General features: G+C 45.6%; 2 protein-coding genes and 1 long non-coding RNA gene across 3 annotated transcripts in view; 2 read left to right on the top strand and 1 right to left on the bottom strand.

Annotated features, from left to right (window-relative positions):
• Positions 1-22,696: 22,696 nt before the first annotated feature.
• LOC127588281 (uncharacterized) lies at positions 22,697-35,753 on the top strand. Its single transcript, XR_007959029.1, has 4 exons — positions 22,697-22,740; positions 25,320-25,394; positions 33,258-33,442; positions 35,476-35,753. It is a non-coding gene; the product is annotated as an uncharacterized LOC127588281 (long non-coding RNA).
• Positions 30,561-33,534, bottom strand: LOC127588258 (brain-specific homeobox/POU domain protein 3-like). The gene is made up of 2 exons (XM_052046909.1): positions 33,270-33,534; positions 30,561-31,769 (listed from the first exon to the last, which is right to left on the bottom strand). Exons 1-2 carry the CDS (start codon positions 33,387-33,389, stop codon positions 30,780-30,782), a joined length of 1,110 nt encoding a protein of 369 aa, XP_051902869.1. The 5' UTR covers positions 33,390-33,534; the 3' UTR covers positions 30,561-30,779.
• Positions 35,754-60,857: 25,104 nt separating the features above from the next.
• The window catches only part of LOC127588254 (Krueppel-like factor 5), a 14,938-nt gene continuing 3,706 nt past the window's right edge, over positions 60,858-72,089 (top strand). The window contains exons 1-3 of the mRNA XM_052046904.1: positions 60,858-61,510; positions 67,891-68,788; positions 69,535-69,594. Of these exons, the coding sequence (XP_051902864.1) occupies positions 61,367-61,510; positions 67,891-68,788; positions 69,535-69,594 (1,102 nt within the window). The 5' untranslated portion in view covers positions 60,858-61,366. The remainder of the gene's footprint in view (positions 61,511-67,890; positions 68,789-69,534; positions 69,595-72,089) is intronic.

Genomic DNA, 72,089 nt, shown 5'->3' with positions numbered 1-72,089 from the left:
AACATACCGCGCCTGTGTAAAATCATTTGTCAAACACTGCCTTTAATTGGCCGGGCGGTGCGAATCTAGGGTGGGGGGGGCCGTTTGTTGCTCCCCTTTTGTTGCCGACCAGGCTCCTGAGTTGGGTGGTGGCGGCGGTGGTGGAAGCGGAGGTGGTGGAGGGGTTAAATGAATCATTCATTAGGGTCCGCAGAGGAAGAAGAGAAGAGACAGAGGAGGAGGATGTTCAAAGGAGAAATGCTGTTGAGGGTTCTTTTTTTTTTTCCCTCGCTGGCCCGTCGGAGAAGCAGGAGGTGGTTCTCCCCAGGGGAGCCTGGCCCATATCCAGCCGAAAGATGGGCGGCGGGTTCCCCTCCACCGTATACATCTAGCATACCCCCCGCCCCCCCACCACCTCCACCCGAGTGCCCCCAGGCCGGCGGGGTCGGCCTCCAGATGTCTCTAACGAAGCCCCCGGCTCGGCTGAAAAACGCTGCAGAGAAGTGAAGATATTTCAATCCGACTTGAACTGCCAGAATTCAACGGTGAAAAAAAAAAGAGAAAAAGTCGCCGAGTGGAATTGTGAAACTCGTTTCGATTCTTTGGCTCAGCGTGAGACTTGATTTGGAGTTTTAATTTCTTGTTTTATTGTTTGTGGTTGTATGAATTATTTTTGTTCTATTTTGTATTCAGCGCTGGTCGTTTTCAAGCGCTCCACAAATACACTTGAGTTGAGTAACGCGTGAGAGTGCGAGGTGTCCATACGAATGCCTCGCGACGTTAAGTCTCGACACATATTTTAGAAACGCGTTTGACATAATTGATTATTCCCTTTGGAAATATTCGTACATTTAGTGCTTTAAAACTAGCCGCATTATTTTGTCCGAGTTAGTTTATGGCCGCGTCTACGGGGACTTGGGGGAGGGGGGGGCTAATATGAGCGCGCGTGTGTGCTAATTAAGCTAATAGAAGTACTTTGAGAGCTTGCCTAATGAGACTAATTACGGAGGCGGCGGGCGGCTCGTTATTCACGCCGCTCATTACGAGGAAGCTGTTAAGGAATTTTCGAGGAAACTTGACAGCCCTAAATTTACAGGCTTTGCCAGTTGTCATTTCAGTCCTCGAGCCTCGAGCCACATGCTGCTTCACCAGGATGATGTGGGTCCCACATACCAGCATCCTGCTCTGGTTAAATTCCATCACAGAGGGGGAAAAAAAAAATCTGTCTCAGTGCCAAAAATGTTGCTGTCTGGTTCCGGGCATGAAAGTACTTCCGGCTGCCCGCCAAACTTTCTTAACATCGATCTGACCGCGGAAGGCCTCACCAGACCCCTCCCCCCCCCCAGTCCTGCCCACTCCACGTCGGAATAAAAAGCGTGCATGTACAGTAGAGTGCACTGAGTGGACGCGGGGCCGAGCGCAGGCAGAAAAACAAGGGGCCCCTCCATCCATAATTCAGAGGAAGGCAGAGAGTCTACACACACACACAGTGTGTGTGTGTGTGTGTGTTACTTGCTTGCTGGGGGAGAGGCACAGCATTAGTGGACTTATCTGCTCCACACTAGAAAAAGAAAAAGAAAAAAAAAAGCATCTTAGCTACACTTCTTTTTCATGATACTCTACCTAGTGACAACTAAATACACTCTTGTAGGAAGAAAAATGTTCCTCTTATTTTTGGAGTGGCTGCTAAAAAAATCACAATGACAAATTCAGGGAAAATGATCTATTAAAAATATATTTTTTCATGATAGATTACTGTGGCGTCATAATTATGCTTCGAGACAAGAGAAACATTCCGTCTGTCACATTTTTAGAAAACGCTAGAATTATAATGATGCAAAAATGGGAAATATTGGTTCCTATAATCGCGCTTGTTACTGTTGCTAGGTAGAAACCTCAATGTCTGTGAGTTTAGATTAATACAAATATAATCCAGCACCATTATAAATTTTATTGCTCTGTGCTACGACAAATTGTTTCATAAAAGGAAGAAAGAAGTTGTGTGATAAAAGAATGATGTATATTAGTCATTGTTTGAGTGATTTTAAAATAATGGTAATATATTTGAAAAAAATATCAGACAAAAATAATTATGAAAATGAAACATTTTAAAATATAAAAGTCAGTTATTATTAAAATAATACAACAACAAAAAATTGGAAATCCTTATACCTCCAAATAATGAAATAAAAATAGAAAGAGAGAAAGAAAATTCCAATAAAAAAATAAATCACAAAACTTGAATATTATACACCACCACCCCCCCCCGACCACACACACACACACGCACACACAAAAGTGCACTACAAGTGAGTCTTCCCAACGGGACATACAAAATGGAGGGGCCCATTATGTGCAATGACCACTCAAGTACTGGATGTCACTGAGTGTTTTGTTGCTTTTTCCATCCACGTGTGCACTCGAGTGACACGTCTTGGGGGAGCCGCGCTGCTCTTTTGCCAGGCCCACAAAACAACCTGCAAGAGCTCGCTCACTTATTTTAGAAGCCAAAAAGGGAAATCACATTTGACCCTTGTCATTAAGAATTGTTTCTACTGTGCACAGCCGACACCCCCTGTCCCCACCCAAAAAAGCTGTGTGTGATGACCCTCACACACACACACATACAGTTTATATAATAAGACACACAAAGGATTGCGTGTAGCGCTTGGTTGTGGATGCTCAGGGAGTGGCGGCCTCCTCATTGATTCTCGCTCACTGACTGTCCCACCGGCCTTGTCCTTTAAAAACACGGCTGTGTGTGTGTGTGTGTGTGTGTGTGTGTGTGGCTGAGCTACTTCTTTACATCATCTGCATGGCTGAGCTCTGAGCGCTAACATAGCCATGATTTCTGTTACCCTGGGAGACCAAGTGTTTGTTTGTGTGTGTTTGTGTGTGTGAGTAAGAGCAGCTTTGCTTGCAGTTTTCGGGCCACGGCAAAGTGTTTTGTTTGTTTTCTCTCATATTCTTGCCCGGCTATTTGTCCTCTCTCTCTCTTTTCAGGCGATTCCTCAGGAGGACCACAACCGTCACATGACCCAAGTGGAGGAAGAAGACTGCCTTGCTGCCCAAAATGAGGTTTTCACCCATCTGCTGGTTCAAATTTGGGAGCAATCGGATAAAATGTCAAAGAAAAGTTAGGTCAAAATGAGGCACTTGAAACCCCAAATGGTTGACTTCTTGCGTCTTTGTGAGTAGGGTTTTTTTTTTTGTGGGTCTAGTCAAGATAGAAATAAAAGTCAAGTTTTGAAACGATAAAGCTATCAAGAGCTAAATTTTCAAACAGCAGCAGAGAGAAAAACTGGGCCGCGATTGACCTGGAAATGGACTAAATGACCCCAAAATCTTTTCAGGCATGGATTGTTGAGACTTTTTTGTGGGTCTAGTTATGATAGACTCCCAAATGTCATTTTCCCAAGTGAAACTGGCTTCGGTGGATGATGGCCTCAAACCAAATTGTCCGACTTCCAAAGATTTTTCTAGCATGGCTTCTTGACAAATTTTGTGGGTCTACTCATGTTAGATACACCCACCAAATTTCATGATACCAAGTAAAACAGGCTGATTTTTTTTTCTGAACATGTCCATTACAAAGGCGGCCCGGAAGTCCAGTGGTTGGCACGTCGGCTTCACAGTGCAGAGGTACCGGGTTCGATTCCAGCTCCGGCCTCCCTGTGTGGAGCTTGCATGTTCTCCCCGGGCCTGCGTGGGTTTTCTCCGGGTGCTCCGGTTTCCTCCCACATTCCAAAAACATGCGTGGCAGGCTGATTGAACACTCTAAATTGTCCCTAGGTGTGAGTGTGAGCGTGGTTGGTTGTTTGTCTCTGTGTGCCCTGCGATTGGCTGGCAACCGATTCAGGGTATCCCCCGCCTACTGCCCGGAGACAGCTGGGATAGGCTCCAGCACCCCCCGCGACCCTTGTGAGGATCAAGTGGTTCGGAAGATGGAATGTCCATTACATGTTGGTATCCTGTTCATTTCATCAAAGGGTTCATTTTGTAATTTTTATTGTCTTGGATGCAGCACTCGTTTGGCACGTGCGCAAAGTGGAGGGTGTAATACTCGACAGCCCCGTAAATACTGTACAGGCGTAAAGACAATAAAGGTCCCGTTCAATAAGTGTTAAATAATGTAGCTGGAGACGCCGTCCGTGAAGCTCAGTCGAGCGTCGGCGCTCCAAAACGTTCGCTCCGCGGCCCGCCGTCGCCGACACGACCTTCTGCCTCGAGCGCCGAAACGCTCCCTCAAGTATCTCCATTTGTCTTCCTCTTCGGGCGAGCGCCACTCTCGTCCACCTCTAACCCCCGGGAGGATGTTTCACGCTGCTGCTCCGCGCCGCTTTTTTCCTGCACTTTTTCTTTTTAACGTGCCATTGGCTTTGCCGTGTTACAATTCTGTCCGCCGCCTCTTGCATCATTTAACAGACGCCTCCCACGGCGTGATGACGGCAGGCAGGTAGAGGGAGATGAAGACACGGGGAGGGGGGATGGGAGGGGGGGGGGGCGGTGAGGGAAGTTGCGGACATGCACAAGACAAAATAAAAACGAGTTGAAAAAAGTTCAAGTCCAACTTCGATGCAAAGTTCGGGGGGGGGGGGTTCCCTAACTTTGCGACCGAGCGAGTCATTTCACCTTACGTCTGAATCCTCTTTTCTCCTCTGCCGTGTGTATGACCTCATCCTCCTCTCATGACTCATCCAAAGTTGATGTCATTTTCAGAAAAGCCGCTCTAAGTTTCATCAACCTCCCGCGTGAACTGTGATGAATATCCTCCTGCTTTTAGGCTGGGGGGAGTGGGGGTGGGGCACATTTTTGGATTTATTTTTTGCTCAGGGTTTTGAGACGTTGTATATTTCATGCGTCACACCTCTGCAGACGTTGCCCTGAGGAGAGTAAGTCAGCCCAAATGCCGGTCTTTAAGCATTTATCCTTGTGCGATGTCGAGTCGACACTTTTTATCCAGTCCGGACAGAGGGGGGGGGGGGGGGGGGGCAGGAGAGGATGCTTCAGACATCCTACAACGGAATTTATGAACCAAAGTGCACAACTTTGCAACGTGTTCTGAGACCAACTCCGTCCGCTGAGGTCATTGCTCGTTTTCATCAAACGGAACAACGAGATGGAAGTGCAGCGGGAAAAGTTTGAAAAAAGTCGTAGACGAGGAGTCCGAAGAAAGCGAGGAACAAGATGGAAGATTGGAGGCTGCACCTGGCAAGGGGTCAATGAAGCACTCTGCGCACATAACCAGGTTAATGGGGAAGCGGGCGGGCGCCTAGACGGGCCTGATGGGAAAAAGAAGCAAGGGGAGGGGTGTTTTGGAGTGAAGCTTGAGCGTAAAGTAAAAAGGCAAAGGAGGAGAAGGCCTTCCTATTTCTTTCTTTCCCAGTGCCCCCCCCCCCACCCATGCCTGTTTTAATCTGACTAAATAGGATAACCTGCTCTTCATAAAAAATGGATGCCACTTCATTCGACGGGACCCACCGGCTGCGCCCCCCCGGAGGCTTGGGGGCCGGTCGAGCGCGGGGATCTCCGCTGCCAAAAATCACTAGGCCGGAATTAATTACCTACCCGCGCGGCCGTCGCCCCCCTGCCGGTACCCCCGTCGCTTGGCATCTTCACCGCAACCCCCCTCCCTCGCCTTCCTCACCTCTGCAAATTTCAGAGTGGTGAGATTGAGAGGTGTAAGCAGAAAAACAGAATGGATGGTTGGAGAAGGGGGGGGGGCGGGGGGGGCTGCTTGCTAGGCACCGCGAGCTTTTTAGCCAATCACGTGGGGGAGTTTGTCAAGCAGGAGATTGCAGTCTGAAATATTTATGTTGAACCCGCTTACGTGCCCCCCCCCCCCCCCCCCCCACACACACACACACACACCCCTTCCCCGCCGCCGCCAACCACCCTCCTCCTCGCTCCTGGAAGGGACACTTGCCGGTCAATATTTCATGAGGCGGGCCCAGACACGGGCAGGCGCTGCTGGGCCGCCCACCGCTCGCACCCTCATCCACCCCATGACGGTACACGCATCACCCCCCCCCCCCCCCCCCCCCCCCCCCCCCCACCCCCCCCCTTTGCCTTTAATGCAGCCAGCGGTGGTGGAGGAGAAAGGGAAGTTGGGTGGTGCTGGGGAGGGGCCTCGGGGTCGGCGGTTGAAGTGCGGGTGAGCGAGGTCGTCGCGGGGCTGGCGAAAACTGAAGAGGAGGTGCGCTAAAAGTTGCGTCGAGAACTGGTAGCCTTTTTTTAATGCGGTTGCGAGCGGGGTGGTGTGGGGGGCCGAATCCGAGTCGGCCGGGCGTCCGGGGAGCCGAGGGGCCGCTCTGAGCGAGTTTAGCTGCTCTTCAAGTTGGACGTGCGCTTGACGCGAGCGTGTAAATGTGGTCGATGCTGCTGCTGCTGCTGCACAAAAAAATCCCAAACAAACAAACAACCAAAAAAAAACCTCACTCCTGTCCTGCACACTTTATCTTGCTCCAAATTAACCCCAAAGGGCATCAGAGGTCGGTGAGATGCCCAATCTCAAAGACCAACATCAAGCAGAAAGATCTCAAGACCAGATTGGCTTTTAATGGGAACGTGAAAAGCATTCAAAGTTTAGAAATGCTCACATGCAGATATCAAATATTCATTCATTCATCTTCCTAACCGCTTGATCCTCACTAGGGTCGCGGGGGGTGCTGGAGCCTATCCCAGCCGTCTCCGGGCAGTAGGCGGGGGACACCCTGAATGGACACCCTGAATCGGTTGCCAGCCAATCGCAGGGCACACAGAGACGAACAACCATCCACGCTCACACTCACACCTAGGGACAATTTCGAGTGTTCAATCAGCCTGCCATGCATATTTTTGGAACGTGGGAGGAAACCGGAGCACCTGGAGAAAACCCACGCAGGCCCGGGGAGAACATGCAAACTCCACACAGGGAGGCCGGAGCTGGAATCGAACCCGGTACCTTTGCACTGTGAAGCCGACGTGCTAACCACTGGACTACCGGGCCAGATATCAAATATTGATACATCATTTCCAACTCAACAAGTTTCCCAACAGACATGAATTGATACGTTCAGCCGAGGTTTTTGTCAAAATGTGAAAAACATCCAAAAAAGTCTTTTGTGTGTGTGTGTGTGTTTGTGTGTGTGTGTGTGTGTGAGATCGGGTAGATGATAACGCATTATGGAGTGAATCGCCACTGGATCGTGTGTGAATTTGAGTGTGCCTAAGATAAGGGCAAACTAAGCCCCCCCCCACCACCCGAAAGCCCTTCAGAGTCCCGGTCCCTTGAACTTTGACCTCCCCCAGCGCCCATGGCCTGTCCAGACACCTCAATAATTGATGTGAGGAAGAGGGAACAACTCTCTCCCTTTCACACACACGCACGGTTATTGATTTTGTTCACTGACTCGATGTGGACACACGAGGCGAGCGGTGAGTCGACACATCTTTTCGCGCCTCGGACCGCGGGTCTTTACTCAATACTCCCTTTGTACGGCCATCTATCCGGCCGGCCGTTGGATCTACAACGGATGGATGCTGCATCGGCCGCCGGCCAGAGGTTGAAGATCTCACCCCCGCCCACGGGCAATCGGTTTTCCCACAGGCTCGAGCTTCGTTCAGCAGCGGAAGTTTTTGCCCATCGGTTGGAGCTTTGCCCATCGGGCATGTCTTCGCGCCGGCCATATTTGCTCACTCGTTTTTTTTTGTTGTTAGTTTGAAACTTTTGGCTCAGGTGTCTCAACCGAGGATAACTGATGGGAACGCTTGCCCCTTCTCTTTTCCGCAAGCGTGTGTTCAAGATGAAAGACCCGTCGCTATTTTACGACAGACCAAGTGTGAAATTGAAATGTTGCACCCATCTGAGGCTGACCTTGTTGCTAGCGCTGCCGCGCGGTGGGAATTAAACATGAAGATCCAATATTAAAAAAAAGTCATCAAATGTTATTTTGACATTCTGCAACCGCACATATACGCGGGTTGCTTGAACGCTATCTGTTTGCGTAATTTTTCACGTGCAAGCGTTTTACCTGATATTATGCTTTGTCATTGTGTGCCCCAGCATTTGTTTTTTTCCAGATTTTCTGGGTGTTAGCATAAAAACGGAGGATTTTTGGCCTATCCTGGACACTATCCCGTTAGCAATTTGACTCAATAGATGTTAGCATATCAACTGTTGGAATGTTATCATTTCATCGACCGCGTCTGCTGCTTTAAAAAATAAAACAATTATTACTCTATGAGTATCCTTTTTTTGTATTTACTCCCAAAACAAACGTACATTTATCATGGCGGCGGCAACCACGTCCCTCCCACCCAACCTCACCCTTACCCCGACAGACAGGCAGCTCTAATCGTATGCTTCGGGGATTTCCTCAGACGGATGGGAATGTATCAAATATTTACCGTCAGGCGCTAGCTAGCGGTGACACACACACGGCATGAATTTAACATGGCCGCCACCGAAACAAAAGGCAGGCCCGCCAGGAGCTAGCTTCTATTTGGCCGGACCGCAAATGTGAGGGGGCCCGCTAAGGCTCCAAACTAGGCTTCATCTCGGCCCGGCCTCAAGGCTGCGCCGGTGAGTCGCGTGGCAGGCGAGTGCATGTCAGATCTTGGCACGCATGCTTTTATTTCCTCTGTGTGTGTGTGTGTGTGTGTTTTGCCTTAAATTACGGGTGCTGTTTGTTGAGTGGTCCAGTGGAGCGCACAGTGACAGATGATGTAAATTATTAATTGCTTTCCTGTAGCTGAGTGTGGTGGGCCTTGTCCTCCTTCCCTCTCTTCCGTCTTTCTCCCTCGGTTACCCTCTTTGTCTCTCTCCACTTCTTTTCTTTCCGTGTTCTCGAAACCGCCACCCATAATTGTCAGGTAACTTTTTCCAGGTTGCCTCCATTGAAATATTTGACAAAAAACAAACACTTCAATACAGTTGAGGCGAGTTGACTAAAGACCTCCATGAGAGACAATCACCCCACCCAACACCCAGGTCATAGACCGCTCCGTGAACGTTAACGACGGTACAACCCACGTCATAGTTGGTTCTCCGAAAGACAACCACGCAATTACCACCTGGGTTGACGACCCAAAGCTAAGCCGTTCCCGGATGTTGAAGAAGGAACTACATTGCAGGTGAAAGGCCGTCCTGCAAAGTGAATTCATAAAAGGATAAAGAGAATACCCACTTGGGTGCCCCCCCCCCCCACCCTTATCAGAGAAGGGGTGTGCCAAAATTCAAGCGAAGAACCGAACAATTCTTGGTCAGCCGCTAAAATATTGATGACATCTTCCCGGTGAGGTCATTTCATTTCTTTACTCGTACTGCGCTTACCGTCAGCAGGTATGCTGTCACACCCTCCATTTTCATACATACGTATGACCATGCGACGTTTCAGAAAGGGACGACGGGGGTGCGTAAGTGCGTGCGAGTCCGGGCGAGCGGGCCATTTGCAGGTGGGGGAAATGGACACGGCGTGGCACTCAGGAGGGCGGCCCCCGCCTCTCCGTGTGCACCGAGCGGAATTGTCCTCCAGCTGGCAGATGAGGCGGGCCCGGAGAAGTGTGGGCTTTTTACGCCCATCAAGACAAAAGTGAGAGCCGTGCCATCTGGAGACACCTTGCCTCACCCACGGTCATTTTTTGGAGCATTTCTGAAAAATGCAAGATTTTTTTGGGGGGGGGGGGGATTATATATATATATATTTTTTTACTTATCATAACTTGAGATTTCTGTCAGGATTTTGCCTGAGCAAAAGGTATTTTTTTTTCCCAAAGCATTTTATTTTTTTCGGTCCGATCTAAGATTTTTTTTTGTCCTACTCAGGGTTATTATCCCTCGAAAAAAATTGCCATTTTCAGAGAAAGTGCATTTGATTCCCCAATTTTCAATCAAAATTTAATATTGTACTAGATTTCAATGAGGAACCACATTGAGATTTTTTTTTCTTGACTTTAATACTTATTTTTCTAAGGAGTGTCTCCCTAGCAATTTAACTCTTGTTTTTATATTCTACAAAAAAAAAAAAAAGAATAACGTGGGATATTGCGTGATTTTTTTTTCTTTTGCAATTTTCAAAGAGTGGCGGCCCGGTAGTCCAGTGGTTAGCACGTCGGCTTCACAGTGCAGAGGTACCGGGTTCGATTCCAGCTCCGGCCTCCCTGTGTGGAGTTTTCATGTTCTCCCCGGGCCTGCGTGGGTTTTCTCCGGGTGCTCCGGTTTCCTCCCACATTCCAAAAACATGCGTGGCAGGCTGATTGAACACTCTAAATTGTCCCTAGGTGTGAGTGTGAATGGTTGTTCGTTTCTGTGTGCCCTGCGATTGGCTGGCAACCGATTCAGGGTGTCCCCCGCCTACTGCCCGAAGACAGCTGGGATAGGCTCCAGCACCCCCCGCGACCCTAGTGAGGATCAAGCGGCTCGGAAGATGAATGAATGAATGAATGAATTTTCAAAGAAAAGTAACATTCTTCCTTGAAAATGTGTATTTGTTCATATTTCTTAGAAAATTGTTGTAATGTATATATATTTTTTAAATATATTTTTAAAAGACTTCACAAGACGAGACAACCTTTACCCCCGAACTGGACTCGCTATTTGGTATTGTGCTGACCGTTTCACAATGCAGACAAGCAATCATACGCACGCACTCACACACAGCAACAAGACGGCAGATAGAGAAGAGAGTGTCCATTGATTCCTGGATGAACATCGATCACATGCACAATTAATTGCTCTCTCAAGCGTAGTGATCACCATACAACTTGAGGGGGCGCGATCGATACGAGAACCTTTGTTGACACACGCCAACAGAACATGCTACACCTGTAAGCTAACACCGCGTGTTTTCGGGAAACATCACGAGATGACCCGCAGGCGGCTGTATCGGACTTTTTGCAGTTGACACCGAGGGGATATATTGACCCCCCCCTGCCACCCCCCCCCCCCCCCCCCCGCCACAGAATCTTATCATCAGTCATCATAGAAATAAATAAATAAAAGAAATAAGTCCATCAATAATGTTCAACTGACTTCGTGAGTTAGCGTGTAGCTCAAGGTTCATTTTGTACATACAGTTTGTGATCACGAGGGAGATTAGGATTTGGAAAAGTGTGTCAGGAACGACCAGGTTGGGGGAGGAGGGAAGGGGGGGTGTCGGAGAATGTGTTGCTGTAGTTTTATTTTCAGTTTCATTTTGGGGGAGACAGGCCTTTTTTTTCTTTGTTTTAAAGAGTGAAGTCATATCCTTTTATGGGAAAATTCCTGTTTTTCGTGTTTTTTGTGGGGGTAGGGTTACACCGCAACTTTTTTTTAAATAGAAAAGTCTTGAAGAACATTTTCAAACAAAAAAACTGCAGAACAATAAAATCTTTTTTCAAGAGTGTGGAGTAAGTAAGAAAATGATTTGAAAGCCCAGAGTCACTGTTTTTAGAAAATAGGCTTGTGTTTTTTGTTTTTTGTTGTTAAAGCTGGAATCTGATTGATGATGAAAAATGACACATCTTCCTGATAAAACGTCAACACAAAAAATTGAAAGAAAAAGAGTCTCGTTTTTTTTTTTCCAAGCATTGTTTTGCTGAGAAAATTATTGATAGCAAAACTAGCATTAGCAATAGTAAGCTCCCGTATCGACCATCAGTGTAAGTGTGGATCAAACAAAAAGAAGAAAATTTTCTTTCGTGCTGATGATCCCGCGTGTACAGCAACTGTGGAGTGTGCCCCTCACCTCCTTGTCATCCGTCACTCTTCTGGACCGGCGCGGCCTCCGCATGAAGCGCAGTGCGGCTCCTCTGCGGGAATTTTAAACGGCCGTCAATTAGGGCTCCCGTCGGTCCCCAACACACTCTGCATGCGGCTCCACTCGAGGGGGTCTCGATCCCGTGCTTCTCTGCCGCTCACCTGGCGCTTCAAATGCAAACGAGAAGACCGACAATGAGGCGGCAAACACGGGGAAACGAGCGCCGCACGAATATATTTGCATGTTTGAGAGTAGAGCTGCGGAATAACGGCCGCCGCCGAAAGGCCAACGTCGGACCTCGCCGTAGCCGAGACTCTTTTGCTTTTTCTTTGGCTTTGTTTGTGTTGACGTGGAGATGGATTTTGATTTTGATCTTTTTTTTTTCTAGTTTTTTTTTTAAGTCTTAAGAGTACTATTGATCTTGTGAGATGACAAATGATTTAAAAATAGGCTGCATTGTCCTAAGATTAGGATTTTTTTTTCTTGAAAATACAGCTCTACTTTGTATTCTGGGTGTTAGTAAAAAAAAAAAAAAAGGAAATTTATTGCTATCAGGCTTTAATAATTATGATTTATTTGAACAAACAAGCGCTTGAAACATTGCATCAAACATAGGCAAGGCAACACACACAGAAACACACAATATTTTCGGCGCACGCCGCCGGCAGACATGATGCATCTTAACAAGCGCATGCATATTGCATCACCTTGACATATGTTTTTAGGGACTATCCGTTTTATGCATTAATGCCGATCCCGCCGAGCTTTTGGCGCAACATTACGGCCAATGAAGACGCGTAATAAAGCCATCAGACGAGACAAATACATTTCCATTCTCGGATGCTTTTGACGTTTAGCCGCGGCAGCCCTGTGGCAGAAGGAGTCACTGTGAGGGGCGCCTCGGGGGCACCGCTAGACCTTGGTAATGGAGGGCGGGCGGGGTTGGGGGGGGCAGGTTTCAAACTAAGACATTGTTCTAGAGAAGCAACGCTACTAATGATCCTGTTGCTCAACTTCTTGTCGTGAGCTCACATCGGGCCTTCACTATCCATCCATTTTCTGATCCGCTTATCCCCACAATGGTTCCGGGACGTGCTGGAGCCCTTCCCAGTTGTCTTCAGGCAGCAGGCGGGGTACACCCTGAACCCCATAAAAACAAACACCCCATATTTTTTTCGACTTTTAGGAAAATTAATTCTACTTCCTTCAACAATGAACTCGACTATAGCACAGAATTAATCGAAGTTCCTTGGACTCGACCGTCCATCCCACTAACTTCAACCCAGTGTGTGCCCACATAGGAGGAGTGGGGGTCATCCATCGTGTGTGCATTTGTGAGGGAGGGGGGGGGGAGGGTGTACCCCCAACGGGACACATTAACAAGCCCATCAAGTTAAATGTAGCCCCCTGCACTAGCTAATGTAGCAGCAGTGCAGGAGACAGCCGCATCCATTATTGATCACATGGAGCTCCGCCTGTGATGCCAGAAGCCTGAAGCCTGGCAGAGGGGTACTTGCGCGGGGTCGGGGGGGGCAAAGTTGAGGCTCGCAAAAAAAAAAGGGGGGGGGCATAACGTATTTTGGTGTGTAAAGAAAGAAATTAATCGCTTTATGACTTCCTGTTCAATCGCTATCTAGCTTTCAGAAGAGTGTGTGTTGATATTCGGGAGGGGGGGGCAGGGATGACTTAATTTGTTGAAAACTATGATGAGGATATTTTTAGGTGCGAAGTAGCGTTGTCATGTATCTGTGATGTAGTTGAAAAAAAACTCGCAAACGTCTCGCATACAAATATTGAAATGCCACACACACACAAAAAATAACCTGACTAAATTTAAATTGTAAAAAGAATTGTTCGGAATTGTAATTTGTTTTTATTTTGTCTGATTCAGTTTGTCTGTGTTTTTTAGATTTACTCACGTACCTCTACATAAGCCTTTGTTGTTGTTGTTTTCTCCAAAACACAAATATGTGCACTTGTACGTATGACCAGCCGTCTCTCAATGGCTTCCTGCTCTGTTTGGCTCTGTCTACTTGCTGGAGAGCCGCTTATTCGCCGGGGAAACGGGATGTTGTAAATATGTCACAGAGTCTCTCTTCTTTACATGTCCATGCGCATTAATGTCAAATTTTCGCTTCTTCATTTCCTCTCAAGTTGGTTACTTTGTGTTTGCGAGTGTGCGTGCACCCGCGTGCGCTTACGGTTGAATTATTGATGCGGTTGCATTGCAGAATTGTGTGACAGTGCGCTTTAATTTCCCATTTATCTGGGATACAGCTCAGACGAGGCTGCTTTGGCTGATCAATACGACAAGGGGTTGGCGTGCCGGCTGATGTTTGACGTGCAAACGCACAAACGCACGCACATAGGCATGCAAAACCAGAAAAGTAAATGTTACATTTCCTGATTTGTAAATGTAATTCAAATTACAATATTTATAAACCCTGCCAACCTTATTTTCAAAATATTTATTGTTAAATAAAAGCAATGCTAATGCTAATGCTAGTAATCATTATTTATAATGTGGTGATTGTTATGGATAATATGATTTGGAATTCATTGATAAAATGCACTTCAAACAAACTTTTATGAGACAAATAGTCTCATAAAAGGTCTCAAACGGTAGACTCGCACAAGATTACATTTTAAATTCTGTCATGATGACATCACGCCTGATGACAATTCCAACTTGCAACACCTTTCCCGCCACAAATTACCGCCCCCCCCCCCCACCTCTTGCCTCCCTCCACTGCACTTTCCCCCTCTCCACACTTGTCGCCCCGATTATGCAGATGCGCGTTTGCAGCGGGGCCCTAAAAAGCAGATTAGGGCTCGGGAGCTTCTTAGATCAGGACATGGCTATTCCGCTGAGGCCGGGCGGCGGCCGTATACATTAGCATTAGCATGTGATTCAGCATCATCGCCCATTTGGACCCCACCCATGTGGAAAGGGCCTTGAGATGGAGCGAGCAAGATGGTAGGCCCACTTAGCGTGTGTGTGTGTGTGTGTGTGTGTGTGAGAGACCGTAAGAGACACGGGCTTTAATGGGAAAGAGTGGGGGCGGGGTGGGGCTGTCGGATTTTGTACGCCAGGTCCAGAGTGGCACTATACTGTATAGGCCATAAGCACAGTACACCACCTGCAACATTAAAAAGGCGCCACTTAAGGCTCACTGAATATACAGCCGGCCAGCGTGACTTTAATTCCTGGGGATAGTTGGCCCCGTGCTGGAGGCAGCAAAAAGACCCCAAAAATAAACACCTGACTTAAATCAAGGGTTAAGTTATTTTGGTGATCACTGTGGGATTTTCAGTGTACTGACAATTTTAACTTCCATCATCTACTCTGGGGCCGCTTTGCTACACCCGGCACTCAGTGTCTTGCATCTGTGCAGGGTGTGATGAAATCACAAGACGATCTGGAGCGAAATGTGCTGCCATGTGACACAAGAATGACACACGATCAATGTTCTCAATGGCAGAAGATGATCTTAGTGACTGTTGTGAGATTTTACGGTTGCCAACAATAACCTCCAGTTTTGAGTCATGTCTCCATAAATGGTGCGGCGGTGGTCTGCGCCCTCCAGAGTGCCCCCCCGCTAGTTTAACAAGTGTCTAATTTGTTCATAAACGGTTAAAATGGGGGTTTTAAAAGTCCTTGCACTAGCCGATATCGAACATTGTGTTAATTAGGTGTACAGCGGGACCCCTGCGTACCATCAATCTGACCCTAATTAAACTCTATTAACCCCCAGACACTTCCACCACCCTTTGCTCAATCGGACCTGTTTCGCCACGTGCCATGAATAAAGAAAGAAAAAAAAAGTCGACATTGACTACTTATTTAATTAAGTGGTCAGGGTGAAGAAAGGTGGCAGGAAAGTCTTCAATTCTCATGAAAAGAGAGGAAAAAAAGGCAGCAAGGTCGCGCTCCCTGCTAATTTGCTGACACGGGGTTCGTCGTGGAGGGGGCGGCCTCCTCGTCAGATTGTTTTATTGAAGGAGTGGCGCGAAGCACGAAAGAAGTAACCCTGCCTGGTGATTCCTGTCGCCAATTAGTTGGTATCAATAATTGAACATTGTCTGCGCAAGGGGCAGAGCGGCAGATTGAGTTTCCCCCCCCGCTCCGCCAGTCGGGATTGTTATGACAAGCCGAGCCTACATAATGATATTAGCTATTAATAATTCACCCACCGGCACCGCCACGCTGCAGGTGACGGGAGGCCACTCTCGGGCCAATTACGGCAGGTCAGGAATCAGAAGTGGAAATTGAAAAGTGTTGAGGGTGGGAGCTGGGACGTGGCTCGATTACCAGCTTGAACCGTTTTCCCAATTACAATAAAGATTTTTTTCTTTAACTGAATGTACAGTGATTACCAATAATGTACATTAACAGCTCTGGTAGCGAATAAAATTTGCTTCAATAAGATAGTGAAAGTGTTTGGGTTCAAACCATGATGTCATCAGCCCGAATAGGCACCGTAGTTATTGCAGCACACACAAGAAGTCTGCTAACCTGTTTTCCGTGTCCAGTCACATGAAGTTCTGCATTTCCTGGATTGTGAAGCTGCTGGCGTGTCAACCGCTGGCACATCTGCGCAGGTTCAAAGGGACACTGAGGATATGCTGAGAGGCGCCGCGTGTGAGTGCTTGCGTGCCTCATGGCTGTCTGGCATCCCAGAAGGCCTGAATACAGAGCTTTTTTTTTTTTTGACCGCCTGGACCGGTCTTGAGGGGCCTTTAGAGCAGCTCCACCAGCAGGTCCTCCTGTCACTGCAGCAGATGTTGGAATGACAAGGCCTCTCCAAGGCTCTCCTCTTCGTGAAACGCCACATGTTGCCTGTCTGCGTTTGGTTTATTCCTGAAAAAAATATCACGGTACGGGTAAAGTATGAGCCTTAATGGAGACTTCTTTCTTTTCCGATTGATCTAAAAATGATTTATTAGATATAAACACATAACGGGGTAGGACTAGATAAGTTTTTGACTTCTTCCTACTCCCTTGAACATAATAACTGTGTTGAATGAAGGCTGATTTATTTCTTTTTTACCATTTTATTTACCTTATTTTCTGTCAAATTATTACTGTATATGATTTATGTTCAATAAACAAAACAAACCAAAAAATCAACACACCAAATAAAAATGGGCCATTGTTTAAATTTATAAGAGCTTACTGTAAATGCTTAAGCATCAGAACACTCACCTTCTTAGTTACCAAACAAATGTTCATGCTAAGCTACATCATAGGCTAACATGCTTAATGCTAAGCCTACCCAACTAACACTTACAAAACTGGAGCGCCACAGTCTACTTTCAGTTGTTATCCAGACAAGAAAGTATATTCTGGAATTGGGAATTTCTCCATTGCGAAACTAATAAAGGTTTTCTTATCTTACATCTTAGCAAGGCTGACAACATGTTAGCCTGCTGCTATAGTCTTGTCCAGCAGTATGGGAAGTTGCCATACTTCCTCTTTGTTGCTGCCACACACCTGTTTGCACTCAAAATGACTCTCTGACGCCCTTCTAGAGGTGTGGATGATACATAACATCCACTGCTGTGATTACATAGGCCGAAAGCTAAATATAGCTAGCTAACTAGCTAGATAGATAGATAGATAGATAGATAGATAGATAGATAGATAGATAGATAGATAGATAGATAGATAGATAGATAGATGGCGAAATAGTAGCTACAGTATCTACATATTTATACTGTATATGTAGAATGATAAATGTCAGTGTCTAGCTAGCTTTGATATGGACTTGTAGATAGAAACAAAGTTGATAGATGACCAATATGATTAATTATACATACACACTACCTAACTAGCTGGCTCACTATCCCTTGCATTGAGTATAATCCTACTACAGTACCTCCAAAATCATCACCTTTGAGGAGATCCCAAAATTATTTGTTCAGCCATGAACATTGACTTGTCAAGGAGAGCACGCCATTTCCAACACTTAAGATTGGTAATAATAATTTGTAAAAAATAAAATAAAAAAAAGAACACCCACATGTGTGAACTGGCCCATAGAATAGATTCGTGTCAAAAGTGAAATTTACCAAATTATGACCACACCGCACAATGTAAATATGTACACCGATAATAGATAACAGATAACAGCTAATTAGGTCAATAGTTAGCTTTAAGAGACAGATATAAGATAGGTATCTGTAACAGTTGGTAGTGTGAAAGCTGCCAAATAATTTGATAAATGCTAATATGGTGGATATTTTACTTTTGAGGTGGCTTGCTAAACATTACTTGACTTAGACAAAGATGATGAAAGACAGCTGGACGGCGACATGAACCTGCTGCTAGGCCATCATTCCTGCCCGGCGCCATTTTGTTGCAACATTAAAAATGTTTTTTGCTTCCTTATTCACTTTTATGGTTAACACCCTCCAAGGCGCTTCCCGCTTCCAAAACCAAAGCGTCTTTTTAGCACAACACTTAATAATACATCCAGCGATCATAAGGGAAAATTGTATTCTCTCTGCGCCGCTCAGATCCTCTGATTGACATTTAACCTTCGTCATCTGGAGGCACTAATCAATAATTAGCGACAGAGCCGTCAGATCCTCGCCTTGTCATCACCGTGCATTATTTATCCAACTAGACTCTGGGTGGTGATTACTGAGTTAAAGAGTGACTTGTGACTCTTTTCTTTTTTTTTTTTTGATTGATGTCTTGCCATGAGGCAACTCCTGCACTGGAGAGCTACTCTCAACCGTGGCCTTCTTAAAACTTGCTTCAGGGACCCAGTTTTTGGGGTTTTTCCAACCCTCAATCTCCTGAGATCAAACCTATTACACAATTAATTTAGCACGCGGATTCTAACTTGCTAAAATAGCATGTTGCTAAAACGATCACCGTCATTCACACGACATAATTTATTTATTTAACCTTAATTCACGGAGGAAGGCCAACTGTAGTCATTGAGCTTTATTCGTTATGTGTCTCTCGGGCGCGAGCACATTTAATTTTTATTTTTGTGATCCAGGTGACAGTCTCTTTATAAGACAGTTCAAATGGCCTGTACAGTTAATAAAGGTTTGATGATGGAAACTCTGGTGTCTCTGCTCTGCTGTGATATTGCAGCCTCGCAAAGTGTTGCAAAAAGAGCCTTAAAGAGCCTGACGGGTATAAAGTATAAATAATGTAAACTGAAGTAGTAGACAGAGAGAGAGAGAGAGAAAAGTACTGGTAGTATTTCTGTGTCACCGCACCGCACCAAACTGACCACGTGACAATCATCGGTTACCTCATGATCAAACCCGGTGTCAAAAGCTTCCTCTTTTACGCTGCATCATGTTTGCATATTTGTTTTGTCTGAGGCTTATGCCAGGCCCATTAAAAAAGAATAAGCGCTTATGACATATTTAAAGAGGGCATGTCTGGAGTACAAAGTCAAGGAGGGGGGAAGCTATGATTCATTAATGGCACCATGAATACATAACCGGGCCGTTGTATGATATCATCTTCACCATTGAATTCACGGCCAGAGATTCCTCTTCAAATAATCAGCACGGCCACGCTAACGCCGCGTAGCGCGGATTTATCTTTAAACAATTTATAAGTGCACCGAGCTATCCCAGTCGTCTGCTGTTGAAGCTGTTGAAGCTTCTGAGATCTTCACAGAGATCGTTTTGGAGTCCGACGCGGTCTCGTGAATCCTGGTTTTCACCCAGTCAACTGGTGTGTGGGAATTCTGTGTTCTAGGAATTGTATTTTCTTGGACTCTGTTGCCATCTCCTGCAGCTTCTTCTTGTTCCTTGTGTGGACATTTCCTTGTGGACTCCATGTGCTTCTCCCTGAGTGACTTTGTGAAGACTCTTCAATAAACTACGCCCAGTGTTGGCTTCAACGATACCTGCCTGTTCATCGGCAAGCTCTGCAGGAGCCGGATAACGATCCTGGTCAGTTGAATAAGATGCGTTGGAGGACGGGAAACATCTAAAACATGGAGGACAGTGGCCCTCGAGGACTGGAGTTTCATACCTGTGGAAAAGACACTGACCAAAATAATATATTTTAAGACTTCACAAATATATTCCCGGTCAAAAATGGTCTTCTAAGCTCACGCTGAGCGGAAATGCTGAAAAAGAGTAATGTAACGTTCTTGTGGTTGCGTAAGCTTTGTTATGAAATCGTCACGGAGGGGGGGGGGGGGGGAGCCCACTTCAAGCTCATCTAGCTGACGTAAAAAAGTGTCTTGACGCGGCGCGTGGTGAACGAAAAACAACAAAAAGAAAAGTAGCAACACCCCTAGCCCCTTCATTTCACAACGCATCACAAGCACACGTGTTGTCGGTGTCACTCTGCCGCATTGTAGTTCTCCGACCCTTATCCCGAACCCGCTATCACTTGGCATGCATCTCTACAGATTCTCCACCGACTCTGCGGTGCCTAATTGCAGCGCGGACTCTCTCCTCGCCAGCCGGCTTGGATTTTGAAAAGAAAAAAAAAAAAAAAAGAATGTTTGTAGCCGGCTGTTGGGCTTTTATCTATATTTTAAGCCACACACAAGGTGTAGAGTCGGCCCGGAGCTTGTTCCGAGGGCCCGCAGTTGCATAATTTATGAGGAGGAGCCGTTTGCTGCAGCGGGCTAAATAAAAGATCTGCCAGAGGTGGATTGCAGGACAAGGAGGAGCCCGCCATACCGTACCTGTGTGGAAATGCAGCCTGGGATGTGTGCCCCCCCCACCCCCCCATTCTGCCCAAACCTCTTCCCGTAGATCAATAGTGAAGTAAACGATGTCACCTACATACATACACTGAGCACATACGCAGTCGCTTAGGCTTGTGGTCTCATGTGCGCTGCGGTTGCGTGATCCGGCCCCCCCTCGCATCTCCTGTTATGTCATTTCGAGCCGCTGTGGAACCGGGATGAGATTTCATCATCATGTCTTTACCTCAGTATGGGCCGTTATGTAAGACCATTTGGGGCCTGCGCAGAGAAAAAAAATAATCATTTAGTGGCTCTCTAGCTACAGACTATAGCCATTTGTGAAATCGCTCAATACACCTTCGATAAGAAGAGCGTGTTTTGGGTTTAATGCAACGTACGCAGTGAACAATATAAAAAAAAATTAAAAAACCACACTGCATTGAACGCATTAGTCGAAAGCATGCTAGCAAAGGGCAGCAACGAGAGAGAACAAGGTTGTCTTGCATTTGACACTTTTGCGAAGGGGCGTCTCTTGTATCGTAGGACTCACCGTTTTTTTTTTTTTGCAGTCGCCAGGAGACTGTGGGCGCAATGCAGCAAAATGGAGACTGTGGCGCATTGACAATAAAACATACAAAGTTAAGGCTGAGCAATAATGGTTTGGAACCATTCATTCATTCATCTTCCTAACCGCTTGATCCTCACTAGGGTCGCGAGGGGGTGCTGGAGGCTATCCCAGCTGTCTCCGGGCAGTAGGCGGGGGGGACACCCTGAATCGGTTGCCAGCCAATCGCAGGGCACACAGAGACGAACAACCATCCACCCTCACACTCACACCGAGGGACAATTTAGAGTGTTCAATCAGCCTGCCATGCATATTTTTGGAATGTGGGAGGAAACCGGAGCACCCGGAGAAAACCCATGCAGGCCCGGGGAGAACATGCAAACTCCACACAGGGAGGCCGCAGCTGGAATCGAACCCGGTACCTCTGCACTGTGAAGCCCACGTGCTAACCACTGGACTACCCGGCCGCCCGGTTTGGAACCACTTCAGTTAAAATAAGACAGAGGGCAGTAAGAAAATACAGCAAAATGGAGACTACGGCGTAGTGCGTCCAGAGCTGAGACACTAATCTCATGTAAGCATTTGTGTTTGTTTTTGTAAGTCTGTCGTATCAAAACGCGCTGTATATGTTAACCCGTCAAATTGGATCCAGATTAGATCCTGATTGTGTGTCTAAAACACCTCCAGTCATGTCTGAATGGGAGCTGTGGGAAAGTTGGAAGGAGGTGCGCCACGTGGCTGGGATGAGGCGTGGGACGGGGCTTGACTCGTTGGGAGGCCTCGGAGGCTGACCCCGCTAAAAGCCTCGGTTGGGCTTCCGACGATGGAAGGAACAAGGGCTCCGCTCGGGGGTGCGCCACCCAGGAGAGGACCTCGCCTCGGGGTGATTTTTCACAAGAAAGTAACAAGGGAAAGATGTAATAGTAGGTGGGAGAACAAGGAGGAAGAGTGGGGGGTACGGGGGCTTTTGGAGCCCCCCGAGGACTCCAGCAATCATCCTTTCATGCCTCCATCCTCACCACACGCGCCTCTCTCATGCCCGATGTGCGTTAATATCGTAACAAAGCTCTTTAGGCACACAGGCTTCGCACCCTCCTATTCTATGAATGATTGAACAGGCTCGACAGGCCCAGCCAAGTTCTTATTGGAGTGGAGGTTTTTTTATTTTTTATTTTTTGCGAACCTGTGAATTTGAACCCACCGGAGTGGATCCCAGGGGTGGGCAAACTTTGAGCTCAAGGGCCAAGTTTGATTTTTGAAACGGACAGATGAGCCAGGCTATTCCTAAAGGAGGTTAAAAAAAAATGAATGCAAAATATGTAATATTATTAAATGTCCATCCATCCATTTCCAACACCACATTATCCTAATTTATTTTAATGTATTTATCCTAAATTATTAATCATTATTATTCATTTCTCAACTTTATTGTTTGCAATTTATTTATTTTCAAACACTGTTTCATGAAAGTTGTTTTCAGTATTTTTGGTTGTTATTCTTCTTCTTATTATTATTATTAGTAGTAATATAAAAACGTAAATATATGAATGTTTAAAAGAAATGCATCAATAACATTTAGGAAGGGAGGGGGCATCTAAATGTATGCACAATTGGCCACAATCTGGAAGGACCATGGCGTAACATGTACAGTTGCATTTCCGCTAGTTGCCACAGGTGGCGTCTTTTTAAATATGTCACAAATGCGTGACTGGCAGACATACAGAGGAAGAAGGGACTGCTCAACGAAGTGGCTTTTGTTTTTGTTTTTTTTGGTCAACGGTTTTTCAACTCTTAACAGGTAAACAAAACTTACCAGCCATATGAGCTAAAATATATGCGTGATTCCTGCTTGGAAAACATTTGTTATCCTCCTATACGATAATTAATGAAAACGTTTACATTTATTTATTCAGCGCCGTCCTTTTTTTTTTTAATCGGCAAACGGCACAAACGTTTTCAATCCAATCCAGTGCATGCATGTTATCTCCAAAACAAGAAAAACGTCATCATTGCAAAAAACCGATGCACTCAGCAGGGCGTGCCACAACACCCTGCTTCTAACTTGACGACAGAAAAGCCCACGGCGCGGGCCACGGCGTGCTCTGACTGATATGCGTTCTGACGCGTGGAAACGGGGCGGCGGGGGTGAGGCGGCTGCCGAATCTGCCGGTGGCAACCCAGAGAAACATGCTAATAGCGAAGTGCATTAGTGCACTCACACAAGGCACGGCTAATCGGAGAGGACACCCGGATCCTCGTTCGCCACTCTCAAACACACGAGGCCATCTAAGACTGGGAGATTGGGCCAAGCGTGGCCCCTTTGGAGAATTTGACAAGGGCCCAACATAGAGCCTTGCGTAATTCCAATTATTTTTAAAGATGGAAACTTTCCATTGAAGTTACTCTCATTTCCCAGTTAGTTCCCATAAACTCCCATAATTCTGAGTTTCAAACTTGGAATGCTTCCTAAACTCCACATCTCAAATATCCGATGGAAATTTACTGAATATGTTCCTCCCCTGGTGCAACTTTAAACAATCTGTTACACACACAGCAAATTGAGATTTTGACTGCGATCTGTGCTGGTTTCCGAGCACTATGCTTGCAGCATGAATTAAAATGCAGTTAAATTATTGCGTGCTCGGCAAAGCTGCTCTCATTAAAAAAAAAAAAAAAAAGCTTATGGGGAATATCCTTCCATCCAGCTCCAAAGTACTGTTGTAGTACATAGTTGAAGGAATCCTTCACGGCAACTTTTATGAACCCAAATGCATTTTTAAAACCACGATTAGAAAAAGGAAGCAATGTAAGCATGATCCATATCTATCGATCTATTTTCTCAAATTTTAAAAAATGTATTTTATTTTTTTTGTGTGTGTCTATATATATATATATTTTTTATATAATGGACAAGAGGAAGGCGTCAAATCCTTCGATACAGCGGCGAATCAAAGAGCCGTCATTCCATTTCATCCGTCAACCGCTGGGATATTATTAGGCGTGATCAAAGGCCTCCGATTGAAACCTTTTTGCCGCGCGCGTGGAAACCTTCTCACTCGCCGTTTGGCCAACGCTTGGGGGAATTAAAATCAAGTATTAATCATAAAAAAAAAAAAGAGGAGGGTACGTATGCTGGGAGCGCTGCTGATTAAACTTTCATGGTAAGTTGCAGAGGCCACAACAGGTCGTACTCTCGGGTGGTGAACCCTTCGATCGCCATAAAGTAGCCGGGCGGCGTCCGATGCCGACTCTGGAATCAAAGCGTCCGACTTATTTGGAATCAATATTTCTTCTCAGCCCGCCTCCCGTCATGTGGGTTTGATTCCAAATGGCCGCCGAGTCCTTCAGATCAGTCAGGGCTGCTTGGCTCATTAAGCTCATCGCGCGCTCAATCCATTATTGATGATCGCGAAGGAATACAAGGAATATGCGTTTGGTCCTGTTGTATCATAAAGGTTGTCGTATCATTAAAAAAAATAATAATAATAATAATGACAGGTGATCATGAAAATAGTTGTTGGTGAACTCAATGTGCATCTCAGAACCAGACCCATCTGTTCTGTTCTTCCGTTTGCCACTGCTTATTTGTGTGCAGCATAACAGCAAAAAGCTGCCTCACCTTGTTTGCACCTCAGAGTCTCCAATATTCAATTAGCAAACGTTTATGATATATTTTAGATTCATCTGGGAATGAAGCCGGCAAAAACCCCAAACGGGATCTGACGCAGGCCTCGGCTCATGTGACCGTTGGGGTTTCAACAGATTACAGGGTCAGCAGGCGCCCCGTAGTCAGGTCAAGAGTTCCCGCTGAGCCCTGAGTCCCGGGCGTCACGCCTTCCTCTGCTGGATTAGAGTGTGAACATGGCTTTGAGTAGCACTGCCCCCCCCCCCTCCCGACCCCCAAACACCATCTACCGATCCGGCAATCCTCTCGGCAAGATGGAATGCGCACCAGAATCCTGCTAGGCCAAACCAGGGAAAAAGTAAACAGCGCCTCTCCCCCTGCGTTTCCCCTCTGATTGTTATTCATAGAGCAGATAAATATTTAATTCTGTCTAAGGATACCTTTTGTTAACAGAATTACTCGACAAGCCTTGCCGCCCGTAAAAATCCCTCAATGAATTCAAATTCCGCTCATTCTCCACTTTGCTGGAGGAGGGGGGGGGGGGAATCGAGTCCGCAAACTGAAAAATCTCGACAGGATGTTGGCTGTCGGTTTATCATTACCCAAACATCAGTGCTATTTTCTGTTAGCTTGATCCACTGTGTTTCGCCTTTCGTGTTAGCATTAAGCTACCAGACGTTCGCGAGATTATTATTATTATTTTTTGGAATATGGAATGTTTAATCATCTTCTGTTTTATGTTACTTTCACAGCAAACTTCAACAGGAAGTGACAAATGGACACCTTGAAGCAAGCACACTTGGCCTCTCGTTTGGAGGACAATGCAGGTGAGTCTTTCTTTCTAAAAAATTTTTTTACCAAGTTCAAGTATTCTTAAAGTAAGTTTTAATGTGTTCAAACTCTCTGAAAAGAATAAAAACTTTTTAAAACTTTAATTCTGGTCTATATATCGCAGATTTTCATCTTTAGCAGGTGGGTATGTCCTACACGATCGATATTTTTCCTCTCATAATATTACAGCTTGATTTTTGGAACCCGAGTGTGTTTTCCCTGTCGATAATAATTTTAATAATAATAACTGAACAACGTAATTGCTGGAATGACTTTTTGTCTCACTCATCATATAACAACTTTACTCATTTTTCATCATTTCCCTTGAAGTATTACAAGGTTACCTCAGCAACTTGCAGCTACAAACATATACAGCAGGTCTTTAGATTTCATTAGCAGGCAGTGTGTGGCTCTTGCGAAAATCGCAATCTACATCCCATACGTACATCCAAGCTTATATTGCGAGTGCAGCTGGCAGTGACTGGGAACACTGGTAAAGCAAATTGCTGTTTAACTGGAAACCCGGCGGCCTCGCGGCGCTGCATTATTCATCAGCGAGACAAGAAAGTAGCGCTTCGCGCACGCACAAGCATACGGTACAGTATATGGGCCAGAGCAGGAAAGCAAGCAAAGCGAGCAGGTCCGCATGGAGCCAATCCCCAAACACCAGCACATTCCAAGCCTTCCATACACACACACACACACACACACACACTAATTATTGGTTCTCTGTCAGTTTTGAGTGGTACTGGTGGGGCTTTTGCAGCTTCTTTTGTGGCTTGTTGATTTATTTTATTTATTTCCGAGGTGTCTGTTGAGCATTTTCTTGCCCCCCCCCCAGGATAATTAACAATATATATATTCATTTGTGTGTTTATTGTTATTCACATGTGTCGAATGGAATTTTTACTACTTGTTCAAGTCCTATCTCAAGGACACAATGTACGTTGATGAAAGTGGAAACTGTGTCTCTGACCAAATGGCTCTGATGCGTGGGATTCCACAGGGGTCAATCTCGCGACCCCTGTTGTTGAATTACACGCTTCCATTAGGTCCGAGATAGTCCACAATTTCAACTGGGAATGGCGATCAACAGCATGAAGCTCGAATCACCAATATTATTTTTCATTAAAATTGTACCGCCGATAAATGGTGAAGTTTAGCGAGTGTCCGTTGGATAGCGGGTAGGGAGGTGGTGAAACTCAGTTTTGCACCGCTCGTTTTTTTTTTTCTTCCCTGTATTTCTTTTTTTGCAGGGCATCTTGTCAGTTTTTGCGCATGCATTATGGATGAGACATGATTAGAGAAGCCCGATGCACTGCAGTGTGCTTTGAACACACTTCTCTGAATTAAGTGCAACTTTGTATTTACGTCTCCGGCTTCTCCAAACATGCCTTTTTTGGCGGGGGTGGTTAAGGGAAAAAGTTGAGAGAAAAAAAAACAGATACAACCCTTTTATGGTTCACTTTAATTTCCACTAAACACAAGTAAATGTACAATATTGTCTGTTGCAGCGTCTTATTTTATATTTATGTCTCCCGTTTTGATTCCATTCACCTAACATTTGAGGGTTTTCCATGAGGAAATTCTTGGACGCGATGTCGGCCATCAATAACATGAAGATGACAATGATTTTGTCTGTTAAAGCAAGCTTGGCGTGAAACGTTATGAAGTACAGGACGGGCACGGCACGGAAAAGACATTCCAATCCAATAAAGTAGCTGCTTTTCTCGTAATCTTACATTTTGAAGTACACATTTTTGCAAAAGAATACATCTTTTTTTTTCATATTTGATGGGGTGTATTTGTATTCCATTTTTTTCCCTTCTTGTCCTCTCACGAGCTTCCGCTCGAAAGATATCTCTGAAACGATCAGCGCCTTTATTGACTCAGGTGTTCGCTGTCAGCGGCTCGTGAGCTGCTAAATAATAAACACCAACATCTCAGCTGGGCCTTAAGTCATGACACAAGTTGAATTATTGCCAGTGTGCGTATAAATATTTCAATAATTTCTGTTTGCTACATAATTGATTAGAAATGATCAAAAGCTATTTGAGTGTTACAAGGAAGCTTTCCCCCCCCCTTCCCTTTGCTCATTGTTTTTATATTTTCTTTTTTAATTCAACCTTTCATTTAAAGTCCCCGTCTGTCACTACTTCATCTTCTTCTACCGTAGCTGACTCTTCTTCTGCAGACAAAAGGAAGTCTTTCCCAAGATCTGGGAATCCTGCCCTGTAAATATTGATATGGCTGCTACGATATTGTTCCATAATTCATATCATTGCATTCCATCTGGAATTTGTGCACCCCCCGCCTCCCCCCGCCCTCACAAGTTACACTGCTTGGTTTATTCTCTATTTACAGTGAGCACCTGAACACCTTGTTCACATTTCATATGATTTGTCCAGGTTGCTCACTATTGTTGTCCCACTTGAGGCCTCATAAATTGCATGTTTGATCATGGCCTAGTACCCCCCCCCCCCCACACACACACACACAGCTAACAACCCCCCCCCCCTGCTCATTAGGCCTGATTAGTTATACAATGTTCCTGATTACCGACGTCATGTTTTAATTAGCGTCTCAGATGCATAACGACATCCCACAACACCCTCAAAAGCTCACACGTTTGCCTTGCTGGGGGAGGAAATACTGGATGTGGTCATTTACGTTCTGTGTGTGTGGGGGGGGGGCTGTTGACACCATCATTTTCACTTTTATCTCTGTATGTCAACTAGAAATATTGTAGCAGAACCATTGAACACTTCCATTGTGTGTCGGCTCTTGAGTCTGTGTGTGTGTGTGTGGTCACGGCTGCCTCAATGAATTTTCTCCATTAATGGTGAATTAGCGGAGGTCAGTCCCCCCCCCCCTCAAGACATTGCCTATCATAATACTGCTACTCATAAAAGAATAACAGATTCGACTTCCACTGCCTCCGTCCTCATCCCTGCTCCGCGCACACACTCGGGGGCACGCGTGTGTGTGCGCGCGGAGGAAGGGCGAGTGTGTGTGTGTGTGTGGGGGGGGGGGGGTTGTTTGCATCTGTATGTATGTGTGAGTGAGAGAGCGCGAGCGAGAGACTTAGTAACGTAGCAGAGGCCTGTTTGTCTCCGAGGACCCCCACCCCCCCAGCCCGATGCTGCACTCAAGACTCGGAGCGTCATTAAAGTTTCATGGCCGCAGCGCTCGGCCAAGGTCTATTTATGAAAATGTGCTTCCTCGCTTCATGGAAATAAAAAAAGCGAGAGAAAGAACGGCAGACAAAAAAAAAAACAAAAAACACACGAGGTGGACGGGCGACCGCGAGAGGCGAGCCAGCATGCGGCAGCGAGTGCGTGGCCGGCCGACGCCACGATTCGTTCTGCAGAATCGTTGAGAATGAAGCAACAAGTCACTTTTTGTCGTCTTTTACTAATAAATGTCATTTTGTTGTATTTCTACCCCCCCACCCCCAAAAAAACAATGATTCATTTTTAAGAGCAGACAGTGGGTTTTTTTTGGGGCAAGATACATTTTAACATTTAGCATCGCAATAACTGCGGCCATTTTGTTTTTGTTTTGAAAATACGACGCAGCCATTGTTTTTTTTTTCTTAATTGATTTTTCAATATGAATAAAACTGAAGCTTGAAAAACATTTCCAGGGTTGTCACGACGCAGTTATTCGCTTAGAGTGCTCAATGGCAACACTGTCACTGTTTTTTTTTTAAAGTGGCCCATGACTTTAGAATACTTCAGGACTGGCCAGATACTTGAAATGCCTTTTAAAGTGGCCAATGACTATTTGGGGCTTGTTTTCAGTTCACCAAACGCATCTTTATTTTTTTCAGCTGTCAATAATTGTCGTGCCCATGCCCAAAACGTATCCATAGCCAATAGCTGTCAATGGCAAAAGCTAATACACTTTTTAGAGTGGCCCACAACCGTCCCCGATTACTCGAATTTTTACAGCACTGACAGTTGCAATTTAATCGCTACTTTTTTTTGGGGGGGGGGGCGTGCGCGGCCAATAATTTTAGACATATCCTCACGTGAACATCAACAGATGAATTATTATACGCATGCAATAATTAAAAATGCTCAAAATGACGTAATGACGTAAAACGTGCACGTTTTATTTCAGCTTCTGTCATGTACACAGAGACATCATTGAAGAACACACTTCCACAAATGAAATTCATTCATTGAAATGGAAAAACAAAATCGAAATAAATTAATTTTTAAATGAAAATAAAAAGGGGCGGGGAGGAGGGGGCATGTTTAAATAATATAATAAATAAGTTATGTATCTACAAAGTGCGCTCCGTGTATGTGTGTGTGTGTGTGTCGGCGAATAAATAATGAGGTGCAGTGGTTGCTATGATCAATAATACAAATCAATGGATGGTCGTACTTGATTGTCAAAGCATCATTGCGGTGACAGCTTTTTACAGTGACGCGTCCTTCGACTGTGAAATCCACCATCCCAAAAATCTAACAAGAAAACAAAACGTCGCTTTTTCTTTTCGTGAGCGTGCGGGCGTTAGAACACTTTCTGTGTGTGTGTGTGTGTGTGTGTGTGTATAGTCTTGAGGTAGACACACAGCCACGGCCCAGTTGTGTGTTGCTTCTTCTTATTGCGATGCGTTCGCTAGCGCTGGGAAATTCCTCGACTCGCACAGAAGACGCCCTCTATCGATTCTCCCCCCCAAAAACAAAAAAAAAACATGCATGTGGCTTCTTTCTCTCTCTCTTTTTCATCATCCAAAATAATCAACAACAACAAAAAAAAAAACAATTCAAGAGATCGGTGCAACCTATTCACACAATATGTACATTGATAAATATAAAAAGGGGAGTCTTTTTTTTGTACATTAGTAGCCTCATGAATGAAGAAGTCCGAGCGTGGTGCCTTCACGGTGTTTTTTTTTTCTCTCAAAATCTTGCAGTCGTTCGTCCAGTTTTTGCCCATTCGGAATATTCTGAACAACACGTTTCATCACCTTTAAAAAAACATATGGAGTAAGAGAGACAAGTACCTATTTTAAAATGTACTCGAGTACAGAAGTATTTGTGTAACTTTTTTTTTTTGAAAGACAAAGCAAATTTGCATCCGCCACAATTTTGTAACTTTGGAGACATTTTCCTCGATATAGGGTCATGGATGGGGAATATCTTGCTTCTCACACTCCCTGATTTACGTTACTCCAAGGATCTGCTCAAGTGGAGTAACGGAAGTCTTATTTGGTCGCCTCCCACAACGCTCGAGGTGATGAAACGTCTTGTCGAGGCACAAAGAGCCGCTCCACGATGCGTCTCCCCAAAGGGAAAAACGGGGACTTTGTTCTTTTCTTTTCTTTCTTTCGCTCTTCTCCGCTCGTTTGTCGTTTTTTTTTTTTTTTAGTGCGTGGCGGAGAACTTCATGCGCTTCTGCTTCTGCCGCTGGTTGCAGAACCAGACGCGCACGACGTTCTTTTTCAGGTCCAGCTTCTCTGCGATCGCGGCGATCTTCTCGGACGAGGGCCGCGGCTGCACGGCGAAGTAGGCCTCGAGCGAGCGCTTCTCGGGCGCCGCGATGGACGTGCGCTTGCGCTTCTTGTCGCCGCCGCTGAAGATCTCCGGCTTGGCCATTTTCTCCCGCTGCGCCCGCTCCGCCTCCTCCAGCCAGGCCTCCAGGATGGGCTTGAGCGCCACCATGTTGTTGTGCGACAGCGTCAGCGACTCGAACCTGCAGATGGTGCTCTGGCTCAGGCAACCCACGCCGGGGATCTTCAGGTTGGCCAGCGCGGCGCCCACGTCCGCCTGCGTCACGCCCAGCTTGATGCGCCGCTGCTTGAAGCGCTCGGCGAACGACTCCAACTCCCGGGGGTCGGGCTCCGCGTCGCCGCCCGCCGGGCCTCCGCCGCCTCCGCCGCCCGCGCCCACCACCACCCCCGCCGCCGCGGCGCCCCCTAGAGAGCCGTGCGAGGCCAGGCCGTGCGCGTGCATGTTCATGGACTGCGGGTGGTGCGGATGGTGATGGTGGTGGTGGTGGTGCTGCATGTGGTTGATGGCGCTCATGTGCGACGCCGTGGAGCACACGTCCGAGCCGGCCATAGCGCCCAGGGAGATGCCGGGCGTCAGGTGCTCCAGCAGGTCGCCCTCCAGGCCCTGCGCCGGCTGGTGGTGGTGCGCCGCCGGGTGGTGGTGCGAGGTGAGCACGGACGGGTGGTGCAAGTGCGCCGACGACGACGTGGGCGTGCACGTCATGCTGGTCATGGTGGTCATGGTGTGGTAGGTGGCGTCCGGCTTGAACGGGTGGCTCTTCTGGCTCACGATGTCCACGGCGGCCAGCGCCTCCGCCCGCTGCAGGAGCGTCTCGTCGAAGCCGGCGAAGATGTTGCCCTGCAGCTGCCGCCGCACGAGCGCGTTTAAAGACAGAAAGAAAAAAAAGGAAGGAAAATTAGGGTGGCGTGATCAATCCAGACAAACTCTCATGTGGAAAGTTTACCTTGGTTGACTTCTCACAGTGACCGGAAGTGCCCGGAAATATGGTGACGTGCAGCCCATTCATTGTCATCTCCAATTATTCAATGATTTATATCCTTTAGAATTATTTCGACATACACTTCCGACAAACATGAAGTGACCAATCAAGTGTGGCGACGTGCCATCATTGCACTCATATTACAATTAAAGCAATTTAACAGACTCCATAAATGGTATATGTATTTACATGCCTGAAAACTAACACAAATTTAGGAGTCCATTTTTAATGGCATGCCCAGATACAATTATTGGATTGCCACAGTGACCGAAGTGTCTGGAAACTTAAAAGGCACATTAAAGAGTCAACTTTAAGAACGTTCTTCTTACAATTTTGCTGTAAAATGTAGACCGTTATTGGAAGTCTCGCAGCTAATTGGCTTATTTAAACTTCTCGTTTAATAATCACATGTCCAAATATGGTCATTTGGATGTTGATCTGCAGTTCCAGAGGACAGAGATTGCCTGTGATCTGACGGCCAAATTACTGGTTCAACTTTAATAACAAAAATAAAATAAAATAACTCAAACTTAATGACATGCACGTATTTATGGTCAGTTTTTTCTTATTTTACTGGGAATCCATATACAAAATATTGCAGTTTCCGGAAGTCCACACACACACACACACAGACGCACAGTTTTTTGCAGGTCAATTTATTTGCGAAATTCGTTTTTACAAAACTAAACCATAAAAACGAGTACATATTACTAAAACCATCCCGTATTTTCTGATCATTAGAAAACACTTCGTCAAAGTGATTTCGAAAAAGATATGTACGGTACCTCAAGCAAGTGCATCGGTGAAAATGTCAGACTTCTTTTCGTTGTATGGAAAAATGGAATGATCGAATGTGCACCAAACCCAAAATCAGATTTTTTAAAAAAATTTATGTTATAGGCGACATTTCCGAAAAGCTCACTCTTGACAGTTGGCAACTGGAAACGGTTTCCTCCGACAGCAACTTTCCTCGTCACTGTCGTGAAACCAAACGGCCCTTTTCCTCGTGTGCGTGGCATGTAGTGCGATGTGTGCTAGCAGCGTGCACTGACATTCATTTAAAATTAATATTTACAACGCCCCCCCCCCCATAACACATATACTTCCTTTTGAATAATTTGTGTCTATACAATGAAACGAGACCGGCGTGATCTTGAATACGAATGACACTCGAATATTTTTAAAAAATGTATTTAATTAGTAATATTAAATTACATTGGTGTGATGACAAGCACTTTTTTTTTGCATAATTGAAGAAGCGAAGAAATATGCATTTTTTGTGTGTTTTGGCGTGTTTATTTAAAGCGGAATTATTCATGCGTTGGTCTTTTTTTTTCTTCTTTCCGATGCAGGGTTGGACTCACCGACGGCGTGGGCAAGCAGGCCCGGCGGATGGCCTCGGAACTGGAGTGCAGCGGCGTGTACTTGGGTTCGTGCAGGATGGGGTGCATGCTGAACGGCTGCTTGCTGTTCATCGACATCATGATGACGCAGGCGAGGGCCAGCGACGCAGAGATCCGTCGTCCTCTTTGCGCAAGTATGAAAAAAGAAAAAACACTTCAAAAAGTTGTAAAATGTATTCAAAGAGGTGGAAAATCCTTCAGTCCTCCCATGTGCAGTACTTGAAGGATGAAGACGAAGCTGCGCCGCCACCCCCCATCCCAGATGCCTTTATAGGAAGCGCCTGGCAAGCAAACCACGCCCCCAAAATGCCTCTCGGCCAATCAACGTGAGCCAGTCCGAGGCGATCCACGCCCATTCGCGTGCCTCTTTCGTCCGTCTTACTCAGGACAGACCCAGCCAGGCCGGGTGGCCCGCTGCAAAAAAAAAAAAAAGAAAAGAAAAAAAAAACAATCTCCTTTTCAACTAAAAAAAAAAAGCCCAAATTAAATCCATAAAAAATAATTACAACGCGCTCCCGAAGAGATCGTCGACCGAGATTAAAAAAATTGTTTCTACAAACGTGTTAAAATGACGGTTAAATATAGATTATAAATTGGAAAAAAAATAACATTACATAGCGGGGGAACAATTTGTTTTGGCTTCTCGACGAACTGTATTCATTTAGCGTGCTCGTTTAAAATCACATCAGGATTCTTGGAAGAGGAGATATTAATTCAGCACTTATGCAGGTCTGATTTATCCAAGGAAACATGGTCGGATATTTTTTTTTTCCAACACTGCAGTTGTATTCAATAAATAAATACCTAAATCAATATTCAGCAAAATTGTACACAAACGATGTAGTTGTAGGCTTGAATCCACTGATAACAGTCGATTAATAAGCAGATCCCATGATTAATAAACAATGTAACCACACACACACACACACACACACACACAGAAACACACACACACACACACACAAATAGACACACACACAGACGCAGTTATTTATTCAGATCGGGATTATTAATTGATGTGAGGCGCGCAGGAATTTCCTCCTGCTTGCCTATGTGAACCGCATTCACTTTCATGGCAATTAATGCATTAATTAATCATGCTTCGTTTACTTTGCGGGTGTCGTCGTGGAAGGGAGGGGAAGACAAAAAAAATCCTAAATCAAACACACACTTCCATACACACACACACTCACAGCTAAAGATTACAAAGGCAAGCGCTTGACTCTTCATGCTAACTTTCATACGCAAGCCATAAAATAATCCTGCTCATTGATCACTGACTGCTGCTTATTTGATACATGTAATGTTTATTATGCATTATGCATTATTTGTTCGATTATTTTTTCATGTTTGTAAATATATATCAATCATAATTTAGATTGTTCCCTTAACCTGCCATGCATATTTTTGGAATATGGGAGTAAACCGCAGGACCGGGAGAAAGCCCACACAAGAAGACCAGAATCGATATCGATTAGATATCTAAATAAGCTTTTTTTTTTTAAGGAAAAGTCTTTTACAAAGGATGGTGTGGAAATGTCAGGAAAAGCCTACTAGAACACCTGAACTTCATGTGGGGGTTCATCAGAGGCATTGAAAAAGGTAGCAGGTGTGCTGACCCCTTTTTAATTACAGTTGAAACGCCATTGGTTAATTCTGAACACAGCCACATGCACTGCGTTATAAGAGGGTGTGCACACAATTGCAAACACATTTAAAAAAAACATATAGATCAATATATCTGTTACTCTTTTTATTCCCATGTTGCAAATAACCGACAATCAAACTGGGCTGTGTGGAATTTTCATATCCGCCGCATGTTATGTTACAGAATATGTACTAACATGTTAATTACTACACAATAAGTAGACAAATGTAATCTGAGTAACGGGAAATGTGATGTGTGTTAAAAAAAAATCTGGAAAATAAAATAAAATTTCATCCGCTTGACTTTTTACGGCTGGGTGCAAATCACATTTATTTTATGACTGTGAATTTTCGAGAGTTCAATGGATTAAAATGTGTTTGACGTAATTCCACCATTTCTTCATTTTTAACAACAGTTCCGATTGGCAGGCCCCCCACCGCTGGCTCGACGGGAGATTTGCAAATCATGATGATCATCATCAACAAAATAATGATGACATTCTTTTGTTGTCGGTAACAGGTTTGGAAGCAGCGGCCCGCAAAAAGGAGCAGCGCGGCGCGGCGTAACCCGAGCGAGGTGCCCATTGTCCCCGATGTGTGCGGCCCCTCTCCAGAGGGTCCCCGGGACCCGCTCATCAAATATGCATCAGCCGCCATCCTCTGGGACCGGAGCAGGCAGGCAGGCAGGCAGGCGGGCAGGCGGGGGACGCTCCTGCGGGAAGGCGACACCGGCGTGGCGTCCAGCTGTGGCGAGGCTGAGAGCAAGCGAGGTCAGTCAGTGGGTGCGACTGCGCGAGGTCACGGAGGGTCGCTGATCTCCCTTCGCTCGACTTTATTGACGTGTTTTTGGGTGCACATGCGGATTAAGGTCCAGTCATGGTTTTTGTGAGGCCTCGGCGGAAGTCAAATTTGATCAAACCGGCCACATGGAACAAAAATCTGCACGTTTTTGTGCCTTTCGCAAAGATCGCTACAACTAGCTACATCGTCTCCTTTGTATTTTTGTGTGTGAATGACATTTGTGTAAATTGCCGATTTATAGCCATCTGATGTCACGCCAGTTCGTGCTTGCGGGTTATTTAGGCGGCTACGCTAGCTAAAACCGTTGCTGTGAATGTGGCGCTAAAGGCAGTTACAAACAATTGGCGTCAAATAGCGCAAGTCCACCACATGCTAACGTGTTTGCGTTTTATAAGGGGCCACAAATGAGAAAATAACGTGTGCGGCTTTTACGTGCTGGATGGGCTCCTCGGGTGTCTGGCCAAGCATTTTAGCCGAACAAAAAAAAAAAAAACGCACGCCGCACCGCGCCTTTCTGCTGCATTTAGCAAATGGAAGCTGCGCCGCGCGAGCTGTGCACACCGCCATCCAGCGCTGTCTTTTCCCGGTTTCTCCTTTTCCTGCTTCCACCTTGAATTATTCATGCCTGGTAAAATCTGATGTTGTAAACTTCGCGACAGTTCATCCAACTGGCCTTTGAGGTGGGGGTGGGTGGGGCGCAGGGGCGCGTAGCGGGTGGGCGATGCGGGGCCTCGCCAAAGGGTAGGCGGTGTCCAACCACACACTTTTAATGTAATTGCCTGTAGGGGTCCTTGTGAATATTTCATTTTCTGCCAGTACAAATTAAAGACGCCAGCACTTCTCTCACTCTTTTGCGCTTTACCTGCAAATTTGTATAACCCGGACGGGAAACAGAGACCGTGTTCCTTCCACTTGAAGTGATGACAAGCCCGCACTCGTCCATATGTCATCGCTGCGGCGCGTCACACTCGACAAGACGATCAGTCTGACCTCGATTGCTCGTCTTAATGGGTGTAGTGGTTAATGTGGCAGTAGTTCGTCTTCGTTGTCTTTGTGATGTTTTGGGAGTTGCGTTGATAATGTAGTGCTAGTGGTGGTAGGAGTACTTGTCTCTGTCGAATTTGTTAATGTAGTAGTTGTTGTAGTTTAAAGTTGTCATCAGTGAGGTTGTTATTGTTGTTGTTGTCATTGTAGGAGAAGTGGATCTACTTGTTCATGGGGTAAGAGATGGCGTAGTTGTACGGGGTCGTGATGAAGAACAAGTTGTGGTTGTTTATGTAATTGGAGTCGTATCAGTAGCTGACACTCTAGTCAAGATAGTGTGAATGGTCATAGTCTTAGAATTTACTGTAGTTATGGTTGTTTCTGTATTTAAAGTTTTTGTAGTTGATGTACTGTGGGTGGGAGCTGTCATAGTTTACTTTTTTTGTGCAGCGGTTACGGCGGATGCTGTTGACATTGTAAGAGCGGCGACGACAAAAGGCTTGCGAGTTTGACAGAGGAGAAAAGACAGAAGACATATTTTGGATCAATAGATTAACTGAGTGCTCATGTATTATGCAACGTAGCCCCGCAGCAACTGCACGTCGAGTTGGCCAAGATTGGCGTGTAAAAGCCTTACTGAGGCCTGTCCTATTTCCTTGCCGTTAGCATTGAGCTAACCTGACGCACGCTGACTAACTCGTTCCGATAAATCAACCCCACGTGTTGTCGGAGTTTTTGTAGTTGTAGTTGTGAATGTCGTGGGAATCATTGGAGTTGCAAATGCGGTTAGAGTTGTAGTTATTAATGTCGTAGGCAATGTAGCAAGTGTACATAGAGTCAGCGTTTTTGTAGTTGTTCATGTAGTGGTTGCCATAGTTGTATTTTTAATAGAGCAGAATTTGTCAAAGTTGTAGTTGTTAATGTCGTAGGCAATGTAGCAAGTGTACATAGAGTCAGCGTTTTTGTAGTTGTTTATGTAGCGGTTGCCATAGTTGTATTTTTAATAGAGCAGAATTTGTTAAAGTTGTAGTTGTTAATGTAGTGCAAGTAGCCAAGTAGTAGTTGTCAAGGGAGTCGGAGTTGTCGTGGTTGTTCATGTAGTAAAAGTTGTAGTTGTTATGTAGAATACAGTAGGAGGTGTAGTATTTGTAAGTGCAAGGCAAGTTTTAGTACCCGTTAATAAAGTAGTTGTTGTTTTTAATATTTATAGAAATTGTCATCATTGTAGTTGTTCATGTGGCCGGAGTTGTCTTCGCAGAAGTTGTTAATCCAATGGGAATTCTCATAGATAGTCGAAATTGTTCGTCCATTAGTTGGTGCCAATGCTGTAGTTGTTCATAGAGATGGTGTAATTTCTGCAGCTGCCGTGAGAACGTTGGCAGCCTCGCTCCCCGATGGCTTCCCCGTTTTCCAGTCCCCGTCTGTCAGCGCGTCGGGGTGGTCGTCTCCGCCGAGGGCCCGGCATCAAACGACAACCCACCCCAAGGAAAGCCACCCCGGCTCATTAGCATCCAAACAAAACCCCGCACGCTGTACTACAACAGTCGCGCGCTGTCAAACAAAAGGCGTAAACAAGCGACGAACGCGCGGCACGGCGCGCATCACAAATGAAGTTTTGTCAAAGTGGCAACCTCTGATGTTTGCCGCCGGGGGGGGGGGGGGGGACAAGCAGACCCAGATGCTTCGCAAGACGACGCGGAGCTATTTCCAAATGACAACGAGAGAGATTGATTCGGGAATGCCGAGTGATGCTCTACATGCTTGATTCTGCCAAGATACGGAGCAGCATCCAAACCGAATCTGCTTGGTAGTGGCTTTTCTTTTTGTTGCGACACCAACTTGCAGGGTATAGATGTTTTTAAAAAAAATTGACTACCCACATTTTGGAAAATAAATGTAGTTGTTGTCATAGTTGGAGCGATTGTTGTCATAGTTGTGCTTTCTACAGTTTGGTTCTGAATGCGATTGATCATGTTAGCATGTTAGCTTTTGATTTTTTCAAACAGCAAAAATTTCTCGTTGTTTTTGTTGTTGATGTTGCCGTTACCATAGTTGGAGTTAAAAAAAACGTATTTCAAACAAGTGGCCATAGTGTGGGCATCTTATGCTCGGCTAGTTAGCTAACTCCTTCAAACAACAAAGGCGTAATCGGTCATAGCAATGATGATCGCACGGCTCTTTTTACGTGTTCTGTTACATTATATTGTTATTTCATGTTTACTGTTCCGGAAAGCACTTCGTTCCTGCGGCAGCTGTTGCATAAGCGCTATATCAATAAAGATGTATCGTAGGGTCAGACGGACATGTGAGTAGAATTGTTTTTTTTTTTAATTTTCATTAGCGAAAAAAAGAAAAAAGCACTGACAAAATGTTTCGCTACAGACATCCAGCTGGTACGGCCCAAGGGGGGGTCTTTGTTTCGTTGCTGCCCCCCCCCCTCCCTCCCCAAACCGTGGACTTGACTCTCCGGCAGTTTCACACTAACAGGATTAGAGGACGGAAAGACGTGGCGACGTATGTGAATATAGAGGTGCCTCTTGTGTCAGGGGGGGGGGGGGGGTCGAGGGGGGGGGGGTTCGTCCCTCAAAGGCCCCGAGATGTCCCCGAGGGACCTGAGACGCAAATGGGACACTCACTTGGCCCATATGACCATGTGTCCGAGCATGTGGGAATAAGCAGCTTGATACTCGACCACTTCCGCCAGACGATCGAGCGGCGAGGACGGCGGAGAACCATGTCACGGCAAACAAATCGCACTCGTCCGATGGGGGAGTGACGCCACACACGTTGTCCTCGTTGTTGACGAGTAATAACTTTGGAGTACTTGGAGATGTCACCATTTCTACTAAAGCAATTGTTGTTGATGTAGTCCAATAATCATCGCCGTACCTGTTCCAGTACCGCAGTTGCTGTCGCGGTTGTCGTCGTTAATGTGGTCGGAGTAATAGATGCTATCGTAGTTGAAATCTCACCGTCGTCGTAATTGTTACTCTTGCGGTATTTACGCACCGCTCTGATAGTCTGCCACGTAGGGAGCGGCCTGAGCGTCGTCCGGTTTGATTTGCGAGTGACTCTGCGGCTCTGGGCCTCCGTCGCCGCCCTACCTGTAGCGTAGTGCAGCGCGTCCGAGAGCGAGTGCCGGCGCTCTCTCATTACGGTGACGATGAAATAATGATGACGGGAATATCCATTGTATTATTTATTCATTCCGTCCCCCCCCCCCCCCCCCCCCCCCCGGGCCGAGGGAGAGCCGGGACGCGTATAAACTTCGCCGCCCGGCCGAGGCGCCGCTCACTCGCTGAGCGGGCGCTCGGCGACTCACACTAGCTCTTTCTTCTTCTTCTTCTTCGGATAGCCTCAAGCCATCTCTGTGCTTTTTATTTTTTCATACGCTGTTTTCTAACACGGACGGGATTATCAGAAGCCGTGAGAGACGATCGGCTCGGAATGACGCGCCCGATCAAAGGGTAGGGTGCCGCGAATTCGGGGGGTGGAGGGCAGGGGCGGCGGCACGGCGCACAATGGAGCGCATTGAGACTGCCGCGCAGGGGCCGACGTTGACAGCTGCGTGACGGGCGGGAGGCGGCGCCGCCTCCGGGGGGGGCCGCAACAGGTGAGTGACGCTCGAGTCACGCTGGCAAATGATGGCCCGTTGAATCCTTTGGCGGAAGCTCGTGTTACTCCGTTTGCTGTTAAAATTCCGAAATTTGCCCATTCCCGGCTGCAGTTGAGTGAAGGGCACCGCATCTGTGAAATGGCGCCGATGTTGCGGTCCGATGTGGAAACCGACCCTGTTACTGCCCTGCGTTTAGGTCTCAACACGAGTCACCTGCGCGCTGATTGGCGGGTGGGAGACGAGCCAAAATGGCTGCCGACTCGCTCACTGTCAAGAAATTCCCGACGCTATTGTATGACATCACTTTGAGGAAACGAAAAGTTCTCCCCCTAAAGAACAACCCGAACTTAACGCTAGCATCCATGCGCAACTTCAAACCAGACGTTTCCATAGACTGTATTAGCGACACATTAGCACGCCACCCGGGCCCTGCAGGTGGGGGGGTGGGGGCGCTTTTGGGTGCGCGCCATCAATAATGCAGGACGTTTCCGCGGTAACTGCCCCGGCAACCGCGCACCAGGAAGCAGAGGTGGTGATGAGAGTGAAAGAGAGAGAAATGCCTTGAACGCGCCCCCTCTGCCAAGATCGACGGGGGGGGGTCTTTGAATTGGGCAGTCCATGAAATTGTATCAAAGTTGGCAAATTCTTCAGCGGCTGATGTCGAATTGTCTTCAAATTTGTCAGAAATACTTGGATTGATGGAAATGGTGTTTGGCACCGACAAAATTGCGGTCAAATCTACAAAAGATAAATTGTGACGATGGATTCAAATTGGTCCATTTGCAAAGTTTGACGAAATAATTTTTTTTTTTCTCTTCAGGAACATGAGTCGATTTTTTTTTTTTTAATGCCGCCTCTCCCCTGCTGATGTCAAACATTCATTGGCTGTCATTTGCAGCGGTGAATTATTCAACATTAAAGTGTTTTGTCGATTATTCCGATGACGGTCAATTTTTTTGGGGGGGGGGGGGGCATGTAGACAGACAGGCCGCGTGGCGCTCGCGCTGTTGAAATCCACAACCTCGACGTCTTAGATCGAGATCCCTCGTTGTCTCGGATAAATACTTGATGTCCCGGCAACACTTTTCCCTGGCGGAGGTCACGCAACATTGTCGGGGGCGATGGCGCTATTGATTGGCGGCGGCGGCGGCGCCGAGAGAGAGGTGCAACAATCATCATAAATAATTCTCCTGGAGAGGAAATGCATTTTTTATGTTTTTACTTGACCTTAATTTAAGGCGGACAAGCGTGATGTCTTATTTACGAGCCCTGCAACAGATGGCCAAAACCATTTAGGACACTTAATACACTTCACTACAACACTACTACTACTGTGTGCGCCTGTGTGTGTGGGAGTATGTGAGAGAGAGAGGGAGGGTGTATGCACATGCGTGTGAGAGCCCGCAAGTGTGAGAACGCGATTGTATGTAATTGTGTTTGTTTCATGCATGAGTGAGTGTGACTTTATAATAATAATAATAATAATAATTGTCAGAGTTTGTGTGAGAGATTGTGTGTGAGATTGTATGTAAGAGAGACCCTGTGAGAGCGAGTGCTTGTCAGTTGGACTCTGAATTTGTGAGGCTGTATTTAAGTGAGAGGGTTTGTGTGAGAGTGCTGCGTGAGAATGTGTAAGAGTTTGTGAGTGTGAGAGTCTGAGAGAGAAATCTTGTGTGATATATGCAAGAATATATTGTTAGCGAGTTCGTGTGAGAGATCATGTGCGAATTTGTGAGAGAGCGAGTGTGAGTTAGGCTCTGCATTTGTGAGTCGAAGTGAATTGAGTCAGTTAAGTGAGTGTGACTTTATAATAATAATAATAATAATTGTCAGAGTTTGTGTGAGAGATTGTGTGTGAGATTGTATGTAAGAGTGACCCTGCGAGAGCGAGTGCTTGTCAGTTGGACTCTGCATTTGTGAGGCTGTATTTAAGTGAGAGGGTTCGTGTGAGAGGGCTGCATGTGTGAGAATGTGTAAGAGTTTGTGAGTGTGAGAGTCTGAGGGAGAGATCTTGTGTGATATATGCAAGAATATATTGTTAGCGAGTTTGTGTGAGAGATCATGTGCGATAGTGTGCACGAGTGAATTTGTGAGAGAGCGAGTGTGAGTTAGGCTCTGCATTTGTGAGTCGAAGTGAATTGAGTCAGTAATGTGAGAGAGTGTATGTGTGAGAGTTGAAAGTGAGAGTGTGTTTTAGGAGCATGTACAGTATGTATGTGAGAATATGAGAGAGATCACACAAGGTAGCCCACTACAACACCAATTAGCGCACCATATTCCGATCATTTTTGTTGTTTTTAGTTTTTCTTTCTTTCCCAAAAAATGGGAGAGGAAAAAAAATTGTCTTGAACCAGGGCACAAAAAAAAAATCCCAGGTGTCCCCCCCCCCTTTGAAAGGGGCCTGCTAGGCGCCCGCAATCCGTCGCTGCGTCGCGCCACACGTTCAAAAGGAAAAACGCACAAGAAAGAAACGGGATTAGAGGTTCCAAATTGAGAGAGACTTGGATAAAAGCGTTCCGTAAGCGGTACCCCCCCCCCTCCACACCCCCCCGCCTGTGAAGTGTGTTGCTGGGCCTTCTGGGATCCCGCCGCCGCCGCCGCTGCCGGTTATCAGCCTTTGGAGACGGCCTCATCCATATTGCATGGTCCTTAGCGTTGCTTCTGATGGGGACGGCAGGGACATTCTTTTAACGGGACGGGAACAGTGGGAAGGATGTCCCATCAGTGTATGGGGAGACGCCCGGGGGGGCTTCGCAGAAAGCGGAGTGGCGGGGGTCCGGGTGGGGGGCGGGGGGGTGTGTCTCTCACTCTTGTGAAGTGTCATTGAAATCAAAGGCTGGAGGTCTCGTCGCAAGATATGCACTCACACATCAAAAGTGGTGGAACATCATGCAGTAGGTCCCCCCCCCCCCCCCCCGTCGCCCCCACCAACACGCTACTGGAAATGGAGGAGAAAATGGCCCAATGTCCTTGCTTTCGTCCCAAAAAAACAATACAGGATACATCACCGAGATGTCAAGGATGGAAACAAGGAAGGGAAGGAAGGACAAAAACGGTACACCCTGAAAATTGCTGAGTCAACAAGAACTCAATTTTGGTCAAAAAATTGGACCAACACACTCCGGTCAAATTGACCCGATAGCAGGTTTATTTTTGACCCACATATTAATAGGAAGGATACAGTGACAATGTTGTTCATACCGAAACTACAATGAAACAAATAACAAGCTACAGTCCAATGCGCAATAATGGTCTATATTTACCCGGGTCAATTTGACCCACAGTATGACAAGAGGCCTTTTCATGTTCCCTTTGATTGACTCCCACGAGTGACAGTGCAAAGCACATTAATAATGTTAATAAGTGGTAGCAGTAGCTGCTGGTGGTTTAGAGTGGGGAGGAGGGTGGGTGGGTGGAGGGGGGGGGGGGGGTCTGGGGTGGAGGGGGTGGGTGGGTTGTTTGTCACTCCGCTGAGGATAATGGGAGCAATGGGAGCAGCCCAGCCAGGCGGCATATGGCCTGGCTGGGCTGCCTGCTGGTGCACCAGCTGTGGAACTGGTGGCTGAGATCACACAGCCACTAAAGAGGCCACCGCCATCATCATCACCGCCATCATCATCATCATCATCGTCGTCGTCGTCGTCATGATGGTCCCTCCCACCATCGCACGATCGGCTCTTTCTCATGGAGGAGCCGCTCTGTGCGAATGCCAACCAATTAGCGCGACTCGATGGGAAGGGTCAATGCAAAGTGGTTCTTCTTCTTATTATTTTTTTTAACTTTTTTTTATTCAGGACTTTAATCTCACGAACAACCAATTAAAAAAAATTATACTTGTCCTGAGCAGTAAAGTCAACTGTCAGAATAATTAGAAAAAAAAATTGGTTTTTTTTGTCATTATTGTTAGCGTAGCATTTGAAGCCATTTCAAATGCGGCTGACGGAGTCGTCCCGCCCCCCCAACCCCCTCTCTGACTTTCACCTCGAGGCTTTTCCCAAAGTCTTGGAGTGCTGATAGCCTCACTAAGCTAGCCCCCGCCCCCCCCCCGGCCCCACCCACCTCAGCCCACACTTGTACTGGATCCTCCCCCACCCACACCCCACCTTGTGTGGCCCCCACCCCGGTCGGTGGGCCGGCTACAGTTTCACCCCAGTCGCACTGCTGTCACCTCCTCCAAATAACCAGAAAACATCGACGCTCGCATTGATCAATTTGTTTTAAAAATGACGACGATTAGAATTCCGGTGCGATCGACGCACGTCAATCTGGATCGTGATCGGCATTGCGTTTGGCAGTTAGCAGTGCCTTTTGCTTTCCAGTGTATGTGTCTATGCTGTTGCTATGGCAACAGTTGTTAGCCACAACCAAAGTGCGTTTGCCATCATTTGCTTCAAGTCGCAGTTGTCATTTTCTTTTTTTCCTCTTTTTTTTTTGATAGCGACGTCGCTAACACACGCTCACACTTAGAAGCTGTCACCCTGATATTCGCTTGTCTCTTGGGGAACTTCTCACCTCTTTATAGAAACACACACACACACAGTGTGTGAGACTCCCAATGCTAATAAATATTTCAACGGCGGAAAGTTTAGTAAACAAAGGTGCATATGTGTGTGTGTGCGTGTGTGTACGCGCGCACCATGTGTGCGTAGATGAGGTGTCCTATTTGCCTTCAGCGTGCTTTTTTTCCTCATCGAAACTCGACCCTGTTGTCGTGCCGCGTGCAGCAAACAAATACACACAGTACACACAAAATACACAACACGATGACCGATACGCTTTCCTGAGCCGAGTCAACCAGGGGAAGGAATTGACCCGAAAACCGCAACCCGACGTATCAGGTGCACACTGAGTGCGTGTGTCGATGGAATTGGGCAATCGCGTAATCATCTTTAGAACAATACAGACAATTTCAGACACATTTCAAAGGTGATTTGGCACGTAATTTCATTCAGCCGTTGTGTGCCGGATGCATTTCTGAGCATCATGTTCCAAGGCCAACAAATATTTACTTATTAGGTGACGGATGCGCTTATTTATTTTTTAACATAACTGAAATGAGGACATGAAATTCTCCAATTGATTGACTTTTCATCGTGTGCTAGATGCAGTCAAATTTTTTTGAACACCAAATTTCACCCTCCAGAAGTAATTTTGGCTCATCTTACGAGTTGCTCATCTTTTTACCGTGACACCAAATCTCATGTAAAATTTTTTTTTTAACAGATTATCAATCCAATTTGGTGTGCAGTTTCATCAGATGAACTGATGGAAACGTAGTAGCATGTGCCGGATGCAGTCATTTTTTTGGTTTTCCCCAACATGCTGTAACAAGGACACCAAATTCCATGCAGGAGTGTGTGAAACCATGTCGCCGCGTGGTTTGGCCCGCTTATTTCCCGTTTCCGAGGTTTTTCCTTCCTGCCGACGCTCTTTGGACGAGGAAACGTGGAGGAAAGCATCGGCGCGCCTCATAAATCTTTAAGCGAGCTTTGTTTTGCCCCGGCGAACGTAATTAATACATAATTAATATTTAAAGATCGACTCGTTTATCAAATTGAATTTGGGCGCCGCGACAGAAGCAAAACAAACAAACGGGAGGAAGCCTCGCTTGTTTTTGGAAGAAGAAAGAAAGGGGACGCAAAAAAGCAAGGAGGGGAAGCCTAATTAGCGCTAATGAGCCACAAATGAGGCGGCGTCCTAATTAGCTCGCCAAGTCCCTCAGGTAAAAGCATGATAAGACGTCTACCTGCTTGTTTTGTTTTTTGGAGCGTCTAACGAAGACGTAACAATTTGCCTGGCAGTTGGTGGAAAACGGAGACGGGCGATGACAACCAAGGACAGTTTGGACTGATTTCATTTGATGTGCTTTTTAGTTCTTTGTAGCCTCGAGCTTCATGGGCTCAGCGTCTTTGTTTTTTGTTTTTTGTCTTCTTCAAGCATGAAGATAATTTTCGTTATTTTGTTACTTGCAAAAAAATTACCAAATATTTTGACCCTCTTCAAACACCCAATTTACAAAACTTTAAGGACTCCAAAACTTTGAGGACTCCAAAACTTTAAGGACTCCAAAACATGTCCGTGAGCCGTTTCTGGCTGATTGTATTTCTTGAAGTGAGCGTTTGTGAAGCAGGTCTTCCGTCGGCCCCCTTTTTCATCCCCCCCCCCCCCCCCCTCCCTCGGGGAGCCCTCTTAAGTAGGACCACTTTACGCTGTCAATACATTCAATAACCCCGCTGGAAGTGGGAAAATGAGACGGGAGGAGGACGACGACTGACTGAGAAGGACGGCGAGGAAAAGGAAGGTTGAAGTCAGGAATGAAATGTTCACCAAAAGAAGACATTTAATGTTCGGTGACGTGAAACAAGTCAACATGAGGTCAAACGAACGATGGAGAATGATCAGTTATTTATGACTCTGATAAAACACACAAAACACTTTTTTTCTCTCTCTCTTGGTAGCGCGTTTTTTTTTTTTTAAAAATGAATGGATTTCTTTGATTGCTTCAAAATCTTTTGAAAAACGTCGACCACAAAAGGTCGAAATGAAGCGTCGGTAGATAGATGGATAGCGAGATGACGATACACACGGGCGCGCACACACATAGCGAGTGATGAAAGCTTCTCCGGGCTAATGGCTTCATTTCATTCCGCTGCTCTCTTGCCATGCTGAAGACAATTAGTCGGGAATGGCGTGGTTAATTTTTAATGACCAAAAGGAAAAGGTATGACAAGAGCGAGGAATCAGGAAACCAGCAGCAATGAGGTCGGAAAATGCCATTCCCCAAAAAAAACAGATAGATATACAGTACATAGATATACATATACATATATATCTAAATCATGTATCTAGTTATTTTGAGTTGTCCAATGTTCATAATTTTGCTTTTTTTTCCATTTTTCCAAAACGGCGCCACCTCTCTTCAAAACTAAAACGGTAAGAAAGTGAAGCTTTGTGCCAACGAATGCTTCACCTCGATGGAGTGGCGACCAATCATTTTTTTCCCTCCGTCCACCTTTCCATTACAACTGCCCATCGGCGTCCAATCAATCAATAAATCAATCTTCTGATTCGTCATTGATTCCATGAATAATTTCCACTTTTGATTGGCTGAAGAGGATCGATTGACCAATTAACGATCCTATTTTTCTTTTTTTTTCTTTTTTTGCAGTTCGGGCGAGCGGCTGGGAGCGAGCGCCGGGTGATTGACAGGCGCAGACTTCTCGTCACCTCAGGGCACGTTGGAGCAGCTGTCAATCATCCATCCGGCATGCTGTCTAATTGAGACTGGCCGGCCGCACAGGTCAGACAGAACGGGCGTAAATAAGAGCATCAAGAACCTCGACATCCCTTTCATACACGCGCAAAACCCTCTTGAGGAGGGTCCGCCGCATTCTCTGTGAAAAGTTCAAATTTTTCGCGGTCCAACTTTGCGCTTGTTGTCCGAGCCAAAGTTCGGATCAAGTTCAACCACTCAATCCGTCATGGCAGAAAAGTCACAAAGTATAGATTCTTTATCATCCCTGTGCATCAGCAGTGATATTATGAAAATCTCAATCCTCAAGATCACATTTTGAACACAAAATGGCCGACTTCCTGTTCGATGTCGGGCATGCGGTCCTTGAGACGTTTCTGCGCGTCCTGTTATGATCAACTTTTGATTGTGATTGACTTTTGGTGGTGGGGGGGGGGGGCACAGCCGCTAACCGAGCACTGCTCGTCAAGTTAAACCTCTCACCTGGAGCCACAAGGAGGGTGAAGCAACATATGGCATGCAGAGCTCAGGATTAACAATGCAAAGCACTCAACATTCTCCCGTTTCTTAGCGAACAGCTGTTGCTCTCGAACGGCACGCAAACTGCGCGAGCGGCCACGCAACAAGCAGTGGCGAAAATTGCGCCATTAATCTTTGCACATGGATGGATGGATTTATATGTCTATTTTTTTATTTTTATTACATTAGCATCTAAACAATAGCTCCAAGCGAGTTGAGCCGGTGCATGTTCCTGCGCTGGTTTCCCCCCCGGTGGGACGAAATGAAGTGCAGCGGCGTAATGCACTTTATTGATATGTGCACATGTCAAAACAACAAATTAGCGTCCTGCCGTCTGCCCGAGATTTCATCCATACATCACCTTGCACTCATGGATACGCATTAATGCGTTTTGTTGATATCAGCGACTCTCCGGCCATTAAGAGAATGTCGATATTTGTATGGGCGCGTGCGGGCGCACAAGGTAGAGATGCGAGCGCGCTAGACTAACTTACCGACTGCCGCTTTTCATTAGCATTAGGCTAGCTCAGTGATAAACGGGAGTCTGGTGGGTGCCGGATGCAAAATACTTGGCACAAGTTTATTCTAATGCCGTTAAACTAACAATTATGAAAAAAATGGTGAGTTTCTACAGTCATTTTTTTGGGGGGGGGGGGACGAAAATGGACATCGAATGATGCTATATATTAGCTCAGTGAGTGAACTCCTCGCTCATTCAAACGTGACGAGTGAAAGGCCAATTGGAGACCCCCTGAAAATCCTTTTATTTGTCGACGACAACAAATGACCGTTTCCTGAATGTGTGTGTGTGTGTGTGTGTGTGTGTGTGTGTGTGCAGCAGGACAAACGCTAAGTGCGTCTGACACCAACGTATGGCAACATGGTCCCCCCCCCCCGCCACTGGTCTCATGCTTGTAAGTCTTTTTGGGGGAGACCTTTTGTCGGGCTGCCAGAGGGCCCAGCGAGGACCCGGTCACAGGGTTCAAAGGTCACCATGTTAGTCAAATAAAAGTTGCGTTATTTATTTATTTTTTATCAACAGTGTTACATTTTTTTCCATGAGCGGTTGTGCCTAAAGCAAAGAGCCAAGAAAGAGGCGTGACATGACTTTGTCATCTTTGTTCCAGCGTCTTTCCGCTGCCCGTCGAGTCGCCTCGTGTGACCTGGCCGCATCAAAGAGTCAAAAGTCGGGTTCAACGACGACGTCCTCATGACACACTATTACTTTGGTAAGTGTGAGGAAATGGCCTGTCGAATGTGAGCTTGTGTAATGAACAAGAGCCATTCATTATATATCACACACACACACACACACGCACACAGACACACATCATTTATTCATCTGTCTGTAAACACGATTGTGATTTACAGTGTGTGTGTGTGTGTGAGAGATGCTCTTCATTATGTGTCTTTACATGTAGGAGTTCACATGTCAGATAAAAGCGTCCCTTTTTTTTTCCGTTAGCGACGTTATCTCCCATCTGTGGTTTCAAATCAGGCCGGTTTGCATTCAAACTTCCAACGGCAGATGTTTTCTCTTGTTTTTTGCTCTCGTCTGTTATTGTTTGTCAGAACAAGAGGGATCAAATACGCACGCTTGTAGCGATTTTTTTTTTTTTGAGCCATGCGCAATCGCCTTAGGGGGACGTATCAGGTTAGTCGGTGGGAAGTTTGAAAGTGGCATTTTTCAGTTTGGTTTTTATTCACGTGAAATTCCCCATGGTTGTACAATTAGGAAACTGTTTTTTAAAAACAATCATCAATCATTATCTGGAAAGCCGAGTGGAGCCAGAGGGGGCAGGGTAAATGAGTACTGCAAATGGCCCACGGGCCCTAGTTTGCCCACCCCTTGTTTTTCTCCTCACATCTGTCCGTACAATAAAACCAAATAGCTGACAAAGTCAGTCTGTTTTAGCCTAAAGGACCGATTTATGGCTCTCAATGATTGACTTGTGTTTGAGTGCGTCGAGTTGTGGCAATGAAGAGAGTTGTCGGCGCACGGACGGTCAACGGGGCAACACCCAGCAAAATAGTTAGAACTCCCCAAAAAATCTTCAAATGTAAGTTCAACAAAAGGTTTGAATTCAACGTGGGTACAGTCGGAGATACATTTTTCCAAATAAAAGGCGTCTTGTAATATTTTCATGTAATCAAAACTAGATGTCAAACTAAACATCAAATAACTTGTTTCTGGTTGAATTGAAACAGACCACGTGTCATATTTCGCATTGAATTTTATTCCACGTTAGATTTCATTTTAAAATGACAATTGAACAATTTAAAATAATAATTATGAAATAAATGGACTTTTTTACTTTTGTATTTACACCTGAACATTTCATATGGATTTAGGTAGTAAGAAACCAATTTTATTTTGATGCTTTAAAAAAAAAAGTTTGGATTAAAAAAAAAAAAATCAATTCAAGTTCAACTTGAATTGATTTTTTATATATGTTTATATATAAATATATATATATTTTTTATATATCAAATATATATATTTTATATTTATTAAAATATATATATATATATATATATATATTTTTAATATTTAGTTTTGTTTTGTTTCTTCTCTTTTCTACTCACGTTCCTCGTTCAATCACTTGTCGGCAGGCGCTTAATTAAGCGTGTCCTCGCGACCGTGATGATAAATTGCCAGCGTCGTCCGCATGGCAGCGGCCATGACGGATCATTCCAAAGAGCGCGCCCTTGCTAATTATCTGAGCGGTGGCCCCGGCCCTCGCATGTCAACACCCATAATAGTCGCACGTTTGAGGACGACGCCGATACGGGAGTCGCGTGATCGAGTCTTGCGTTGGGCGGTGATTGGCAATGGATGGGGGTTGACTAATTTAGAGTTGAATTAATAGGAAAGATGCCGTTGAAGGGATTTTATTTGTAATGATAATATACGATACCATACCGTTGTGTGTCATCAATGATGTAACCGCGGGATACGCTACGTGATGGCGCGATACATAAAGACACAATAATCGTTGACATGATCGATACCGCGTGACACGCCGCCGTATCATAGAAATACAAATGGAAGCGACACGGTTCCCTGTGGAACGCCGGGACTCCGTCGAGATGGCGTGACAGCAAAATAGCTCGGATCGATACGTGCAAGACGGTACGTCAAGTCGAATGGCGGATGTTCCGCTTGTTCCACGGCTGCTCCGCATTACCTGGATCACAGAGCACACGCTCCCCGAGGGGGCCCCCGGCGCGCACACACATTTACATCCCCACCGCCGTGGCACAACATCCAATCAATAGACAACACTTACTTTGTACTTCATTCTTACGTTTTTCATCTCCACTTAGTATTGATCACATCCACACACACACACATACACACACGCACAGGCTGAGATAGGTACGCTTGCCAAAAAAAATGGCGATACAAAACAAAATCATCTGTCAAGATAGCACACAAAAAGTTAGCATACAAGCCAAAAGGATAAGAGGTTCTTTACGGCGATGATACGCAACGATATCGTATCGATACCGTATCGATACCGTACCGTGCAATATGTATCATGTGTCATGATACGATCAGTATGATACAGCGTGTAATCGATATGTTACGTGAATATTATATAAAGCTGTGATGCGCGTGTCATATGAGATCTCGAGCATTTGTTAGCCATAAAAGTACAATTCAATGTTGTGATTTGTTATCGGCAAAGGCGGTCGATCAATCATTCCGCTTGTTTATTTGTTTCTTTGCCTGCAGTGTGGTATGATCCCGCTTGTGCGCTCGCAATCCATCATTGATGCGGCCTTGTTAGGTGAGGCGACGTGATTGGCGCCTCGCACCACCACCGACCGGCGCGTCTCCAGGCCCTTCGAGTCGGCCCGAGGCTGACACCCTTCGGCCTTCTTTCACCCCCCCCCCACCGCCTCCCACAGCCCTGCGCTCGCGAACTCTGAACTTTGCGGACCTGAGACCATCGAAAAATATAACTCTCACTTAAATATTTCTTCTTTCTGGCCCTTCTAATGAAGCGCACTGATTGGACTTCCTGTGCTTGCTAAGACCAACTAGCAACGTGTACACGGTGCCCTCGGAGGTGTAGTAAAAGTCAGGCCGTGAGCCGGCGGTCCGGGAGAAGCCAACTTAATGGTCTAATGGCGCTCTAATGGCAGGCGGCGGGCCTTCGCAGGCAATTAGAACAGGAAAAGAGAAGCAAAAAAATAAAAAAAAATAAAAATGAGTGTGCCAGCCCGGCTGCTTGCACTCTGAAATAATGAGCATGGCGCAAATACAAGCTCGGACGTCCAAGACGCTTCGGCGGGACCTTCATACTTGCTTACGAACACACAAAGCAAGCCAATGTTTCACAAACTGTACAATGTACACAAAATGTGTACACGAAATGTGTACATTGAAAAAAAATACGGAGAAAAAAAAGCACATTTTTAATGACAAAACATAAAGAAGTTGACTACAAGTATTTAAAGGTCATAAATCTTCAAAAAGAGCTCAATTAAAAAAAAAATATCGGTAGATAAATCCGCAACCTTCCATTTTTAGTCACCTCTGCGCAATTTAAGGAAGGCCTGTTATGAAAGCATTTGGCACGAGCTGCCATTTGCACGGCGGGAAAGCTTTTGACACCCGCGTTAACTTTCATTACAGCCGCGGAAAACGCCGGATGCAATTTTAATGAAGCCTTTGCAAACGCTTCATATTAATCGAGCAGAGAGGCAAAACCGAAGAGCTCGTGCTTTCTCCAACGCTGCACACTCAACTGCTTTTTAGGGATGTGCTGGGGGGGGCAGGGGGGTGCTGCGCCTTCGATGTTCGCGGAGGAAACGAGGGTGGGTGACTTTGAAAGTTCTGTCGGGAAGTTGGGAAGAGGGGTTGTTTCAATCTGGATGCGTGGGTTAAAAATATGGTTTAGCTCTGTCAGGATGCTAAAGAAGATGCGCGGCTAAAGCGCCATTTCTGTTGGGATGCTTGAAGGGGGTGCATGACTTAACAAAATAAAATAAAAAAAACAACCTCATTCTGCATACAGCAAGGATTCCCAACCCCCCCCCCCCCCCCCACCCCCCGCCCCGCAGTGATGTGTGAAAGTGCTCTCCAGGGCTGTGCCAAATTAAAAGCCAAGTCATGATGAAGATGCAATCGCCCCCCCCTTAATTTGCGATCTGATGTTTTGATTAGAACAGCTTGTGCGTGTGTGTGTGTGGATGCGCGTTCATTGAGTGAACATCAGGTGCTAATTAGCCCAGAGTTACACATCCTGCATTTCTCTCTCTCTCTCTCTCTTTCTGCAAAGGCTGTCCTTTGGCGCCCCCTGCTAGTAAGGTGGAACCCCTGCAAGCTGCAGTCCGCCTCTGCTCTTTTCTGGGGTCCACCACTAATGAGCAGATTGACATTTTCGGTCCCCTGGCAAATCCGAATTTCGGGTTTAAGTGTCATGCCACATCTGGCCACAACATGCTGGGCAGCACTGAGCTCGATTGGAAGATGCGTAGAGGGTAATCCAGAGCAAGAAGAAGACCCAAAAAAGGTATGTGAGTATTTTGGATGTGCTTTATGTGTCGCTGTTCAAGACATTCTTGCTGCTGGAGGCTGTAAATTTCCCCAGTGTGGGACAAATAAAGGATATCTTATCTTATCTTAGATCAGATACGAAAAGAAGATTTATTCCACCTGCCTAGGACGCACCTCCCCCGACCGACCCCCCTCCTCCCAAGAGGCCGGGCTGAGGTGAGGTGAGGCGGGCCGAGTGGTGCTTAAAGGTCCCCGGGGTGACGAGGATTAGCCGGCGTCCCTCTGCGGGGGGGGGGGGGGGGGGGGGTCGTTAAGGCGGCTATGATTAGCTCTGATCCTCACATGCACGCACACGCGTGATGATATTTCCTGATTGTCTGATCTGCTTCGCATCGGACCTTGAAGGCAGAAATGTGACACCTCATCATTACATCAATGAATATTTGTGTGTGTGTGTGTGTCTTTTGAGATCAAACATGCTCCGGGAGGAGGGACGAGACACTGGATGTATTTCCTCCTTTGTCCGCTAGAGGTCAGTGTGAGCTACTGAAATGCATTTCAACGTCTGCGCCTGAGAAGGGAAGACACTCAGGCAGAATTCTCACCTTGAGCGGCTCGACTTTTGCTGCTCGTTTTGATATTCGGATTAATGTTCAGGTTCATATCCATTTAGGTGTGAGGCGACGCTCGTGAGGATAAACGGTTCATTGGATGTTTTTTTTTTTAGAATTAGAGTTTGGGTTCGGGGCCATTGCCTTTGACTCAGGTTCAGGTGAGGTTTTCTTTTGGGGTTAGAGGTGGGATCAGGTTTGCGACTCGAGTTCGGGTAGTGTTAGGGCTTAGGGATAGGATTCGGCAGGTTTTGCCCTTCGTGTTCTGGTTGGACCGCCTCCTTATAGTCCCGTAAAGGTCGGAAACAAAAGACTATACGTTATATAATAATTGCCATACACGATCCTGATATTTGGGTGTGTCCCAGGGTGTAAGAATCTGTTACGCACTCTCTCGGGGGTTGAGGGTTTTAAACACTCAAGTCTTATCCGTCCATCCATCATGATCTCATACAGTAACTGTCACACCGCTGCCGGTCAAAGGTTGCGCTCTAACCGGGCTTTTTGTTGCGGTAATCTTAAGGTAAACACCACAAATACGGCCCGCGACAAAGCCGCTGTCATTGCGGCTATTAATAAAAAGTCCAACCGCCTGTTGCAACTCCCTCAAGCTGATTGATAGTTGGAGAACGAGCCTGCTTAAACACTTCACGTTGTGTAGTTCAGAGGGAAGAAAGTAGTTGAAGGTCAAATACTTAAAAAAAAAAAAGTATTGGGAAAAGTATTCGTACTCCCCACAAACATGTATGTTTTGTCATTAAGCGTAATCGAGCGCTATAATTACTCGACTTGTTTTACGGCCTTAATTCTCTTGGCCATAGTAACATAATGTTTTGTTTTGCGCCGAGACAAACCTTTTTGTTAACCGGTCCAAAAAAAAAAATACGTCACCGCTGCAGGGTTGTGAAAAATGCTGCTTTGTGCGTGTGCAGGCTTTTTTTTTTTTTTTTTTTGGCGAGCGCATTGTGAAGTGTGACTCATGGACTCATGGCAACCTGTCAAATAAAAGAACACGGCTCGTCTCTTGACGTCTTGGTGGACAGAGAAGGTTTCGGGGGGGGGGGGGGTTGTTTTTGCGCTTTGTACGTCCATCATCATCATCATCATCATCTACCGCTTATCCGGGGCCGGGTCGCGGGGGCAACAGCTTTAGCAGGGAAGCCCAGACTTCCCTCTCCCTAGCTACTTCTTCCAGCTCTCCCCGGGGGATCCCGAGACGTTCCCAGGCCAGCTGGGTGACATAGTCTCTCCAGCGTGTCCTGGGTCTTCCCCGGGGTCTCCTCCCGGTGGGACATGCCCGGAACACCTCACCAGGGAGGCGCTCAGGAGGCATCCGAATCAGATGCCCAAGCCACCTCACCTGGCTCCTCTCGATGTGGAGGAGAAGCGGCTCGACTCTGAGCCCCTCCCGGATGACCGAGCTTCTCACCTTATCTCTAGAGCCCGGACACCCTGCGGAGAAAACTCATTTCGGCCGCTTGTACGTAAATATGTACGTACGCTTTGTACGTAAATATTTCAAAAGGTCTGTCAAAAGAATGGTCTGGATCAGAAGTGAAAAGTGATATCATCCGCGGTCGAAGATCCAAGGGCTCGGGTCCCTGGTCTTCAATTCATAGTTTGCGGTCTGTGATGAAGTGTCGATGGTCCTTAGTAGGTGCTCAGTGGTCTGTGAACATGGTCTCTGGTCTTCTATGATTTGTGTGATCTTGATTTTTCTATACTATTTATGATCTGCATCTGATGATCATCTGATGATCATCTGATGATCATCGGTGTGGCTTCCTGGTTGAGCGATCGTTTCCTATCGCAGAGGTTGTCGCTTTGATACCAGGCCATTGCGACTATGTTGAAGTGTCCTTGAGCAAGGTACGGAATCCGCAGTTGCTCCCGATGCTGCGTCATCATCAGTAGGCCCGTAATGCTTTAGTAGCAGCTGACGAAGCACGGCTACTCCAGTAAGCACAGCTCCAAAATCCGACACCCTGCCATCAGATTGCGATTCGCCCACTGGGACCGAAATGCTGCTCGTGATGCAACAGGGGAGGAAGCGATCCACTTGGAGTAAAGTTCACGTTGCGTCTGTTCAGACACGTCGGACGGATGCGTGCCAATCATCATCCTGATGTGGGCCGACCTTGAGTAACGCAACCATTGTGGAGGAAGTTGGTTTTGTGTCATCCAATGACAATCACATTACTTGATCAAGGAAGTAATAAAAAAAATTGGGCCTTATCTCCTGACAGGGAAAACTATGACTCAACAACCGATTGCACAGACAATTGATTTCATTTCGGAGGATTCAGAAGCAAAATCGTCCCAAAAAAAAGTGAAGAACTTCAGCTTTCAACACGACTCTCAATTTGGCGTGCTGAGGGCAACGCGAAATTGCCCGGCATTTTTATTCTTCCTCCGCGGCACCAAAATTAGCAACTCCATCGTCGCCTACTTGGGACTTTTGCTGTCTGACTGGCGTAAGACGGCGTTCGCTCTTTTAATAATTCATGACCGCTAATTCATCACACGACAGCAAGGCCCGAGGTCATCGGCCCCTTGCCGACACGCCGGAACGTATCGTGTGTCGCTAGCCCCCGCGGCGCGTGTGTCAAGACGACATGAACGAGTTGTTGATAAGACGTGCGCAAAATCATATCGAGTTCCAGTGGATGCCGCATCGGTTTACCGGCGCATTGTTGACACGCCGGGTGTAAGGTGGGGGTGACGCGACACGGAACACCGCGCTGGCGGATCGCACGCGTTGGTCGGCGCATTCCCAATGGGAATTTTGCGGGACCCTGTTTCCAAGGGGGGGGGGGGGTCAGATGGTGGACTAATTAATTTTACTTCAATGTAAAAAAAATAAATTCAGTTGAAATTAATGTAATTATTGAGCTATTTGTTCATGTGTTTATTGAATTGATTCATGTGTTATTTTATATTATTAATAATTATTAATATTAAATATTTTGATTGAAATTCATAAACCATATGTCATTTTATTTCCTTACATTGATGTTAATTCATTGTACCGATTGATTCAAAATGAACTATTTCACTATTTTTTCCCACTTTGGGGGGGCCTTTGAAATTGGACATACAGTATATGTATGGATTCAAATTTTGAGAGTCTGACTTTTGCCGATTGATTTTGCAGTAGATCGGTGCGCCACTTGATCCAGCTGTATTGAAAGTGAAACCTCAGACCCATTTACGATCTAAACTTTTTGGGGGTTTTGAGCCCATGGTTTATTCCTCATGATTTTGGAGTTTGTCCGTATTTTTGTTCGGATGGAGAGGCGCTTTGGGGCACAAATGGTTACGCCCCATAAATTCTACTTGGGCAACAAGAGAATGTTAGCTTGCGAAAACAGACTTTTATTATTATTATTATTCACCAGGAAATGTTCCGAGGCAAAGAATGTGTACATAGATGGCCACAGTGAAGCGTGAATCATTTTCAACATGATAGGACAGGCAATTTTCATCTTAGGCTGCCGTTAAAAGAGGTGGCGGCGGGCCTCTCGGTCGACAAGTTTGCTAGTCCGCCATGTTTACCTTGTCAAAGTGCCGTCATCTCCGAAGGAATTCCAGGGACTTCCCTACGCCCATATATGGTCACGGAATATCGCTGATGGTGAAATACGCCGTCTTTGCTTCTTGTCTTGTCACACACATATCAGTTGTGCATTTTTTTTATTTTTTACCCTGACTTACTTTGACTATAATTGACATAATTAGCAGGTTTTTCCCGTCATGCTCGGCGTGTTGTGCAATGTGTCAGCGACAGGGTATGTACAACCCTGACGTAGAGTCGTAAAGTGTATTAGTTCCCCTAACTGATAAGAAAATTCTGCTCTTAATGTTAATGATTTCTTAAAACCTTTCAGTTTTGACGGTTTACGTGTACACTTGGAAATGTTTTATTGCTACTTTTGATTTTGTATTTTGTCCTATATATATATAGAGTATAAATCATTTGACATGTTTTTCTTAATGTGCAAGATTTTATTTCATTTTTTTTTTGTAAGTTTGATTTTCTTGACAGGCTGTAAAATATCTGACGGTGGCTATAAAACCATAACGGCAGTGATTCGGTGCTGCGTCACGTCTGAGCCGCTAAAAGAATTTCCCCGCTTTTTATTTTGTGACAGGAAGTACCTTGGCATAGGATTGTACAATACAGAATGACTTTGCAACTAACCTGATGATGTCCACTGTCTGGTTAATATCAAAATATGACTCAAAACAATTTCCGCTCTGTGGGCGTCTTTTTTTTTTCCTTGAGCGTGACAAAACCTCATCGAAGCGGATCGATGCCTCAGATGTGGCCTTGAAGAAAGGCAAACAGGCAGCGTCATTCCTGAGAACAATCACAGACTGTTCACCGGTTCCGCCCTCAGTCAAGAAGAGGCCAGGCGACCAATAATAGGCCGGGCGACCAATCGCGGTGCTCGTCTTCACACCCACCGACACACAAATGCTGACGTGAAAATATTTAATAATTCGGCTTTAAATCCGTCGCATTGTTGTTAATAGGCACACGACAGCATGGCTTTATTTGACAGATAATGCAATAACATTATGCTTGCAGCAGGGGGTTAACATTTTTGTAAATTATTGATGAAAAATATTCATAATTATTTTTAAGGATGGTAACTGGGCCTCTTGTCTGTAGATTAGCGTTTTGGTTAGCTAGCTAACAACAAACCGTTACTTGGATTTTTAAAGACCACATGGCTTAATCTGTGGTGAGTGGCTAAGCCTCATGTTGATAGCATTAGCATTTGGGTGTTGTTTTTACTTTCTCGCTGCCTGCCACATAGCTTTATCCAAGGATAGTAACTTAGCCCTCACATTAGCAGCGTGATGTTAGCATTTTGGCGACTCAGTTAAAAACGGCATACTGTCATTAAGAGTCAGTGAGAGCCAACACGAATGAACACCTACTCTGGTATGTTTAAAAAAAACAAAACAACTACCGGTTCTCGAATATTAGCTCATGAGCCAAAATGCTAACACACTGATTACTGTCTGTGTCCTCAAACTCACTGAAGGGCGTTAGCCAAAACCATGCTTTGATGGGTCCTCATTAAGAAAAAGGTCGCTGTTATGGAGGAATGTGACTATTCCGGTTGTCTTCTTGTGGATATTTTCAAGTTGCCGCTTTGGTCAAAACAGACTAAATATATCATCACTCCCCCCCTTTTTTTTTTCCACTGGAAATCTTGACACGGGTTCAGACCTGTAGGAAAAGGTTGTTTGGGTCATGCTAATTTTGAGCAACAAATGCTAACTGGTATCCAAGGTGTTGTTCCATGTTGACGCGAATCCACGGAACCATTTTTTTTCCCCAACAGAAACCCTAGTCCTATTATGTGTCATTTGACAGCAATTAAATGAAAATTAAAAGGGCGATGGGATCCTCCCAGTGTTATTAACGTGCGTTTAGATTAGCGTTTAGAATGCATTTTCCAGTTTTTTTACATTCATTAATTTTTTACGCAAAGCAAAGTGTCTGGTAGACAAGAACAGCAAAGTTCAGGCTCTGAGAAAAAAAACAAAAAAAAATTGTACTGCATCCCAAACAATAACATTGGGTGGGCTTTTAAGTGGTACTTTTTTTCACCGTCATTTTTTTTTTTTTACAATGTATATCTTGTGGTATTGTCAAGAAGAGGACTTGTATTTCTGATCCTTCACTTCATTTTCTTGTTAGCACACAGACGTAGATCCAGATTGCCATCTCTTGTCTTCTGTATGTCCCATTGTGTTCAGAGTAAGATATTGAGATGTTACATAACTGAAAGATCTTGCATTACAGCCAAGAGCAAAACTTTTCGGAATTTGATGTTAAAATGTCAGTCATGTTCAGATGTTCCTCGATACATTCTTACGTTTGGCTGTCACGTCTGATGTTAAAGTAAGTGTGTTTTTGACATGTAATTAATCAAAGTGAAATACATATTCATAAAATTAACATCACATTCTCCAGTATCGGGGCTCCGTGTTGGTGAGTACTCGAGTGTAAGGACTTTTACTCCTACTTGGTTGTAAAAAGGTAGTATCGGCGCATTTTTTAGGGTCCCGGGGGGGTGCTGGAGCCTATCCCAGCTGTCTTCGGGCAGTAGGCGGGGGACACCCTGAATCGGTTGCCAGCCAATCGCAGGGCACACAGAAACGAACAACCATTCGCACTCACACTCACACCTAGGGACAATTCAGAGTGTTCAATCAGCCTGCCACGCATGTTTTTGGAATGTGGGAAGAAACCGCAGCACCCGGAGAAAACCCACGCAGGCCCGGGGAGAACATGCAAACTCCACACAGGGAGGCCGAAGCTGGAATCAAACCCGGTACCTCTGCACTATGAAGCCGACGTGCTAACCACTGGACTACCGGGCCGCCCACTATATAATTTAGTTTGTTTTTATTTATTTTGTTTTTTTACACTTTGTAACCATTTTTAAGTGTTCATAATATTCATTTGTATACAAATCACAACAAATAGGTATGAAATTATTGTTATTGTATTATACATACAGGAAATGTACAACTTTAACCTTTATATTAAAATTTATTTTGAATTAACATAAAAAAAACTCTTGGTCTTCTTGCAAATGAAAACATTCCATATTTTGGATTTATTACCAGAAGTACAAACTGTGCCGTTGTTGTCATCATCTTATTTTACCCTGCAGCAAAAGGGAACTAATGTGACTTTTTTTAAATGTGTGTGCAGACTCAAAAAAATGGGTTGTGAAAAATGAAAATGAAAATATGTTTTATGAGTGTGTTTCAGACCAGCAAATCTGTGCCATTTGGGACACTTCTCTTCCTGCTAACGCTCAGGTGAGTCCCGCCCACCTCCTCAGAGTCGATTGGCCGGCTCGGCTCCTTCCCGCTTCTGATTGGTAGTTTGGCTCAATACTTGAGCTCAGGTAAACGGTAGCAGGTAAGAACAGCGCGGAAGACTTTGCTGGACTTACTGTGTCACTGCTTTCAAGCTGCGGTAAATATAACTATCCCCCGCCCCACCCCCACCCCCCCAAAAAAAACGATATACATACACATATATGTGTTTTTAAAAGACGAATTTCACCTAAAGGGAACGTTTTGAAAATGGCAGCGAGCGTAGGGCCGGTCATGAATCCGCCGCAAGGGAGCGACGAGCGGGTGGTTTTCACGCAGCTAAAGCCGGTGAGGATGTCCGGAGCAGCGGAGGGTGCCGAGGACTCATCCGTGTTTGAGGACGTTAAGCCCGGGGTGAGAGTCTTCGCCGATCCGCCGACGTGAACCGGAGCTCCGGCTCCCCGCTCCGCGTGTTTACTCCCAATCAACTCCCGTGTTGTATGCTCGCTCACCTGTGCGGGTTAAAGTCCTGCTCGACACCTGACGGCGTTAAAAACTATTAAAAGTGCTGACGTGTTGGGAATTAAACACACTATGAACGTTTACAGTGTGGGATGTTGGAACGTTGTGTTAGTCATGTGATCACATGATTGCTAGTTGACTTATGTAAAATAATAAAATAAATGTTGTCTGTGGAATTTGCAAGGCATGATCTTGACACAAATCTGACAAGCGACTGTTTTTAAGTAGAACTCGGCGTTTGCTATTTTCTACCGCTAAAGCAGAGGCTTCAACTCGCGCCAAAGTTACGCCTGCCGGCGGCGATGTTGTTGGTGGTGCTGCTGCAAATGCTCTCCTTACTTAACTGCAGCTGGGCGGGAGTAAACCGCAAAGGACGTACGAAACCTGGTGTGAAAGATTCATATTTTAAAGACGCCAAAGGACTTTTTTTTTTTTTACTAACCGTCGAGACACAAGATGCTCCAGAAGACGACGATGAACTTTGTTATAAAAACACGTCACTCTAATTGCTGTAAAAGATGTCGATGTTAACTGTTGCAAAAATAACAAAGTTGACGTAAAAGAGATGGAAATTGTGAAAAGAGGTCAAAGGTAACTGTTAAAAGACTCATTTTAATTGTTGTGGAAAAAAAACGCATAATTGCTGTAAAAGACGTCAAAGCTGATTGTCATGAAAGATTTTGGTGATGCAAATTATCGGCGTGAATAAGTGTCAAATGCCGGTGATGCTCATTTAAAAAATAGACGCCAAGTGTCGTAACAGACATTGACACAAATTGTTCTTAAAAGACGCAAATTGTTGTGAAACACGCTCATGTTAATTGCCATTAAAAAAATATATATCGTAAAAGACATCAATACAAAGTGTTGTAGGAGCTAACTGTCGTAAAAGACACTGACGCTAATTGTTGAAAGATGCTAATAGCCGTCAAGCACGCGTATGCTAAATGTTAAGACATTGCTAATTATCCATCCATCCATTTTCGGAACTTCTTTATCCTCGCAAAGGTGCGCGATCCCCCTCCCGGCTGTCTTAGGGCAGTGGGCGGGGTACACCCTCAACCGGTTACCAGCCAATCACAGGGCACACAGAGACCAACAACCATTCTTAATTGTTGCAATAGAATTCATCACTATGTTGTCAATAAATTGTTCAGGAGACGTGAAAGAGTGGACACAAATTGCCGTTAAGGCGATGACGCAGGTTGCAGTTGATGACAATAAAGTATCAGAGACATGAATGCTAATCGTTAATGGGTGATAATTGCTTTTAAGATGTAAAGGCCAGCCGTCGCGAAGCAAGTCGATGCTAACTGTCGTAAAAAGACGGCGAGGCTAATTGTTCGGACGCCAAGTGCAGTTTGAGATGCTTACGCTAATTGTTCTGATGCTGATTGGCTCGAAAGACGTCAAAGGGTGGATTGTTGTAAAGGTCGACGCTAATGATGCAACTATTGGTCTGCGGAAAAAGTAGAATTGATGCTGAAAAAAAAACAAGTCGAATTAGATTCAATGAAAAAAAAATTTTTTTTTAGTGAAATAAAAATATAGAAAAATGACACAAACGTACAAAATTACATTTCATGTCAACAATTTAAATTTAATTAAATTTTAAGATGGATGTTTTGTTTTCTTTTTTTTCCGGCTGTCGAGGCAAACATATTCACTGGTTTGCATGAAAGCACTTTTCATGATATTTTCCTATTAGAAAAAATATATTACGAGATATGATGTACATTTGTGGTCAGAATTTCAAAGGTTGTTCAAATTTGCACAGAGGAGTGGATTAAAAGCCCCTGTCAGGCCATTTCTTGAACCGCGTGCCTCATGTCGCCCACCTCTTCAACTATAAATGCTAACCATTAGCCACCTTGTTTTTTTAATTTTCAGACCATTTTTCTGTCGTTTCTTGTCCTTTCTTTGTTGTTTGAAGCGAGCGTCTGTGCCGTGACGGCAGTATGCGGTCCGACCTGTCTGAGCAGGGCCCACATCTCCATAAGCCGCCTCGGGGCACCGCCGTCAAAGGCCCACCGCCATGAGAAAGTCAAGCAGCGGGCGGGGGGTGGGGGGGGGGGGGGGGGAGTGTTTTTTTTTTTTTTTTAAGTGGGAGGGTCGTACGGATTTACCTGTCACATGTGCTCGCTTTTGTTTCGCTGCGTCGTCCTTTTATTTGCGTCTCGGAGTGAACTCTGATCTCTTCGCCCCTCGAGATCCTCCAAGTTTGTTTTTTCAATTCAGTACAGTACATTTGTCACGTACACCTCATTTGTATTTAACTTTTAAGCGCATATGCTTGTCATCTTTTAGGACTGTTTGTTCTCAAACATTTATTCAGGACTGTGACTGCCTAGTGTTAAACGTTGGCAATCAGGCGTAGAAACGGAGACCCTTTTCCTACCACGTGGTGTATCGAATGTAGTAGGCGTGCGGAAATGTAGTAGGAAGGTGCCGGCTTTTAGAGACGGTGTGAAAGGGGTCGAACCACATTTCAGTAGCCTAATGTGGCTTTGATGAAGACGTCCCGTTGGCGGCATGAATGCTTTGCGTGTCCCGCCAGTCGTAACCGCGAAATGAGTAACCCATATGAAAGCCCTCACCGGGATTCTTTAGCCGTGATATCAGCGGCCGTAAGACGACGGGGCCCGTTACACAGTAACCTGACGGTCACGCCTAATGAGCCCTCACAGATCAATATTCAGATACGGCTCACCTACGTTTGGTGAGTGGGGGCTTATTCGAATTGTGCCGGCCTTCGACGAACCATTTGACCTCCTCGGCAACGTGCACGGAGGATTTGCATGTATGCAAAGCAGCCACGCAGGATTCCCCTGCACACCTGCATCCTTAAAAAAATGAAAGTGCAGTACCACCGGTGACCACCGCCATCCGGTGGCGCTGTTTTTTTTAAAAAAAGATTGTAACATGCTTTCTCTTGACTCGGGATTCTTTCTTTTTTTTTTTAAATTCACATATGAAATAACTGTACTGTTTTTAAAATAACTCCTGTAAGTCCATCCAGACGATTCGCCCGGTCTTTGTTCTCGTGTTCTGCGTAACGACAAGCTTCCGAAATGAGCGATTCATCCTTACAGCTTTAAGCAATGTCAGGAGTTTCCGAATTTGTGCAATTTATCATGCGTTCAATCACTTCAAGTGTTCGCTTAAATGATCAAAACGCGAACAAATTTTGCCGTTAGCTAAGGTCAAACGCATTTCTTATTTTAATTTTTTTTTAATGAAGAAAAAAATTGCACTAAACTTGAGTCATTCTCTGTTTGCTTTTGTTGTTAACTCATGTCGTGATTACCCATCACGCATGGTTGCGCGTGTGTACGAAACACTACCCGCAGACTACTCTCTGCTTAAGCAGCTTAACTTTTTTGTTTTGACTGTGGAAAAATCTCGCCGTCTTTCGCTTTCGAACGCTAGCTTGGTCTTCAGGCGATAAGAGACTAGGCTCTGCAAGTGGCCGTACAAATCTGCAACATACAGTACAAGGAAAGTTGAAAATAATCCAAACAATTCAGTTGATCGAGATTGGGTCAATAGCGAGTTTTATGATTCCAAATTTTTGGTACTTACTTATTCAAATTAGCACGTTAAGCTAACGCATTGATGATGGCTCTTGCTCAAGTTTAGCGCAATGTGGTAAATTGGTGCAATAATGCAAATGTATTTTTAGTAATGGTTTCAGCTGCAAATTTAATGCCAAACCCTCGAGCATCTCAAATTATTAATATGTGTAGCTAGCACATTTGGAAGGTGGCTCAAGAGGTCCTAAAATATTACCAGGTCACAATTTTGAGTGCGAATACAAGGAAGTGAATTGAACTTATTTTTTAGACTTGCTTTCCCTCGCTTCACGGGGAGGTCATAAAAACTGACCCAGTCAAGGTTTTCTATATTAGCCAACCCGTTTCCTGGAAGCTTGAGTCATGTTCATTTTGGAGTTAAATCGAAAGAACGGGAATTATAGTAAGTCCAAACAAGTCTTGTTATAGCTCACCGCGTCAGGTCATAAAATAGCAGCACATTCTCGAAGGTTTTGACGCCGACATGAAATTCTGATCCGGCATCCAACAAGACCAGACAAGGTGCCATTTTAATGAAAGATATAAAAGATGTTTTCCTCCGTTTGAATAGCTCTTAATCCCGACTTGTTGTTGTATGAAGCAAAACATCAATCCTTTTCACAAAACGACGCACATGCTACTCAGACAACAAACGCAGAATTCCCTCCGCACGGGTGTGTCGCTGGAAGCCAACGCACTCAGCCAAGCCAAAAAACAAAGGCTGGAGGCATGCGAACCATGCAGCGAAATGTAAACTCTGTCAAGTAAAAATAGACACATGGAAGCAAAAGAAGGCCTGGAAGAAAAAAAAAAACAACATAATAACCAAAGAATAACAACAGTTTTGCAAAAACAAAAAAAATCATGTTTGGAATGAAGATGAGCAACTTACGAGGAAGCTAATCTGACGAGACATCGAAAAAAACATTCTCACTCTTTTGATAAATGACTGCTTGTTCATATCTTGCCTTTTTTTTTTTAATCCCCATTCATAATATCCGTAGCGTGCTGATCTCACGTAATTTGAAACATAACATTTGACTACAGTCACCTTGAGAGGGGGATGTTTGGCTGAGTGCTAACACGGCTTGTTAGCAATCTTAGCTCAACTTTGTGTAGCTTTGCACCAGTGTCATGAACCAGTGAGATAAGGCCAACTACTTTTCATTTTGGTAAGAAAATAAATACATTGTGTGCGAGCCAGTGGCTGACTCTCAAGCGTGTCAGATTTATTCGCATGCTTAACTCGTCCGTCGTGGAAAACCGCTGCTGCTAAAGATTAGCTCAAGTGTCGTACGGCTCTACGATCATGCTAACATGTTACGTTGTTCCAAAAATAAAAAGACAGGTGGTTTTGCCAGTGTTCTAGCTAATGGCTAGCGCGTGAGCATCTCAAATTAGCATGCTTGGCTAACGCATCACATAGGGTAACGGTTTCAGTTGAAAAAGGCGCCATATGTCGGCAAGGTTTGCTTCGTGTCAAGCTATCGACGAATCTCAGATTTTTAGCATGCTTCGCTAACACCTCATGTAAAGTCAGCGCAAGTTCGCATGGCAATGATGTAGTAAAGATACTTTGATAGACTTGTGGTTCAAACTAAAGGCTAACCCTCAAACAGGTCAGATTATCAGCAGGTTTAGCTAACTCCATGTAGTCAAAACGGTTCAAAAGTTTCGTGCGGTTCATCGTTTTCATCGGAGGTTATCGAAGTCATCAAGCATGACAGTCAAGAATGTTTTGGATGAACAGAGTAGCCAATGACGTGCGGTCTAAGCGCAAGAAAACAAAAACCCATCTCGGTACGGTTTGAACAATGTCTCCGGGCATCTAGTCGGTTAATAATTGGAGAAGGCGCTCGACTTATCCCGCTTTGAATCCTGGCGTTCGATGATAACAAAACAGTAAGAGTCGCTTATCAGCTCCGGATTCGACTTTATTGGACGAGAAAGGGGAGTTTCCATTCGGTGGGTCCATCTAACAGTTGATCCTCAGGTGACCTCAAGTTCGTTCAGATAAAAACATTCCGGTTTATAAGGTAGGAACCTCACTGCTATTGTTCTCCATTCAAAACATTGACCTGATGCGGTGCTATCACGGCGCAGGGCCTCGTCTGATTAATTTATTTGTTTTTATTAGCCTTTTAGCGTGTTCGCGGCTAACTTTGGCCAAATTGAAAGCATCGTTGAGTTAAATGGTAGAAAATAAGGAAGCAAAGTCGTCACCGAGAGCCAGCATACAGTCCGGCGGGGTTAAATTCCTCGCCATTGCGACACAAACTCTGCACATCCGTTGCCCTCTATGGCTCTGAGGAATGCGAAGGAAGCGGTGGTCATTGGCCTGGCGCCGGCGTTTTATGACCTTCCGATGGAGCGACTGATAACGAAGCTTGCTCCGGATGATTGCGAAGATCCGGGTGAAATTTGTGAAACGCAACCGCGTGTATTTGGTGTCCGAAATGTGACGAATGAGGGACGCCGCCTTTGATAGCCAATTTTTGCGTGCTTCTCTTCCGCGTCAATGGCACAGGTGCGGAATGGGGGTTGAAATCTACCGGCAAATGTGCGGGTTTGCAGAGTTAGCTTTGCCATCGCGACCCATCCAGAGGCGTCACGGATGCAGACATGGAGGACGAAGTTGACGGGGCAGTTTTGAGTCCACCCTTGTTTTTATTCCGATTGTCTGTGACTCCGTCCTTGTAGGGGCAGTTGGAGATGGACAAATACCTCCCCCCCCAGATCACCAGCTCGCTGCTGAGTCCTGCCATCGACCTGAGTGACAAGAAGTACCGACGGGAGAGCGCCTCGGTGGTGGATGAGTACTTCTCCGAGGACAAGCCCGGCGCCCCCTACAGCCTCAACATCAACGTTATCCTCCCCAGCTCCTCCCATTTGCGCACGGGCCTCTACCGCCACAACACGAAGACCCTGCCCCCGACGCAGATCAAGACGGAGCCCGGACTGGAGGTGCCCTGCTCCTCCGCCGGCACCCAGGCCTTGCCGGACTTCACCTCGGTGTTCAACGTACCCCCCGTGGTCAATGGCGTTTTCATCAAGCCGGACCTGAGCTCCGGTGGCGTCTCCCTTTCCAACACCTCCCAGCAGCAGCAGCAGCAGAGTTTGGACACGGAGCTTCACATAGGACCGCCGGCCCCCCAGCCGCAGGTCTACCACATGCCGGTCAACGGCACGGCGGATCTCAACATGACTCTGTCCCACTCCGGACCCTCGGCGTCCGGTTCTCGGACCATGCTGAACCTCGGCGGCGTTGGCGGCTACGTGTTGGCCGAGCACCAGCTGGGGGCGCACCACGGTTATTACCCGGCATCCGGCGCCCAGCATGCGGGCCCCCACAGCCTGCCGCCCTCACCGCCAAACTCGCAACCGGGCAGTCCCGAGGCTCAGGCTGATCTGCTGTGTTTGGCGAGCCAGCCGCCGCCTCCGTACCAACAGCACGTGGTGGGTGGGATAAAAGTAACGGGGTTGTCCCCCCACGCCATGCTGATGACGCACGGCCAGGGTGTCCTGACGGGGCCCAAATACAATCGACGGAACAACCCGGAGCTGGAGAAGAGGAGGATTCATTTCTGCGACTATCCAGGTCTTGCGCCTTTCTCGGTTACCCTCTTTATTACGCTCCGTTTTGCCCAAATGCATTGCAATCCAAAATAATTTGTGGGGGGGGGGCTTCAAACAAAACACACACAAAAAAAGGTTGCGTTTTTTCCCCCACAATGTATCTATATTAGCCATCCAATACGCGCAGATTTTCACTCTTCCCTATCCACGTTTACTAGATTCAGAATTCGGATCTATCTACCATGAGAGCTAGCTAACCGCCCAATTAACATTTATGTGTCAATATATTGACGTTACTATGTCCATTAACTAGCTATCTATCTTGGATCTCTGCGACTAATTAGCCGCCTATCTGTCAAGGTAGCGAGCGAGCTACTTTTCTTGGATCTATCTCGTGAAGTTCAGTTAAACCGCCCGCATAGCGGTCTAGCTAGCATGGCGAGACTGTTGTAAAGTCACGGTAGCTCAATGGTCGATTTTAATTCCACAGTTCATTTGACCATTGAAATGTTTAGCGTTAGCATTACTCTCAGGGCATTATCTCACCTATTCAACGCTACTAACGAGCTATTTCCTCCTTGGCAGAGGTCTCAAGCACACCGTGTACTCTTTGCCTTTTGAAACGCGGTTAAACACTCTTACATGCAAATTTGTCCACAATGGTGCCAATTACTTTTGTTGTTGTTTTAAGAAGATGCTCAACTTGTTTTTTTTTTTTTGGTGCCATCAGCTTGACTCACGCTGTGATTTATTTCTTTTTTTTTCCAGGCTGTACAAAAGTTTACACAAAGAGCTCGCATCTGAAGGCGCACCAGAGGACGCACACGGGTAAGAAAGAAAAAAAAAAACAAGCACCAGATAAGGGCATCAGGAAGTGTGTGTTAATATCCTGGAGTAATAGCAAAAGAATTCACGTCTTTTTTTTTGTGCCGCATGTCCGTACCTGCCTGGCGAAAGAGAAAAAGCACTCGGGGGGTGGGCACGAGAGGAAAGGGAAACGAGGAATAGCCGAGGCTAAAACCAGTTACTCCTGCTCTTTAGGCCTTTTCAGAAGAAGATTAAGGGGGATGGGGGTTGTAGTCATCTGCACGGGAAAGCCGGTTTCGATAGGGTTCTCATCGCCCTCCCTCCTCTCTTTCTCTCTCTCTTTTTTTTTTGTTTGTTTGTTTTTGCACAATGGCAAAAATGTGGCGTTGAAAGAGTGTAAATGTCATAAATAGATAACACGGACGGGTCCTGTGGGAAAGTTCCCACTGTAAACGGCAGCGGTGAGAAAGTTAAACACAAAACACAAAACCTAGCTGGAGGTAGCGATGCTAGCGCTTTGAAGAGACACAAAATCGTTTCAGTATTTAGCCGCCTTTTTTTAGCATTTAGCTATGTACGATATATTTATTTATCCGTCTACGTATTTATGGAGGTCCATCTGTTAACCGATCAAAGACGACCAGACGCTTAATAAGCATTTATCGGCGGTATCTATCTGTTTAGCTAGCCATCTCGTCTCAAAAGTTTGGTCTCTGTAACTCGATCCATCTCTATCACGAAAGTTAGATGGCCCCCATGTAAGCTTTTATTTGTTTACATCACTACTGTGGTAGTTATGAAGGTAGGTAGCTTGTATCTAGCTAGCTAGCTAATTGACGACCATTTAGTCCACAGGCCTCATTCTGGTCAAGAGCCGCTCATCGTCAGGTTTCACTTGCAAAACGGCACTTGTCCCGTCTTGTTTTTTTCCGTTCGGTTGATAGCGATGACTCATGAGCGGAGTATGTTGAACGGCGAGGTCCTTTCTAATGGCTAAATGAAAGAAGAACCTTGGACGCTGTCGCTCATGTCTGTGCAGCAATATTTGGAGCGCTAAATAAATAAATGCCTCGCAGTTTAGAGACACATGATGTAGTTAGCGAGTCCGCCACTCGGTCGAGGGCTTCTGGGTTCGAATCTCAGGCTGCGTTTTAGCATCAAAAAAGCAACAGGTGAACTTTTTGTCTGCTCCAAGCTGAACAATGTACTTGTTTGTATTGTCGGTTCAATCTAAACGATGCAGTCGTTCGACATTTGCTTCTCTTATAGTTGTATGAGATGAGCCAGCTAAGCTTGCTTGCTCTTGCCGTATTGCTTTAGAACCATCGCTAACGCTATTTGCCCACTTTTGGCTAACACGTTGCTATTTTAGCTTTGCATCTTGTTGTTTTTGTCGACATCAACAAGGTGATCCGAAAGCTTGACGGACTTTGTGACAATCAAGTGAATCGTTCACAAGCGGGGTAAGGGGGGGTGCAACCTTGACAGTGGACTTGTGTGTTTGGACCCCCACCCTCACCCACACTCCAACCCCCCCCAACCCCCCAGCCCTCTTTCCAAACACAGGTGAGCTGATAAAGACTTTATGGGCGTCCTGGAGAGGCCTGTTAAGTGTTTGCTCTTTGCCTCAGTAAAAGCGTGCGGAGGTAGTCGTAAAGTGTCACGATTGTGATACAAGATTTGCCTGCAGAGGAATGAAAGAGCCGGAATGGAGGAATGTTTTTTTTTTCCCCACTCTTATTTAATTTTTTGGTAGATTTGTTTTTTTTTTTTTAAGTGTGTAATTCTGGACAAATCATCCCAAATTTTGCTGCATTATATTCTTCCATTCTTCCGGCGGGATAACAGACCAGTTATGGTGGTTGAGAATGATATAAAATTAATACAGTTACCTTAAAAAAAAAAAACGAAGAGCATTTTCTTTTTTGGGGGCGAGGGGGAGACAATATTCTATCCGTTTTTAGTTCAAATCCCGTTCCATTTCGGTGAGAACACCACACTGGATGTACCAATTTTTGATTTGGACCACATTTTTCATCCCCAATAATGATTCAGCCTGGGTCCCTGTTCCCGAAACGCTAAAAGCCGACATTACATTTTAGCGTTGTAGCTTTTGAGCAAAGTGGATGACGTCGGTGCAAATTTCGAACCCACCCCCGAATTGGAAAAGAAACGTCAATGCTCCTTTAAAAAGTGCACAAAAAACCTTTTGTGTGCGCCAGAGAGAGAGTGATGGAGGCTCTTTTGTGGCGTTTTGTGTTGTGGTGTTTGCTGTGTTTTGGAAGACGCTTCCATGCGCAGACATGCTACATTAGTGCGCTTGAGTGTTTCAGGTTTCTAATTTGCCAGCTGTACAAACAGTTGAGCTTTGAATGCTTTTTAAGGACATTTTGAAGTGCTACTTATACTTGCACACGGTGAAGTTGTATGAGAAAAATGTTTTTATCAATGTGCATTTTAATTTCTTCAAAACTGTTTATGAACTAGAACCCCACAATGAACAGATTTCGAGTCAA

Source organism: Hippocampus zosterae, chromosome 16 (assembly GCF_025434085.1).
Source record: "Hippocampus zosterae strain Florida chromosome 16, ASM2543408v3, whole genome shotgun sequence".
Lineage (NCBI taxonomy): Eukaryota > Metazoa > Chordata > Actinopteri > Syngnathiformes > Syngnathidae > Hippocampus > Hippocampus zosterae.
Note: the sequence above shows the minus strand (reverse complement) of the source record. Positions and strands in the feature narration are given on the sequence as shown.

Coding starts and splice junctions, on each gene's coding strand:
- LOC127588258 (XM_052046909.1), bottom strand. CDS start 33,389: ATGATGTCGATGAACAGCAAGCAGCCGTTCAGCATGCACCCCATCCTG. Junction 31,770..33,269: donor CCTGCTTGCCCACGCCGTCG/GTGAGTCCAACC, acceptor GTGCGGCGGCAG/CTGCAGGGCAACATCTTCGC.